Genomic DNA, 72,089 nt, shown 5'->3' with positions numbered 1-72,089 from the left:
AAGATCCAAGGTAAAAAAAAATAATGTATACACCAGCTGTGTCATTTGTGTCATGAAGATGTTTATTTCATAATCCATTATAGAAATTTGCTACAGTCCATATAATATTGTTGCCATCATATCCATCATATAATATATGCTTTCATTTACAAGAATGATTGGAAAAATTTACATACAACACTTTTGAAAAATAACAACATACTATACCATCTCTGTCATAATCCACTAAACATACATGATATATGTTACAGCCCACATAATGTTTGATATATGATATATGCATGTTGTTATTCTTTTCATATTCTTTTTAATGTATGTTGTTATTCTTTTCAAATGTTGCAGTAAGATCATTCCAGAATGTCATTCTTTCATATTTAAGGTAAAAATAGTAACATGTTATACCATTTCTGCTACAAACTACACTAACAATACAATCTTCTCCAATGTTTCCATCATCTAATGTATGGTTTTATTCTATTTACGTAGTATGACAATAGGAAAGAGAAGAAGCAAAATAACTGCCAAAAAAATGAGACCTTGTTATCCACGAGGTGTTAAATTACATGTTGTTGACTCTGATGATGAGGACAATTCAGCCAAGACAACTCCTGATAACACAAGTAGTGTAGATGGTGTTGCCAAATCCTCTGACCTACAAAAGAATAAGAAGAGATTCCAAGGAAATCAATGGATAGAAGAGGATATGGAACATGCAATTGAAGATGTTGAAGATAATTATTTTTTAATAAGAGGAGTAGCAAAGAAGTGGGGAATCCCTGTTAGTAGCTTATTGTATTGGCTAGCAGGACTAACAACAAAAAAAACCAAGGGACCACCAACAATTCTCTCCTTGGAAGAAGAGTTAGAAGTTGTTGAGTGGTGCATAGATTTAGCTCAACTTGGTCATGGATTGGAGGTAATTCAGCTGAAGTCGCATTTGGCTCAGACATGCCAAACAAGGCCAAATCCATTCAAAAATGGGTTTCTCGGTAGATCATGGTGGGTTGGATTCAACAAAAGACATCCAAATTTAACAATAAGGAATACAAAGGGTCTAGATAGGGATAGAGTAGTGATGCTACGACCAAGTATTGTGGCAGATTTTTATACTAATTTGAAAACATTGTATGATGCTAACCATTATGAGGGTAAGTGCACAAAGTTGTGGTGCCAAAAGGGGGGTATAAGTGGACACCTTTTTCCTGAAATCAGCAAATTCTGGACTTCAACAAGAATTTGAAGATAGTTACGCTCAAAATTTTAAGATATGACAAAAACAAAAGTCGTAGTCCTTTGAATCTAGTTTCTAAACTACTAATTTTTTTTCAAAATGGTTTAGTTTTAGGTCCTCAAAAAAGGGGGCCACAGAAAGTGGTACTGTTTATTCCAAAAAAACATAACATAGTACAAAGTGTGGCCCCCCTAAAATTTTAACTTTTTTTTTTGAAATTCTTTAATTGCTCTAGTCAAAAGTTACCTAACACTATGTAGTTTATCCCAAAATTTTCGGGTAATTTTATAATGTGTATTTTTTTTTTAATGAATTTTTAAATTAGACCCATCCCAAAAATGTGAAATATCTATGTGCTCCCCCTAGAAATGATTGAAAACTAATCTAAAATCAAAACTTCTTTTTTTCAAAGTGTGTAGAATGGAGTCTAGTTTCTAAAAAACTAAGTTGTTACAAAATTTGATGAATGAGCTAAAATCTATAGCCCAATTAGTACATGGTGGTTTTTGACAAAAAATGAACATACATTCAAAATAAATTATAGATGAAAGACTTAAAATAGTTCAAATTAAAAATAAATTATATGGTTAGATAGCTAACACATAGACCTATAATGTTATGTAACCTGATCTTATCAATACCCAACCACGATGAATCTTGAAGGGGAGCACACAAGAAAAATCAATCATTTTTTGTATGTTTGCTGGAAAACACGTCTCAGACCTGTTTATAAACTCCAAACCTTTGGGTTGGATCTCTAAGGAAAAACCAAGCCTTAGGCTTGGTTTTAATGCAAAGCTTTGAATAGCATGTGCGCCCTATAGTGCGTGTGCCCTATAGCGCGCACGCCCTATTAAAATGCTATTGAATTCGAGGTAGAGCGTACACACTATTGAGACCTAAATTGCAAATCAAAACCAAGAGAGAGCTGGGGGGTGGGGCGAGGGAATGGCTATTTGTGTGTGTGAGAGAGATAGAGAGAAAGTAGGGGATGGGAGAGGGGAGAGAGGAAGTGAGAAAGAGTAGGGGTGGCAGAGAGAGTATAGGATAGGAGATAGAGGAAATGTGAGAGAGTAGGGGTGGCAAAGAGAGCACAAGATGCAAGAGAGAGGAAGTGTGTGAGAGAGAGAGTAGAGGTGGCAAAGAGAGAGTATGGGATGGGGGAGAGAGATTGAAAGTAGGGGATGGGAGAGAGAGGAAGTGTGAGAGAGAGTACAAGTTGGGAGAGAGAGATTGAGAGTAGGGGATGGGGGAGAGATAGAGTAGGTGGTGGGAGACGGAGTGGGAGAGGAAGAGCGAGAGAGAGGAGGATGGGAGTGCATGTGTGTGAAAGAGAGAGAGTAGGGAATGGGAGAGGGGGAAGATAGAGTAGCTTGAGAGAGAGTAGGGGATGGAAGAGAGAGTAGGCGATGGGAGAGGGAGTGGGAGAGGGAGAGAGAGAGGGGGGATGGAAATGTGTGTAAGAGAGAAAGAGAGAGAGTGTGAAAATGTGAGAGAGGGTAGGGGGTAGCAGAGAGAGAGTAGAGAGGGAGAGAGTGAGAGATAGAGAGAGAGAGTGAGAGAGAGTGAGAGTAGGCAGTGGGAGAGGGAGAGCGAGTGAGAGAAAAAGTAGAGGATGGGAGAGGAGAGAGGGGGGATGGGTGTGTGTGAAAGAGAGAGAGTAGGGAATGAGAGAGGGGAGAGAGAGATAGAGAGAGTAGGGGATGGGATAGAAAGAGAGTAGGCAATGGCAGAGGGAGTGGGAGAGGGAGAGAGAGGGTGGATGGAGGAGAAAGAGATTAGGCAATGGTAGAGGGAGTGGGAGAGGGAGAGAGAGGGGGGATGGAAGTGTGTGTAAGAGAGAAAGTAGGGGATGGGAGAGAGTGTGAGAGAGAGTAGGGGTGGCAAAGAGAGAGAGTGAGAGTAGGGGATGGGAGAGAGAGGGAGAGAGAGAGAGATAGTAGGCGATGGGAGAGGGAGTGGGAGGGAGAGGGAGAGGGGGAATGGAAGTGTGTAAGAGAGATAGAGTTGGGGATGGGAGAGAGTAGGCAATGGGAGAGGGAGTGAGAGAGAGAGAGGGGGGGGAATGAGAATGTGTATAAGAGAGATAGAGTAGGGGATGGGAGAGAGTGTGAGTGTTTGAGAGAGAGTAGGGGGTGGTAGAGAGAGCTTGTACAGGATGGGGGTGAGAGAGAGAGAGAGAGAAAGAGTATGAGAGAGAGTAGGGGATGGAAGAGAGAGAGTGAGAGTAGGGGATGGGAGAGAGAAAGTAAAGAGGGAAAGAGAGTACTTGAGAGAGAGAGAGATAGTAGGTGGTGCAAGAGGGAGTGGGAGAGGGAGAGAGAGGGGGGATGGGAGTGTGTGTGACAAATCTAGAGAGTAGGGGATGGGAGAGGAGAGAGAGAGGGGGGGTGGGAGTGCGTGTCTATGAAAGAGAGAGAGTAGGGGATGGGAGAGGGGAGAGAGAGAGTAGGGGATGGGGGAGAGGGAGTGGGAGAGGGAGAGAGAGAGGGGGGGGAATGGGAATGTGTGTAAGAGAGACAGAGTAGGGGATGGGAGAGAGTGTGAGAGTGTGAGAGAGAGTAGGGGATGAGAGAGAGAGAGTGAGAGTAAGGGATGGGATGGGATAGAGAGAGAGTAGAGAGGGAGAGAGAGAACTTGAGAGAGAGAGATCTAGTAGGCGGTAGGAGAGGGAAAGGGAGAGAGATAGGGGGATGGGAGTGTGCGTGACAGATGTAGAGAGTAGGGGATGGGAGAGAAGAGAGTGGAGGGATAAGAGTGTGTGTGTTTGTGAAAGAGAGAGAGTAGGGGATGGGAGAGAGTGTGAGAGTGTGAGAGAGAGTAGGGGGTGGTAGAGAGAGAGTACGAGATGGGAGAGACAGAGTGAAAGGATGGGAGAGATAGAGTGAAAGGATGGGAGAGAGTGAGAGAGAGAGTAGGGGGCGGCAGAGAGAGAGAGAGAGAGTATGGGATGGGAGAGACAGAGTGAAAGGATGGGAGAGAGTGTGAGAGAGAGTAGGGGATGGGAGAGAGTGTGAGAGAGAGTTGGGAATGGGAGAGAGAGAGAGTAAGAGTAGGGGATGGGAGAGAGAGAGTAGAGAGGGAGAGAGAGAACTTGAGAGAGAGAAATAGTAGGTGACCTGGGAGAGGGAGTGGGAGAGGAGGAGAGAGAGGGATGGGAGTGCGTGTGACAAATCTAGAGAGTAGGGGATGGGAGAGAAGAGAGAGGGGGGATGGGAGTGTGAGTGTGTGTGTGTGTCTGTGAAAGAGAGAGAGTAGGGGATAGGAGAGAGTGTGAGAGTGTGAGAGAGAGTAGTGGGTGGCAAAGAGAGAGTACGAGATGGGAGAGACAGAGTGAAAGGATGGGAGAGAGTGTGTGAGAGAGTAGGGGATGGGAGAGAGTGTGAGAGAGAGTTGGGAATAGGAGAGAGAGAGAGAGAGTAAGAGTAGGGGATGGGAGAGAGAGAGTAGAGAGGGAGAGAGAGAAATAGTAGGTGACTTGGGAGAGGGAGTGGGAGAGGAGGAGAGAGAGGGATGGGAGTGCGTGTGACAAATCTAGAGAGTAGGGGATGGGAGAGAAGAGAGAGGGGGGATGGGAGTGTGAGTGTGTGTGTGTGTGTGTCTGTGAAAGAGAGAGAGTAGGGGATAGGAGAGAGTGTGAGAGTGTGAGAGAGAGTAGGGGGTGGCAAAGAGAGAGTACGAGATGGGAGAGATAGAGTGAAAGGATGGGAGAGAGTGAGAGAGAGAGTAGGGGGCGGCAGAGAGAGAGAGAGAGTATGGGATGGGAGAGGCAGAGTGAAAGGATGGGAGAGAGTGTGAGAGAGAGTAGGGGATGGGAGAGAGTGTGAGAGAGAGTTGGGAATGGGAGAGAGAGAGAGTAAGAGTAGGGGATGGGAGAGAGAGAGTAGAGAGGGAGAGAGAGAGAACTTGAGAGAGAGAAATAGTAGGTGACCTGGGAGAGGGAGTGGGAGAGGAGGAGAGAGAGGGATGGGAGTGCCTATGACAAATCTAGAGAGTAGGGGATGGGAGAGAAGAGAGAGGGGGGATGGGAGTGTGAGTGTGTGTGTGTGTGTGTGTGTGTGTCTATGAAAGAGAGAGAGTAGGGGATAGGAGAGAGTGTGAGAGTGTGAGAGAGAGTAGGGGGTGGCAAAGAGAGAGTACGAGATGGGAGAGACAGTGTGAAAGGATGGGAAAGAGTGTGAGAGAGAGTAGGAGGTGACAGAGAGAGAGAGAGAGAGTACGAGATGAGAGAGACAGAGTGAAAGGATGAGAGAGAGTGTCAGAGAGAGTAGGGGATGGGAGAGAGTGTGAGAGAGAGTTGGGGATTGGAGAGAGAGAGAGAGTAAGAGTAGGGGATGGGAGAGAGAGAGAGAGTAGAGAGGGAGAGAGAGAACTTGAGAGAGAGAGAGATATAGTAGGTGGTGGGAGAGGGAGTGGGAGAGGAGGAGAGAGAGGGATGGGAGTGCGTGTGAGCGATCTAGAGAGTAAGGGATGGGAGAGGGGAGAGAGAGAGGGGGATGGGAGTGTGTATCTACAAAAGAGAGAGTTTAGGGGATGGGAGAGGGGAGAGAGAGTAGTGGATGGGAGTGTGTGTAAGAGAGAGTAGGGGATGGGAGAGAGTGTGAGAGAGAGTAGGAGGTGGCAGAGAGAGAGAGAGAGTAAGAAGTGGGAGAGGGAGGATGGGAGTGTGTGTGAGAGATCTAAAGAGTAAAGGATGGGAGAGGGGAGAGAGAGTAGGAAGAGAGAGAGAGTAGGGAGAGAGAGAGAGAGTAGGGAGGGTGGAGAGTGATGTGTTCTAATATAGCGCGTACGCACTATGTGAAATCACCTAACAATGGTCAAAAAGCAACTTTGGGGCCCGTTTCATTCATTCTCTGCTTTCGTTCTGTTCTGCACTCTGTTATCCCGACAGAAATTACAGGTTTCAACACAGCAAACATTCTTTCAAAGTGGTAAACACTATTTCAAGCTAACAAACACTATTTCAAGGTGGAAAACACTTTTGGAAGCTAACAAACACCAAATTCAATCATTGGATACACGATTTGAAGACTTTTTGAATATTCCTTGTATAGAAAAGGTTAGTGCAATCTATTTTAAATATTGTTTGTTGATATATAGATACAAATTTGATTATAATTTGACATGTTGTTTAATATATAGTGAATTCATTGAAATTTGTATGTTTCAATGAAATGTTATTTCGAAATGGTTAGAAATTTGACAAGTCATTTTATATATATATTGTGTATTCATTCAAATAATTATAATTTTTATATGTATTTGAATAATTTTTAATTTACACATTTTAAGTAATTCAAATGTTTGAATAATTTGACATTTAGAAATCATCATCATGCCAAGGAAGAAACCAAAAAATCAAACAAATGAAGATAGGGAGAGAGATTTGGCAATTAAAAGAGATAAAATGAAATTACTACGTGAGCAAAGAAAATTGCAAAGCAATAATGAAGAATTGACTTTTGAAGAGGATCAAGAACCACCGGTACCAAGAAGATTGGAAAGACAAAGAGAATGAATGAGACTGTTACGCTCAAGAAGACAATTGAATTGTGAAGCTACACCATCTTCTAATGTTGGAGTCATATCGTCCGCTACACCATCTTCCAATGTTGAAGTCATATCGTCCTCTCATGTTGAAGAGACACCGATTTGTAGATCCGATGGTATACACACTCCATCACGTCATGTTGAAGGCACAACATCAACACATCAAGTAGGTGATATTCCATCTTTTACATCTTATTGCCAAGGCACATCATCTTCGGTTCAAGGTACGCAATACACTCAACCTTATGTTGATGTTCAAAATGTTGAGAGAATTGAAGAGATTATAACACCTTCTAGAATTCGTTTTAGAAGACCAAAATATTTGATTGATATTGATAGTAACATTTTGAAATCAATGCCTGACAAGATTAGAAAGTGTACTTGTCAAAGAAAAGTTAATTGTATGTGGAGATTATTTTTTGATGAATTAAATATTACAGGTCAATGCCAATTATTTGTTGAAATGATGAGGAATTTAAAATTTAGGCCTATCATGAAGATTCTTGGGCTAAGAATGATGGATGATTCAAATGAAAAAACATTGTAAAGAATCTAATGAATGCTTATGACAAAGTGGGTTCTAAATCACGCACCAAAGATAGTAATATCGCAAGACGAGTACTTACATCGACAATAGTAAGTAGCCAAATGAAGAAAGCTCGACTCATGAGAAAGACAAGCAAAACATTAAAAATTGGTAGAGGTACTCTAAGGAGAGCCATGCTAAGGCGTGAGAGATTGGAAGATCCAACAAAAAATGAGTTATGGACATTTAGCGGTAGACTACCGCGAAAGGATAAAGAAATTAGTGAAGCCTTGAAATCATTGATCGAAGATTTTTGGAAAAATAACACACGTGTTTCCCCTAATGAAAGAGATGTTGTAAGAAGGAGGATTGGTAGCCAAAATCGCGAGCCACATGCAAAACATTTTTTGGACACAACTCAGACACAATTTTTTGCAAAATTTATTGGTATGTATCCTCAAATTCGAATAAGTCAAAGATTTTTTGAGATGGGTAAACCTTTTTATGTGAAGATAAATCACACACGCACAACTTGTTGTTGTAGGATACATATTGAATTTTCTAACCATTTTGATGTTTTTAGGCATATATGCATAATTTTGCATTCTCAGTTTGTTTTGCAGGATTGTGACATAAATGAGCCACCAAGATATTCAAGGGAATTCATATCCAACATTTTATGTGAAATAAGGGACGGCCAACAATTTTACAAGACATCATGCTTGGATGGTACGTGCTTATTTTGTGGTTCTTTGCAACTTTTATCAACTTGTCAACATATGGATAGTACACATGCAATTGGAAATGAAATAGTAGATTATGAAAAATTTAAGACAGTGGCATATGCTCTAAAAGATGGGAAACATGGTAAAAGATGTGATTTAGTCATTGAAAAGATTCCAGTGTATGAGTTCATGAAGATTTTTCATGAAAACATTATTTACGAGTATGCAAGGCATACCCATAGAGCTCGATGGCTGGATTTGCAATTCAAGTTGTGCAAGGATACGTTTCCACTGGATACCATTGTTTTGGTTGTAGATTTCGCAGAGAACTACACACTACAACCACAAAATGAGGTGCAAGCAAAGTATTATACTTCTCAACAGGTTTCCATATTTGTTCACATAACATTCATGCATTCACCTACAAGTACAGAGGATGATAGGAAGATTTTGAGGGAGTACCATTTTTACATCAGCGATGATCGATCACATTCTACAGAGTTTGTACATGGTTGTTTTCAACTATTTTATGGAGATTTGGCTAACAGGGGCATCACATATCGTCAGCACATTATTTGGTCAGACAATTGTGCATCCCAATTCAAGAATGCACAGATGTTCTATTGGTTGAGCAGGATGCACAAGTTGTGTAAAATTCAATACATGTGGAATTTCACAGAGACTGGTCATGGAAAGGGAGAGCACGATGGTGCAGGCGCATGCATCAAAAGAGCCTTAGCTCGTGAAGAACTAAAGTACAAAGATGGAGCAATATTGACAGATGCAAAATCCATCGTCCAGTGGTGTAACGCTACAATGGGTCCAGGTAAGGAAGGTGAGTCTATGGTTCGTAGATTTTTTTGGTTGATAGATAATAATAACATTGCACCATATCAGGATTATTGCACACTAACAGGATCCAGTGAGTTGCACTCTTTTAGAAGTTCTGATGCAGGTTCATGGAGTATCCACACATGAAAAATGGCATGCTATTGTCCATCATGTGCAGAGGAAAATTGGGATGACTGTGAGTCGACTGAATGGGTGGACAAATGGGATATACGGGTTTTGGACCCAATTGACACCTATCATCCCCCACAAGCACTAGAAATGGTACAGATGGAATCGTCTATTGACTTTGACCGCTTGTCTGATCTAGTGCAACCTGGTAATATATATATTTATATATTTTTGTAATTTCAATATGTAACTTTATAACTTTTACGCAAGTATTTTCTGAATTAATGTCCACATTTTGTACATTTGTCACTGCAGGCCATGTTTTTGCTGTTATTGCACCTGAAGACAATGAAGAAGGGACAGATTATTATTTGTGTCGTTGTGTTCAAGCCAAACAAAAATTGGATCACTCGGTTATAGATCGTGAAGGTTTAGAGTACCATGTCGGTGTGGTGGTTGTAACCGGCACATGGCTTAGACGATATTCTATGAAGAACCCTAACTTGTGGTTATTCGAGGATTGGCAAACAGAGAGGAAGATTCTTCATTATTCAAATCTTGTTGTCGCATCAAATGTCCACTTGATAAAATATGGTGGAAAACCACATAATAAGAATCTTTGGAGAGTTCGCGAGTCAGACCACGAGGCAATACTTGAGACATTAAAATGTCAAGCAGATCCAGTTGGCTCATTAGATTGAATACAAAGAGAGGGAGAGAGAGAAAAAGTGATCAACTGGATCCAAATACATTGTTGCAACCTCTTCCCCAAGACTGTCCACATGAATAAGGTGGATCGTATTGTTATGATGCGTAAGTGATGAGATTTAGTTTAAATCATAGATTTTATGTTTTGATTTGTTTAGAATCTAGATTTTATGTTTTGATGTCTCCAATTTTTTTAAAGCTAGAACAATATTTTTCATATTTTCTTATTGTGACGATATTTTTCTTTCATTGCATGTTCTCTTGGATGATAGGAGGGAGAGAAGAAAAATAAGTAGATTTCCAAATAGCCAGCCACCCTTCTTCATGTAATTTATTCATTTAAGGTAAATGTCCCATTTCCTTTGTTTGGCTTTGGTATTTGGTTATTTAAAGTCATTATTCTAGTTGGACCTTCGTATGTTTGAATTTGGGATTGTTTAGTGTCTATTTTTTATGATAAACATTTTGTTGAAGGTGCACCTCCAATATTTGGTCTATATCTCTTTCAAACATTTAGATTATCCTCTCTTTCTTTCCTCTTCTATTCCTTTAGTGCAACCTTCTCTGCAACTCATTTTCCCCTCTCTATAGCATATAAGATCTCATTTCTTGCAATCTTTTCCTCTCTCCCATCTTTCCTATCCCTGATCTTCTCCTTCATGTAAAGTGCATTAGCCTCAAATAACTTCTTGGTCTCTCTTGTTCCTTAGAATTTTGTATCCTTTTCTTTGGTAGCTATAGGAATCTACTGGGTAAACCACTATGTTGTTTTCTGTCTAGTGGCATGTAACGTATAAAATCATCATCTCCATCATAGTCATTTTGGGCCTGGGTATCAAAAAATTGTTAACTATTTATTTCATCATGGTTGCCACCATTTTCAAAGCATTAGATGACGTCCTTGGGGTCAACATGTGGTGGGGATGGAATTAAAAGGGAAACATTTTCATCCCCACAAGTATTTGGTTACCCAAGGTTTGTGACAACCTCCTACAACCAATCTGGTTGTGAATCTTGCATTAGCAAGCTTAATCTAATATCAATGTTTTTTGTATGCTCAAGGTTTTATCTCCTATAATAGTCCACTGGCTGGTTCAGGTTTTCTGGTTGGGTATTTTTAGGTGCAATTGTACCTAGTCCCTTCATATTTTGTCCATAACTCCTCAACAAAGTGTTAATTGGTTCATCTAATAAGCCATTGATTTTTAGGAAGGATTCAATAGTGATTTCCTCCCCCTCGCTTTACAACTTGTCAATATTTGCATCATCTACAGTAGTTGTTTCTTGCAACTCATCTCTTACACTTTCTCAATTTTGCCTCTTCTAGGCTTGTTCCAACTAGCCCTTGCCAGTCCTAAACTATTGGGTGATTAAAATACCCTTTTCCTCACTCTAAAATATACTCCAAAACCAACTACACTTGTTTTGCAAAATATCACTCAAAATTGGCTATTTCAGTCTGCCAACTAGGCCTAGTTTGAGGCCATTTACAAAGCAACTCACAATCCCTTGACTTTTGGAACTCCCATGAACCAAAAAAGTCTTAAGAAATGACTCAAATGCAAGGATTCTTTTATTTTTTTGGTCTCATGATCAACTTTACAATGGTTTTTACAAAACCCTCCTTTCTAGCCCCTTTACCCTAGGGCTTTCTAGAACTCTTACTTTGCAATGTCTCTAGAACCCCAAAATTGTTCAACCACCTTCACTTTGGTTATATTAGATGACTTCAAACATAAAATGCAACTCTTTTTTGGAGAAAACACGAAATCCACCTTGGGAGCAATCACATACCCCTTTTTATGCACTCAAATTATAGGGAAAACTATGCAAATACTTCTTAAATGGTTTCAACACTCAACTTTTCAGATGGAAATGGTTATTATAGACTCAAACCAACAAGAAAAATCCCAAACTTGAGGTTTCTCAACACTCAAAAATCAAATTTCAAAACTATTACCAGCACTTACTACTAGGACAATTTCTAGTTTTAATGGTCAAACTCCCAAACCATACAAAGGACCCCCCGCTGTTTTTGCATTTTTAAACACTCTTTTTGGAGACCTACAATAACCTCTCTCACTTTTTGGAGATCACACTCCATTTTCATTTTACGACACCATCTCGGGTGATGCTGAAACTTGCAATGTCGGCTAGTACAAAGTTGCCAACTGCCAAATCTCTCTCACCTTTCCTCGTGGGATTGAACTATCTACTCCGTTAGCTCCATGTGGTCGGGTAAACCCTATCCCCAACCTCGTCCTATCCCCTTTAGTGCTCAAACGTTCTCAGGCATGCCAATCCAGAATGTCCCCAAGGGTCACTAAATGCCATAGGGCTGCGATCTTTGACGGGGCATATCTCAAAGCTTGTGCGACGTATGGATGCGATTCTAGTTCCTACAGGACCATGTTGCGGAGACCTACAATAACCTCTCTCGCTTTTTGGAGATCACATTCTGTTTTCATTTTACAACGCCATCTCGAGTGATGCTGAAACTTGCAGTGTGGGCCAGTTCAAAGTTGCCAACTGCCAAATCTCTCTCACCTTTCGTTGTGGGATCAAACTGTCTGCTCTGTTAGTTTCGGGTGGCCAGGTAAAACCTATCTCCAACCTTTTCTTGTCCCCTTCAGTGCTTGAATGTTCTCAGGCACGCCAATCCGGAATGTCCCCAAGGGTCACTAAATGCCATAGGGTTGCGATATTTGATGGGGCATATCTCGGAGCTTGTACGAGGTATGGATGCAATTCTAGTTCCTACAGGACCATGTTGTGGAGACCTACAATAACCTCTCTCGCTTTTTGGAGATCACATTCTGTTTTCATTTTACAACACCATCTCGGGTGATGCTGAAACTTGTAGTGTGGGCCAGTTCAAAATTGCCAACTGCCAAATCTCTCTCACCCTTCGTCGTGGGATCGAACTGTCTGCTCCGTTAGCTCCGAGTGGCTAGGTAAACCCTATCCCCAACCTCATCCTATCCCCTTTAGTGCTTGAACGTTCTCAGGCACGCCAATCCAGAATGTCCCCAAGGGTCACTAAATGCCACAGGGCTGCGATCTTTGACGAGACATATCTCGGAGCTCGTGCAAGGTATGGATGCGATTCTAGTTCCTACATGACCGTGTTGCGGAGACCTACAATAACCTCTCTCACTTTTTGGAGATCACATTCTCTTTTCATTTTACAACACCATCTCGGGTGATGCTGAAACTTGTAGTGTTGGCCAGTACAAAGTTACCAACTGCCAAATCTCTCTCATCTTTCGTCGTGGGATCAAACTGTCTGCTCCATTAGCTCTGGGTGGCTGGGTAAAACCTATCCCCAACCTTGTCTTGTCCCCTTCAATGCTTGAATGTTCTCAGGCACGCCAACCAAAATGTCCCTAAGGGTCACTAAATGCCATAGGGCTGCGATCTTTGACGAGGCATATCTCAGAGCTCGTGCAAGATATGGATGAGATTCCAATTCCTACAGGACTGTGTTGCAGAGACATACAATAACCTCTCTCTCTCTCTTTAGAGATCACATTCCGTTTTCATTCTACAATGCCATCTTGGGTGATGCTGAAACTTGTAGTGTTGGCCAGTACAAAGTTGCCAACTACCAAATCTCTCTCATCTTTCATCGTGGGATCAAACTGTCTACTCCATTAGCTCCGAGTGGCCGAGTAAACCTTATCCCCAACCTCTTCCTGTCCCCTTCAGTGCTCGAACATTCTCAGGCACGCTGAACCAGAATGTCCCTAAGGGTCACTAAACGCCACAAGGCTGCGATCTTTGATGGGGCATATCTCGGAGCTAGTGTGAGGTATGGATGCGATTCTAGTTCCTACAAGACTATGTTGCGGAGACCTACAATAACCTCTCTCACTTTTTGGAGATCACACTTGATTTTTTTTTTACAATGCCATCTCGGGTGATGCTGAAACTTGTAGTGTGGGCCAGTACAAAGTTGCCAACTGCCAAATCTCTCTCACCTTTCGTCGTGGGATCGAACTGTCTGCTCTGTTAGCTCCGAGTGGCTGGGTAAACCCTATCCCCAACCTCATCCTATACCCTTTAGTGCTCGAACGTTCTCAGGCATGCCAATCCGAAATGTCCCCAAGGGTCACTAAATGCCATAGGGCTGCGATCTTTGACGGGGCATATCTCGGAGCTTGTGCGAGGTATGGATGCGATTCTAGTTCCTACAGGACCATGTTGCGGAGACCTACAATAACCTCTCTTGCTTTTTGGAGATCACATTCTGTTTTCATTTTACAACGCCATCTCGGGTGATGCTGAAACTTGCAGTGTGGGCCAGTTCAAAGTTGCCAACTGCCAAATCTCTCTCACCTTTCATCGTGGGATTGAACTGTCTACTCCATTAGCTCCAGGTGGCCAAGTAAACCCTATCCCCAACCTCGTCCTATCCCCTTCAGTGCTCGAACATTCTCAGGCACGCCAATCCAAAATGTCCCCAAGGGTCACTAAATGCCATAGGGTTGCGATCTTTGACGGGGCATATCTCGGAGCTCGTGCGAGGTATGGATGGGATTCTAGTTCCTACAGGACTGTGTTTTAGAGACCTACAATAACCTCTCTCACTTTTTGGAGATCACATTCCATTTTCATTCTACAATGCCATCTCGAGTGATGCTGAAACTTGTAGTGTTGGCTAGTACAAAGTTGCCAACTGCCAAATCTCTCTCATCTTTCGTCATGGGATCAAACTGTCTGCTCCATTAGCTCTGGGTGGCTAGGTAAACCCTATCCCCAACCTCTTCCTATCCCCTTCAGTGCTCGAACGTTCTTAGGCACGCTGAACCAGAATGTCCCTAAGGGTCACTAAATGCCACAGGGCTGCGATCTTTGATGGGGCATATCTATGGGCTATCAATACTTCGACTATACTTTAAGTCAACGAGTATCAATATGTGAAAAATGGAACTCGTTGTATTTTGAAGTACTGAGAAGATGGCCTTGCCCTTCCCCAGGAGTTTCAGAAATGGGAGACATTAGGTAAGAGAGTGAAAATGTTACTATCACTTAAACACACATGACGCAATTGGAAATGCAAATTTTGATGGTAATCATTTTGTGATAAGGGAGAGACTAGGGATGATCATTGTTACTATCTCTTTAGTAGTGGAATTTTGTTTTCTCTTGAATTTGGTGGTGGGGGATCAGTGGTAAGACTCCTTGGATATTCCTTCTTATGATGTTAGTGACAAGTGTTGCTCTTTGAAAACACTTGTACAATCTTTTTTAAATTATTAGATAAAAATAGAGAATTGTAAGTATTAAACATGATTAGCCTTTAGTTCCTAGAAGATCTTTATTTCCCCATCAATGCATTTAGAAATTTAAGTTTGAAGAAGATCATAAATAGAAAAAATTAGAGAAGCGATTTAAACATTTATATTGATTGGAAACATGTGAGTCTTGAGTTTCCTCTACCTTTTAAAGAACGTTCCTTAGCTAGCAGACCTAATTCCACATTCCATAAGACTGTCATTGTGCTAAAGATTTAGGAAACCAACTTCTCTAAGATAAAGCTTCTCGGTCAATAATAATCTAGCCTATTGAGGTACATAATACTTCTCAATTAAACTTGCGTTAATTCAGTATTAATTTTGTAATTAACTACAATTTCAGTATCTGTGTATAGGGGGTGACTGAGAAAACTATTTGAGGTCCAATTTGAAAATATATTTGTAAGGATCTCGACCAAGGTTCACAACTTTGATGATTAATACATTCATTCAGGCCAGAACCTCACTACAAAAAAATAATATATAAAAAAGGTAGTGAATAACGTCATGTCTAGACCCAAATCAACCAATGAAAGTCAAATTAGCATAATGTGGAACAACAATATATGCATTGAGTGGGTTGTCATAAAAAAGCTTCATAATAAAATTCATGTCTAGAATTAAAAGACCTTAAAGAACATTTATGCTTGTAACACAAATGGCCATTCAAAACTGAATATGATTACAATATGTGAAATAGCATTACAAGAACTTGTAATGCTCTTGTGAACATCGTGTTAATTCTTGTAAGAATCCCTAAGATGCTTGTTATACTCAAAATTTTGTTGAAATTGAATTAATTTTTATCTTGTCGGTTAATTGGCTTAGGGTGATATATGCTTCTTGGATGGAATAATGAGTTCATGATTAACTCTGTATTAAGATTCATAGCATCTTCTAGTTATTTGCAAAGGAAATTTATAAATTACTTGCTAATGTCATATGGCTTGCTTGAGAAAGATGTTTGTGTTCTTATTGATGGGTAATAATGACTATCCACATTTAGTTCTTTAATATCCTATTTGACAAGCTTTCCATAGACATTTCTTTGCCATACTAAGTATTTTTGAAAACATATTTGAGTAGGACTATAGTAGATACTACCAAAAACAACTTCTTTGTAGTTTTTGAGAAATACTAATAAAGCAAAAAAGAACATCTACTAGTTGGTAGACATAATGGCAACTCTCTAGCAATTGAATTTAATTTCATACATGCACATATCTAATTTAGTGTCATACACGAACATATCTAATTTAACGTCATACATGAACAAACATATAATATAAAATGATAACCAATAATGTCATATACATTAACAAACACATAATATATTATGATAACCAATAATGTCGTATATGAACAAACATATCATATATTAACCAATAATGTCATACATCAAATATAGAATGTCATATGTACATCAAATGTGTATCGAATATGTCTCTCAGATGCTTATATATATACATGGGGAAGGAAAAAAGTCTCTATATATATGTATCAAATATCTCAACTACATCTTTTCCTTCCCACAAGGGGAAGGAAACAAGTCTCTCGACGTCCTCTGCCGTCGTGTGGAGGGAGACAGTGGAGATGACGGGGCCTTCCTGACACGCTCACTTGACCTCTTGTTGAGGCTCTTCTCCAGGTCCAACTAATAAAAAGAAAGTAGATATGAATCAATATTTATTATACGTTGAAATCAAATATATGTACTCATAAAATCAATTAGTTTCTTACCGCCAACAAATAGTCACTCTGTAAGTCCACCTCAAATGCTCGTGGACGATCAGGCATGACAAGACCCTACAACAATTCAATAAATATAATCACTTATAAATAACATTAGAAATTTTGAGATTAACTATTATAAACAACAACTAAAATGAAGAAAATTCTTTCATACCTCCGTCAGTGGCTGTGAGCTAGCCACAGCTGCGGCCACTCCAATATCAACAGACTGTCACAGATGAGGAGGTGTGTCCGACATCATGAGTTGCACGTCATACAATACATGTTATATCTAACATGAAACATCGAATAAATATAATCAAATGAATTAAATTAACATGAAACAATTGTACCTGTGTGAAGCTCGTATGATGTCTCTGCTCTGCATCTGTGGTAAAGGTTGAGGGTCCTGTGGAGAACTGATGCACATGCATATTTTTTTTGGTCAATCCTTAATATGATTACGTAATAAATATATGTATTAATTAAAATGATTAAATTAATACATACCTCAAGACTCGTCGAAGGGACAAAAAATGGGCCTGGAGGATCACTGCTAGGCCCAGGAACACTTTGACCCTAAATTTTGAACAATGTCAATAAATCCTAATTAATTAATAATTCACTATATGTATGAAATGTGATCAAATTAGTAATTTACCTGTGTGTCAATGCCAAATGTCTCATTTAGGAACTGATCGGTGATAAGCCCATCATCTGCACCATCTCCAACATTAGTGCCAAATGTGCATAGGGATCCACATGAAGTGCACATGTGACCATGACGTATAGAAGGCTCCCCCTCAACTAATGGGCTCGTGGAATGGATGAGGGTCTGTGTCAAAGCATTAATGGTCCCTAGAGTGCTGGCCTCTACATGTTCCTTCACAACTGAAGGAATAATCACATGCTCACGCTGTGGATGGACCACGGGTGCCCTAACTACATTAGGGTCACGACGTGCTCCGGGCCTCTCAAATGATGACCCCCCACCTCTACCCTGGGAGTCTAACATATCAAAATAATTGGGGATCTCCCCAAGGACAAACTCACAATATAATTTCTTCAAAAAATACATGGGGACCTCGTGATTGTTGCAAGGAGGGGCATCAAAAACCATCCACCATCTATCCCAAAAATTATTTCTAATAGCATCATGTATGCACCAATGGATGGGGAATCATTTAGTACACTCGCTAACAGTATTTTGCTCACCGGGTTTTCTAAATAATGCACATATACTACTTTTTGGTATTTCCTTTTTTTTAACATCTTCATATGACAATTTATTTGCATAAAATCTTTTTTGTTCATCCCTCTTAGCCCGCCAAATATCTAACTGACCACTAACTGAGGCTATCTAAGTGTTAATGGATTCGAGGGATGATGCCAATTGAGCCCTCATTGGATTGGTTTGTCCGGATTCTTTCAACCGAGCAATGATTCCTTCTAATTCAGTTTTGCCTCTCTCTATTTCATTTCTTAGATTTTCTTGTGTGCCTAGTGGAGGTCTTGCAATTGGTTTGGGTTGTGGAATTTGTTCTTCTTGAGGAGGGTTTTGGTTTTGGGGTTCTTGAGGGTTTTGATGTTCTTGTGGATTTTCTGGTTGATTATGAACATTTCCTGATAAAAAATCAATTGAAATTCAAATAAATAAACAAATCTAAATGAAATTTGTAAAAACCCTACAAAAGAATATAAAAAACTTACAAAACAATATGAAAAATATATCAAACAATGCAAAGTTAGGTTTATATCACTTACGGCATCGTCGTGGGTGCGCTTGTGGTCTTGGATTTCGTCGACGAGGAGGCATTTTGGCAAATGGTGGTGCAAATGTTGAGTCTTCAACTCGTGTACGCACTGCTCACTGTAGGAGTAAAAGAAAATGGTAATGAAAATGATGGGCTGCGGGTTTGCAGCCCATCATATATACTTTTTATTTTTTAGAAAGTGCGTACGTGCTATAGCGCGTACGCACGCGTGCGCGCTATAGTGTGTGCGCGCTATTTAAAATAGGAAAAAAAAAAATTGTTGTCACCTTTTTGGCACCACAACTCGGTGCATATGCCCATGAACCAACACATATTTGGAATGGTGATGAAACAGGAGTGCAAGTAGGTAGAAACTATGGGATGAAAGTCATTGCAAAGCTGGGAAGTAGAAGTGTGCCTCAAATCTTATCTAAAAGTAGAGAATAGATTTCAGTACTATGTTGTATCAATGCAATAGGTCATAGCATACCAAGATTTTACCTTTTCAAAATAAAAAGGAAACCTAGAAATTACATTGCTAACTGTGAAGCTGGAGCTTGTATGGCAGTACAAGCACATGCATGGATGACAAAAGAATTATTTCTAAATTGGCTACATCATTTTGCTAGATCTATTCCAGATGGTGCTTCATCCAAAAATAGGCATCTCCTTATTTTTGATGGACGTGGAAGCCATGTTGCCTTTGCCACAATTCAAGAGGCAAGATCTCTTGGCATAGATCTTCTTACGTTGCCTGCTCACACTAGTCATCAGCTTCAGCCTTTAGATGTAAATGTATTTTCTCATTCAAGGCATATTTCAAATCTGAGAGGTCAAAATGGATGTCTAGACATCCACACATAGAAATAAGGAGAACAAAATTAGTAGAACTAGCAAGCAAAGCTTTCAAACTTGCCCTTCTGCCTGATACTATTATAGCCGATTTTCGAAGGATTGAATTTGGCCATTGAATAAAGATGATCTTTGTAATGACATGAGGCCTAGTGATGCATTCAATGTTGAAGATGAAAATGATGCTGCAGGAATTGAAAGTATTTTAAGGTTAGCTAGTTATGATGATGATGCCATTGAAAAATGTGTTGCAGAAATGGTAAACCAACATAAAGATGATGCAAATGAAGAGCAAACTCCACCAGCAGATGATGCAAATGAAGAGAAAACTCCACTAGTAGATGTTGTGTTATCAAAACAATTTGAAAATGACCTGCATGATGATATGAGTTTGCCAACACAGTTTGATCCACCTGATTGGGTTAAAGGAGCAGCAAACAAATTGGGAGTGCAGACTGAGTTTCAAAATGAAGATATTTCATTATCCATTCCTTCTCCACCTCCAATGCCAAGAGAAGAGGTGGTTCATTATTATTCTGAAACAAATAATTGGGAAACTATAGAACACAATGAGGATGAAGTTGGCTACAATGAACATAACCTAGAAGCTTCAAATTTGGAGATAGAAGATGAACAACTGTTATGTAGTCAGGGGTCATTAAAAAGTTTTTTGAAGCTACCAATTGAAAGGGTTACAAAGAGATATGTTCTATGTGATAATGCTACTTTGAGATTGGGAAGAAAATCCCAAATACTTACATCTACTGAGTACATAAAGTTGCAAGAGCAGCAAGAAGCAAAGAAAGTTGAACTTCAAGAGTTGAAAGAAAGGAAGAAAAAATAGTTGGAGGAAAAGAAAATACTTCAAAATGAACTGAGAAAAAGGAAAGATGAGCAAAAACTTGAAAGACGGGCATTAAAAAAATAAAAGCAAGAGGAAAGGTTGCAACAACAAAACACAGAGTGAGTTGAAAAAGAAAGAAAAGCTGAACTGTAGAAAAGGTAGGCCAGCAAAACAACAACTGAGCAAAGGAATTTTGAATATATCCCCTCTGCAACTTGGTCATGGCAGCATTATTTTAGAATCAAATGCAAAGAAAGCAGGTTATCACAGTGCTCCAACAACCCCCTTACCTGAGCATCATCAAATTTTGAGGGAAATGTACAACATTCTATCCCCTACCTATGCTGCCCTCCACAATAACCAAGCTACTACTAGCCATACCCACCTCATTCTCCAATCAAGCAATTCCCAATTGGTAGACTGTTAGATGAAAATATGTTTGAATGTATGACTCCCATCACCCCACAAGTTATTTCAACAAGTCTAGAAAATTCTATAATATATAGTACTAAGGGGGAAATAGAACCCTTCCCTGGCTTTATGTTGAACTAATGATCCCATAGATAGGTTTTCACAAGCTAGTCATTTTGTTATACCCTATAGACTGGTCGTCTACTAAGATACTTCTATTTCCCTGCAGACTGTTCATCTACTACAATACTTCTATTTCCAACTGTTTCTTTTTATTGGATAGTCCAAGCTTATTTTCCAATTGGAAGTTTGTCATTTTGTAATGTTCTATTCACTAGTCCTTCTATCAGGTACCTATGTAATTTCTTCTTGCATGCTTATGTTCCAACTAGTAGAATATTTTCAACTTGATAAGTCTTCAAATATGAATGTTGAGGTTCCAATCATTAATATAAGATATATTTGTTCTAAAAAAATGATAGAAGAATGATTCTATAAGCATTGGATTATGGAGAAATGTAATAAGATGTAAACTCATTTCTTTGAAATAGTCGGTGACATGAAAATTGAATGTCCACTCCAAACATTATAAAATTTCTTTGTCAAGAGTTATAGTAGCAAATTTCTCAGACAAAATGTGCCAAATTTGAGGTGAGAGATCAAACATTGAATGTCTATTTCAAAACACAATTATTATATCTAAAAATGAACTGTAAATGAACTCATTAATTTAGCATAATTTCCTATCAAAAGATAACAAATTCATATGAAAGGGTTCTAAAATTGCTGGAAAAGAACAGATGGGTCATTTGCCCAGTAAGGTCAAGAAAGACCTTACCTGCTCAAAATGTACCAAATCCCTTAGACTTTTGTGTGTCCATAGACACATTTGCAAAATTGACGTCCAACTCCTCTATTTTTCAAATAAGAATGAAGCAATTTTATAAGTTTATCCTGTCACAAATACAAAAATCAATCAAAAGTCATGCAGATTGAAATCATGCAGTGGGAATCATTATATTCCTCATTTAAAACATAAAAAACAATTTTATCTTTGGCCATTTTCTATACAGTGCAGATTCTATAGAGGACGGAATTTCTTCTACCGCACAAAGAATAGCTACAACGGCTATTGCAAATAGACGATGTTGCATATAATCAATCCCTGCATTTATTGAAGCATGATTTTAGAGAGGTTTTAGTATAGATAGATATAACTAAACTGTCATTGCCACATTTTGTGCTTGCATAGCTTTGATGGAGGATAAAATGAGCTCGTTAGCTCTTGAAACCACTAAGGATTTGTTGTTGCTGCCACCATCTATTTCCTCTATTTTAGTAGCCAAAGAAAGACATACTATAGATAGCAATTGCAGCATCCAGGCCTTGCCATCCTATAAATCAATACAGTCCAATCCAAAAAGGAGAAAATGCAATCAAAAAATACAAAAATCTTTCACAAATTCATCGCCCAAGACCAAACAGCTCAAATTCAACACCTATTGCTCAAACCCCAATGCCTCATAACTCTGATTCAACACAGAATGACTTTGAATATAAAACCCAATAGTTCATGCTGAGCACCTAATATAAAGTTTCTATTCAACCAAACTTCCAAACTACTAATCAATCTAATCTAAAACCCAACATTATGCATGGGAATCGCCAACACAATATCACAATCAAAGAAATCAAAGAGCAAATGGAAGTGAAATATTGGCAAAGAAATCAGAGAGCAAATGGAAGCGAAATCTTTAAAAACCCCAAATCATGACTGCAGTTATAAGAAATGCTTGAAAACCTACACTCTAAATTTTCATGTCCTTCATCCACGCCACCCCAAGTCGCCTGCAAGCACGTAACCTTCCATGAAACAGCTCAGTGTCTTCTCCTCTGAATAGGTAAATGCATGTCGTCTCCATTCTTGCAACCCTTGCCACATGGTATGGCGGTGAAACAATGAGCGGCAGCAGTGACAAATGTATACAAGTTAGGTTAATAGGTGGAATATGAATTTAGGGTTAGGTTTGAAATAGTTTAATAAAATGTTTTTTACAATTAGTTATTAGACATTTAGCATTCCATATTATAAAAATATTTGTTCATTAAATAGAAATTTAATAATTAAATGAAGAACATGTTCACTTATACATAAGTGTTATATTATTCAACTAATAAATATTACATATTTATATAAGGTTTTATATATTGTAAACTAACACACTAGAATGTTCAAGTAATGGGACTTCGGCAATTAAATATGGGGGGTGGTAATTAACTACGAATGATAGGAGGTCCAAAAAATGACAAATTGCACACTTTATACTATAACGAATAAAATTGACATCAATTTTTGTGGTGGAGAGTTGAAACCTTAGGTTTAAGCACTTCACTAGTGGAAGAAGATGACGGAAAAAAAAAATCATTTTAATGATTGTTACAGTATATTTTGAGGGGCCCGAAGTTAGGGCGCATGACTAGACTACTAGGTCCTCTGACAACATTGACAAAGCTCCTCTCTGATTGAGCAGGCCCCACATTGACAACCTCAAAAGACTCTGCTCTTTCAGTTGTCAACCCACGCATTGAATCTTAACATTTTATGTCCTCGTCGAATACCTCAATCCACGGAAAGATTGCATCAATTTGTGAGTCGACATATTTAAAGTCCTCACTGCACTCTCAAAATTAAATGAATCTTCACAGGAAAGTCAATCATCACAACTACCTCCAACGACTCCTATTCACAGTCCAGTAGTCAAGAAAGAAAAGGATTGTTTCCCCCATAAGAAGTAACACTCATGCTCAGAAAAACCCAATACAATGGCGAGGATGAATATGCAGATTTGGGTGCACATTCTCTGCCTCTCATTAATCGTTCTAACGGCAGCCGAGGGCGTTCAGCAGAACACCACTTTCCTCTTCAACCGCTTCAACGCCACGAGCAGAATCAAATATGTTGCAGATGCCTCACTACAATCGAACACAATCCGCCTCACAAACCATTCCCAGCGCCTCATTGGCCGCGCTTACTTTGACCAGCCCGTGCCCATGAAAAGAAACGGCTCAGTCATCTCATTCAGCACAACCTTCGTTTTCGCCATGGTTCCGCGGCAAAGGTCGAGTGGAGGGTCAGGGATATGCTTCATCATGTCTCCCTCAACGGCTCTCAACGGTGCCATCGCCAGTCAGTACTTGGGCCTCTTCAACGTCTCCAGCGACGGCAAGGACTACAACCATCTCTTCGCTGTTGAGTTTGGCGTAACTCAGCGGTTGGATGTTAACTACCGTAACCGCGTTGGTATCGATCTCAACGGCTTCAACGCCTCCTTGGCTACGCCTGCTGGTTATTGGCATCAGAACGGATCGACGCCTGTTATTCTGAATAGCGGGCATAATATAAGGGCTTGGATTGACTACGACGGTGCTTCTCAACAGCTCGACGTACGCATCGCACCAATTGGACGGGCGAGGCCGCACAAAGCTCTCCTCTCCAGAAAAGACTTGAATTTGAGTCATGTTATACGAGACTCTATGTACGTTGGGTTTTCTGCATCTACAGGTATGTCTTTTTTTAAGATCCTCCTTTCCATGAACATTATATTCTATCTTATTCTTGCATGCCACTTAAACACAAATGTAAAAGATAAAAGAAAAATGGGTGTTGTGACGGACAACTAAACCTTGCATTGATAGAGACAACAAAACCTTGCATTATTCGTCTTTAAAATATGTGTTTTTTCATCCTCAAAAGTTAAGGGTCTACCTTATATTCAGAATTTGTCAAATGTTGAATGTTGTTGGATTTGATAAGTAGAAATGTTTTTCTTACAGAGCAAATCAATTTATGACATTGTTATGGGAGTTTTACTATATGGTTTTTTAAATCAAATTCATTGACTTTATCAATTGACGAGCTTAAGGGGCTTTCTAATCATGAATGTTTCATAAGGCACAACACATGGTAAAGGTTTTGGAAATGAGGTCGCAAGCAAAGTGATTTCAACCATGGAAGAAGCTTTGTAGTTAAGCACTCTTGAGTTGGAGTAGTAGTGGGATGGGTGACCTCCTAGAAAGTCCCAGTGCTTCACCTAAATCCAATGAGTGATGGCCCTGCCCTATACCCACTAAAATATAGGGTGGGGGAATCTAACTAATGAACCCCAAATCCAATGAGTGACAAGTGTTCCATTTATTGTCATGAGAGATGGATTCATGTGAATCACTGCTCATGAAACACAAATCAATGAGTTTGACTCAAAAAACTACATAGTTAAATCTCAATAGCAATATCATAAATGTTGGATTTGTTAATTTGGAAATGAGTTGTGTTGAGCAAGAAAAATGAAAATTCAACTAAATGATTTCAGTCCAATTTCAATTCCACCTCTTGAGGTAGAACTAACAAATTCTCATTACGGGCCAACATGGGAATTCAAAACTCATATTCCAATTCCTATTTAACACCTCCAAATTGAGGATTTTTTTTTTTTTAATTGTTTAAATATTGATTCCAGTTCAATTCCCTCAAACAAATGGACAAAGATTTAGATTTTTTTTTCTATGAAGTAATCTTTTATTAATAATTCATTTGAGAGAAATACTTTAAAAGTTATTCTTTAGATAAGAATCAAGGACTGAGGGTTCAATGTTATGCAAAACATCTTCTTCACTAAGACAAAGCGTTAGTTGTATTAGTTAGCTTGAAAGGCGGAGTGGAGTTGCTTAAAAAAAACTTGAAATTGATGTTTAGAAATAGCTTTAATTTTTATTGTATTATTCTTAAAGAGAAAATTTATCCTTGGGCTGAATAGATTATCCAACATTTACAGGTTTTCTCCAAATTGGGTTTCCTAGATATATCTATGTTATTCTATGTGGGATTGATCTATGCTATTTTGTCTTTCATTGTTAGTTTTTGTTAATTAATCTAGAGTAGTGATTGTTATAAATAAGATATGAACATTTTTGTGAATTAATTGTGCAATAAATCAGTAGCTAGGTTTTGAGAAATTAACAAGGATTATCTATTCCTCTAAATTCACCCAAATCATCTTCTTAGCCTCGTCCCTAATGATATTGGAGCCTTGCATTCAATAAGAGTTATCTCCACTGAACTCATTATAAATCATTCAAGTTGAATCCATTTTTCAACTTTAATTTTTTTAATTTAATTTTAATTCATATCTTTTTAATTTAATTGTATTTTTTTAAAGAATAATTTTGGATACAAAATGTTTTAAAATTAAGATTATATAGGCATTTATTGAATGTAAGTGTACATCTTAGATTTTTTAATCCTCACACCATTACCATCCACCCTCAATTCTGTGTGCATGTGTGTTTTCCTCTTTTAAGAATAAACTTATATATGAAATGATTGTAAAATAAGGTAAATAATTATCAAATCACAAATTAATGGTAAGAATTTTATTTATCAAACTCACACCAATACACTTCAACTTCTATTGAGTATAAATGAAAAGTCTTTAGAAAACTATAATTTCAATAATCCATACATAAGATGTCATAACATATTAATCTGCAAAGAGAATATACAAATAAACAAAATCTATATTCCTTTTTTAAAATAAAAAAGGAGAGTTTAAGTGCAAGGAAAAATTTCACCTTTTACAAAAATAAACACATAAAATATCTATGACTAGTTTACATGTATCAGTTTGATTTATTTTAGTTTCCCAATACATGCATAAAATATTGTTATTGATTACTTTAGAACTATGTATTGTGCTTTAAATAACTTCATGGCAAGACTTAAGCCAAACTTCACTTGGTAGTAATCACGAAACTCAAAGATGTGTCCACCAAGTAGTTTTTTGTCAAATGTTTCAAACTTCCTCATTAGTTATACTTAAATTTCAATTTTCATTCTAATTAAGGTTAATGAATTTAATTATGCACACATCCAAGTATCTATTTTTAGATTTACAATGTTTTCACAAAAATCTCATATGATGTTTTATTGCAAAGTAATGTTACTTCATAAAATGTTCTCAATGAGACACATTATTAGTTATAACCCTTGACATGCCTTGTGTATGACCACATACATGCTACATCTATGTGTAGTTAAAACTTCTACCAAATCCTTAAAAAAATTCACATTACAAATTTTCTGTTCTACGTTTTTAATTTTTTTAAATTTATTGACATATCTAAGAGCCATTTTTTAAAAAAATGCTTTTACATAACAACACAAGATTGCTATTCCTAAAAGAGAAAAAAAAACTTTCATGATTGATATTTTTTTATGCAATTATTAATAACTTTAATAATAACTATATCTTATTGAATAGCGAAAAATATGTTAAAGAATGATAATTAGAGAAAAAAAAAATTTCATGATTGATATTTTTTTATGCAATTATTAATAACTTTAATAATAACTATATCTTATTGAATAGCGAAAAATATGTTAAAGAATGATATTTAGGAAAATTAGACAATTTTAAGATTTTCAAGTTTTTCAACTATTCATGTAACTTTTGTTGGATGAAAATGAGTTTTCTTGAATGAACTTGTGATCCACCTTTGGTTGAGAAGCATTACATTTTGGCATGGAGCTTCACAACTGGTGACAACAAGGCTCAAGATATAGACATTTTGCATCTACCTTCCTTTTATGTCAAAATCTCAAACTTCTACAAATCTACAAAATTCATATATATTATTGTAATGTGCTTAATAGCTTCAATCTTGGGACTCACTCTTAGCACATTTTATTGGTTAAAAAGGATGGACTATATAGAATCCTATGAAAAATGGGAGTTGCAGTATTGGCCACAAAGATTTAATTATCAAAAGCTCAACCTCGCTACAAAGGTAATTATAAATGCAACTATATGTTATTACATTCAAATTAAATTGATTAACTTAAATTTCATCTACCTTAATAAAGTTCAAATCTTTTTTATATTCAAAAATATATTTTTAATGATTTATCAATATTTCATTAATATTTAAATATCATCTACACTTTAAATCATTTTATTTCTTAACATCTACACATAATTAAATATCATCTACACATTTCATTTTATGATTAGCGTGTTGATTTTTTATCATTTAATAGTAAAATGTTACTAAACTACTACAACATTCTTTTAGACCAAATCTCTAGTAACTATAGGTAATGGATCAATTGAACATGTCTTTCGTCTTTCTCTTAAGACTTCCATCATTTTAGCTTATGATACCATCTCATCATTTTATTTATTAGAGATACTTGGTCATTCATGCACCCAAATTTTTATCAGTTTAATCAGATGAACAAAAAAGACGATAACTAATATTTATTTTATACTTTACCAATCATACAAATATCAGTTTATTTCATTTTCAAAATTATACATTTCGGAACCATAATTAGACAATCCGAAAGCTGTTAAAGATACAGACACATGAAAAACAGTCAGGCCCTCACCTTCTTCACGACAAATATATTCCTTGATCATAGTCGTTGCAAATTTTCCATACACAACAGAATTTTTGACAACGGCTTTGCCTTGTTTTATTGCAGGGTTTTAGGGACGAGAATCTTCTGGGCTACGGGAGTTTTGGTCGGGTATACCAGGGAACTCTGCCTTCCGGCGAAGAAGTCGCCGTGAAATGCATCACAAAAGATTTGGCACAAGGAATGAAGGAATTCATGGCAGAAATATCCAGCCTTGGGCGGCTGCAGCACCGAAATTTAGTGCCTCTGAGGGGCTGGAGTAGAAAAAATAGTGCCTCTTCATCGTCTATGACTTCATGTCCAACGGCAGCCTTGAAACAAATCTCTTCACTCCAACATTGAATCTTTCATGGGCACGGAGATACAAAATCATCACAGATGTGGCTGCCGGATTGTTGTACTTACACGAGCAGTGGGAAAAATGTGTGGTGCACAGAGACATCAAATCCAGCAATGTATTACTGGACTGTGATCTGAATGGCCGTGTGGGGGACTTTGGTTTGGCCAGATTATATGATCACAGTGAAAAGCCCGAAACAACTCATGTGGTGGGCACTTTGGGGTACATTGCGCCGGAGCTCATTCATTCAGGAAAGGCTTCTCCTTCAACAGATTTGTTCAGCTTTGGGACTCTTCTGCTGGAAGTAGTCTGCGGAAGAAAACCTGTGGATCCCCAAGGTGTCATTTTGGTTCAGTGGGTTTGGGATTTGTATGCGAATGGAAGGTTACTGGATGCTGTTGATGAAAAGCTTGGCGAGGATTATGAGAAGGGCGAGGCTGAGAATGTGCTTGTACTGGGACTTGTGTGTTCAAACCCTGATCCAAATGAGAGGCCAAGCATGAAACGAGTGTTGCAGATTCTCTGCGGTGAGGGTGCTTTGCATTTGGATCCTCTTGAGCCCTCCGCTTATAATTAAGTATTCAAGGCTCGAATAAGTCTGCAGGTGGATGTGGAGTTGTTTAATTCAACTGTTTTGCATTCAACAACCACAATTTTTGTAGTTAATCTTTGTTGGAAAGGGAATATTTTGAGGCCCATCAATCTATAGATTAGGAATAACATAAGGGCATGGATCGACTACCATAGTGACTCCAAGCAGCTGAAGATATATTGCAGCAATTGGACAGGGGATGCCTCAGAAACGCCAGGAAAAAAATGAATCTTATCATTCAAGATGTACGTTGGGTTTTCGGTGTCTACAAGTGACATCTCTCTTCGCTTGTTTTCACAGCCCATCATTTAGGAGTCGTGGCTTTATGATTATATTACTTCTATTGTTTTATTACGAATTTTCATATTTTATGATGAGGGTTTGCTATTGTTGTTAGTCCCAGGAACTAATGTTTTCATCAGACCTCCTATCTATTAATTTTTTTATCAAAATTATTGACTTTTAAAGTTTAAGAATTGTTTTATTTTTAAATTAATTTATTATCATTAATTTCTTTTTTGTGATTGGCTAGTCTTAATTTTGGTGGGAGTTTTATTATTTTTTCAATTCATAAATTGTAATAATATTTGTACTTCTAGAAATTCTATATTCGAGCTTCTGGGTGAGATTGTGTAAGAATTTTTAGCATCAACATTTCGGATCATACTCCATGATCCATCATCAGAATGTTAGTGAGCAAGCTAAGAAATTGCCAAAGATTTCTTATTTCAAGAAATAACCACATGGAATTCTTGTTTCTACAATTCACCTCATGAAATGATCTCATATCAGATTTGAGATCTGAAATCAATAGCCATGGCCGCCTACCTGCCTTGCCAAAAAAAAAAAAAAAAAGAGTGCAAAAACACCAACAGGCCTCCCTTACATGCTCTCCATGGTCTGGATTGAGTCCTCTTGAGCTATATAGAACCAAATAGCTAAAACAGGGGGCAACACACCACTATTGCTATTTTAGCAAGTGGGTAATCAAGAATTTTGACAGTAAAATAATAGTTCTACTTACAAGCCCTCAATGAGCCCATGCTTATCCAATTTTGAAAGAAAATCTCTGCAAAAATAGTATGCATAGCCCTTGAAACCACAAAAAGATTCGGTAAGAACACCATCAAATTACACCTTAAGAAAAATGTAACCCTTGTCCCATTTGAGCATTCGCTTCTTTCAATTCCACTTGTGGTTTGCATCTTCAACAATAGTTTCGCAAAGAACTAGAATAAAAATCATTCTTTTTAGCATGCCTTTTACCTCTACTAAAATGGGAGCTTGGGAACAAGGTATTGACATGAAACAAAGCATACTAGTTACTAGTCAATGTCTCATGGTATATCAACAATTGCCAGAAAAGCAAGGATGATCATCGGAGCATTTGCATTTCTGTATGCTACACAGAGTCTGCAGGATAAGGAGACAGATGCACATTGCAGGGTACGCTAGAGGAATTGGCATTCATGCTACTTTGTGTGTGCTTGCAATAATAAATTGCCCATGATTTGTTTCCTTAGTAGGCGCCCGACTGTCTTTCTTGACAGTCTGCAGTAAAAGAGAAGAGGAATTGTTACTGTAGATTTGTTGTTGGAGACATCTTGCCAGTTACGGATCCCTAACTAAGTACAAAAGTTTAAAAATGTATTTTTGAGGAAAAAAATATTATAAGTTCATGAAGTCTAATATAGATATAACAAAACTTAAATTGGTTTTAAATTAAAATATAATTATATTAATTTCAATGAAGAAAATTAAACTTTATGAAAAATACTATAACTTGATGCTTTCAAATAAAATATATAAATTTTGATGTTGTCATTATTATTATTATTTTTTCTTTATGCATTTCATTAAATCTTTTTTTTAATTTTACATCTTATGTATTTAACAATGTAGTATCATTCTAAATTTAATCAAATTAATTAATAGTATTTTAAAAGTTGAGATTGATAATTGAATTAAAATAAATGGGATGATTAACTTGGAATGACTACTAATACATAGACAAACACAAACTATTAAATTAATGTCTTTATTTACAAATTTATTATCTTAATCTAATAATTATATTGATTTTTCAATTTTCATCGTGATTTTTGTGGAGCCAAGTCTAACCAATATCACAAACAAGATTTACCATATGATGTTCTATTAGATGATAAACAAATTTGATATCACACAATATGCTATTTTCTCCTTGTTCTTAATAGAGTATGTATCTTGAACCTTATCACATAATGGCAGTTTATATTTAATGCATGTGCTATGAAATAGTGATGATAAAATTAATTTAGACAAGTCCATAATATTTCATATCTAAGTACTCTAAGTAGAAATTGTATTATTCATATTCTAAGTACTCTTTTATTTTTAAATTATCAAATTCTTTAGCAATCTATAAAATTCCTTTTTTTTCCAAATCTTTTATGTTCTTTAATTTATCTTAGATGTTTAACTCTCATACTCTAAATAAGTTATCTCAAGAAGAAATTGCCTTTGGTTGACTAGACATTGCTCATAATGAACACTCTTGAGATATAATGCTACGCTAATATTTCTTAAACAATGCTAACAAGTGTAGTCATGGTCAAATGCATTATTTAAGTGTTTTTTATTAAACAATAGGCAGGGACTCAAGCTCTACCAGAGCTCTTGTTTGTTATATCCTTTGTCAGCTTTCTTTTTGTCTATAGTCAGGTTATTAATTTCATATAAAACTATCCTATAATATAAATCTCATGTCTTTAAGAGCATGTTTGTTTGCCAGAATATGAATAGGAAAATAGGAATAGGAAATGTATTCTCATACCCCAAATTGGAATAGGAAATAGGCTAACATATTCTAATTTTACCCCTAAAATGAACATATGTCCATTCCAAAAAATAGTTGTTATTGGAATGAGCCATTCCTATTCCCAATCTAATTGTTTTTTAAAAAAAATTTTTAAATGTTAAATAATTATTATTTTTGAAATTCAATTTTTAAAAAAATTAATTAATTTTATTATTATTATTATTATATCTATTTTAAAAAATACAAAACTTCACCTTATTCCTATTCCATTTTTGTACAACCAAACAAGAAAGTAACATATTCCTAATCAAATACTAGGTTAACCAAACAAGAATGGGATTGCTCTTTTCCATTCCCATTCCACATTTCCATTTCTATTTTAATTTTCTAATCTTATGCCGACAAACAAACGGGCCCTAAGTTATTAGTTGGTAAGCTAGTTATACGTGAGTATTTATGGATATTATCTTATCATTTTAGAATCATTTTCTAGACTATAAGAGTTCATTTTCTTTTGTTTTCATGTTTGAAAAATAAAGAGACATGATGTGTATCTAGCTAGAAAATTTAGTTTCACATCTATTTCTAATGTAAAGAATACACTATATAGAGATAAATGGTGGAGAGAAAATAATTCTAGGAATAAGAAGAAGGATTGAAAATAAATGAGACATAATGGTGGAAGAAAGTCAAAAGAGTAGTGAAAGAAAAGATGAATGTATATAAGACATTAAGAAGCATGATATTTCTATATTCAATAACATGATAATTCTCAATGCCTAAGTCCAAATGAAATAAATTTTGATTGTTTTATGGTTGCTTCCTATTTTTCCTATATATTTTAGCTATCAAGCAATTTAGATTTTTTTGATGATATAATAAAGGAAATGCTTATGTGTGTGTGTATGTGTGTGTGTGTGTAGAGAGAGAGAGAGAGAGAGAGAGAGAGAGAGAGAGAGAGAGAGATTATTCCTATTTCTAAAGGCAAAGGGTCACAAGCTCAAAGCAGAGAAGAATAGTGATGAACAGAGGTACAAATTGAAAGGGAAAGTCAAGCAACTCAGGAACTAGAATGATGAAATGGACATGAAATTTCCCACGCAGGATTTCAAAAACAATATAAAAAATGGATGGTGAACATACAAAGAAAACACAAACATTAAAGGACCTAGATCTCCATGGGTTTTTGAAGCAGGTAGATGGGTCAAAAAAGCTCAAAAAAAAAAATCTAATAAATTTCAGCAACATTAGCAGTGGTATGGAAGAGACCAAAGGAACCCTAGCTATCATCAAGATCAAAATCAATAGTGAGGATGACAAAATCCTAGACAAAGATGGGGTTGGAGGTCTGCAAACATGATGGAGGTTTCTAATGATTGGTGGTAAAAAGGGTCATGTTAGAGTTAATGTTAAATAAATAATTATTGCAATGTTGTGGCAAACCTTGTTTGAGTTTCTAGCAACATAAGTTCATTTCAGGTGTGAGTCAAAGAGTTTTAGTTTGAATCAATATCTAATTGTAGATGTGTTTGAAATTTTTAGGTTTCCATAAGTTTTAGTTAACTGTCAAGTTTATGTGTGTGTTGTTAATAATGAAGTAGTTTTTTGTCAATCTAATTAGTAGTGTCATTTAGGAATGTTGATGGGTCAAGCTATCATATAAAATTTCATCTAGTATTAAATAAAATAAAGCTAGAAGTTCTTTCTTTTTTTGGTTTGTTTATGTTGTTCTATTTCTCCAATATGGTATTAGAGCCATCTTCGTGTTACATTGTATGTGTTAGAGAAGAAGAAGTCAAGGAGATGAGGCATGGTGAAGAACCATTAGATCTTGAAGGCAATGATGAATGCATTAAAGATGAATGTTTTATTCTATTTTGACTTTGAAAATAGGAAAGGATGTAGTAGAGTCTAGATAGACGCTCAATAGTTTGAGGTGCTAATGGATCAAAGAAACTATATCGCATTGGGGTTATGAGACACACTTGTGTGGATTGGTGTCCAATAGTTGAGGGATATTTGAAAATTTGGAAGCTTGGCATCATATCTTTATGAGGGTTATGAGGCATTTCATGTGGAGATGTTGTCTCCAATGGAGTTTCGAAGCTTGATAATAGTTGTATGACTATACTAGTAGTTGGAAGAAACTAGAGGAAGTCTTACTTCTCTATGACTTATTTGCAAAGTATAAATTCTGTTCGAAATATAGATGGAGTAGCTGAGAGGGGGGTGAATCAATTACCGCAAAAAAAATCCATAGCTCCCTTAGATGTCTTATAAAAACAACACAGAAAAATGTTGTAACTCGGTAGATGTATGTTTACTTATTAAGCATTCACAAAGATTTAACATGCATGCATAAAAGAAATGACATCAACACAAGAGACACCAGATTTAATGTGGAAACCCAATATGGGAAAAACCACCAAGTAACTAGCTACTAATTTTCACTCTTCTGAAATGAGCCCTGTTAGGAACCAACCCTATTAAAGGTTACAAAACACACTGTTAATGTTTCATTTAGTTGTCACATTAAGTGGGGGGTGTTGGAGTTAATGTTTCAATAGTAGTGAATAAATAAGTGTTTCTCATGTGGAAAACCTTGTTTGAGTTGCTAGCAACATAAGTTCACTTCAGGTGTGAGTCAAAGAGTTTTAGTTTGAATCAATATCTAATTGTAGATGTGTTTGAGTTAGGTGTCCATAAGTTTAAATTAGTTCTCAAATTTATGTGCATGTTGTCAATCTTGATGTAGTTTCTTATCAATTTAATTAGCATACATTTAAGAATGTTTATGGGTCAAGCTATTGTATAAAATTGTATCTACTATCCAATAAAATTAAGTAGAAAGAGCCAAGGTCAAATAGTACCTTATATCTATGAGCTTTCCCACAAAATGCCAACCAGAGATCCGTTCCTCTCAGACAGATAATATCAAGAAGATGGTAGAAAAGATCCAAGAATATCGAATAATCACAAAGTGGAAAGGAGGTACTATTGAAATGACTAAATTCAAGGATTAGTGGATCTAAAAATGGGGGATCGGATTCACCTTCAACAAACTACCAAATAATTTCTTCTTAAGCATTACGCTCTTGGAAACTAGGAGATATGATATCATTTGATACAGGAGTCAAAATATGGTAGGTTATGTTGTGCACATGGATAAATGGTGCCCAAATTTCCATTTGTGGGCCTTTGAATTTAGTAAAAAGACAATATGGATTAGATTCTATAAACTTCTCATGGAATACTACGCTAGAGAGGTGCTTAAATAAATAGCCAATGGACTGGGTGAAATCCAAGTAGTAGACAGAATCATAGAACATGAAAGTTGGAGAGATTACACTATATTTTGCATTAACATTCCCCTCGATCAACTCCCAAGAGTAATTGAATTCAAATTGGAATCTGATAAGTGGGTTATTTTTAGCTCATAAGAATTGAGAGAAATGCAATATCTCCATGCAGCTTTGTGCGAGTGTCTGTGTTTGTATCCTCTCGTGCACGTTGATTCTAGAGTTTCCCTCCAAGACAATGTATTACTAGATGATCGATTTGTGGCTAGAAGATTATAACACTCCATCGCAGGGTGGATTGCTTCAATGAAATCTTAAACAGCAGGTCACCAACCGGTTACCGACATGTTTATGGGCACATTTGTATGTCTAACTCTCTATTTAGTTATTGAGATGCCTCTTTGTCATCTTTATTACGCCAAAGGAGGAGCTCTGTATTTAATCCAACGGCTGACCATTGAATCAATCTCATGCGTCTATTTTTGGGCCACTTTACACGGTATGTTTTTGGATATTTCTAATAATCTGCTAACCATCAGATGAAGGTAGTGTCCTGTCATTGATCTAAGTAGAATAAGAAATCTTTATGTTTAGGGTCTTATGGTTGTTGTGGATCTACTTGTTCATCACATTCCTGCTCACAATCCTTCTCTTTTGCTTCACTTTTTTTGCATTTTTCGTCACAAATAAGGGAGCATGGCAGCTTGCAGATTAAATGGTTGCTTTATTGGATAGAATTGCGATCATATTTTCATACATTTCAAATGGTATTAAGGTAGACGAGGGCTGGTTCAAAATAATTATAATGAAATAGAATTTTATGATTGTTAGGGCTTAGAGTTCAAGTCCTAACTGTGGGTTCGACACTCCAGTGGGGCAATGTACGGTGCCATACTCCATTCAGTAGATACAAGATATGAAATTTACAAAAGCATTATTTGATTCAAAAGTTGGGGGAAATAGATTAAGTTCAGTTCAAATTGTTTTTCTTAGACTTCATGAGTTGAGAGAGCTATTCTGAGAGAGCTTTTCTCAAATAGTTGTTATCTTACATTATCTTTTTTATTATTTATTAATTAATTTAACCCCTTTTCTACAAAAATACTAGATCATTAGACCCAATCAAAAATCACAAATATCCAGTAGATGGTCGATCTCATTTCCCTTTACTTAAAATCACAATTCTAACGCTAATTAGACAGAAATTTCCAAAAATTGTATGTATATGTCTGAGTCTTCTTCAAGATGGAAGCTAATGGTGACTTGGGGAATCAACGAGCAGCAATGCTTGCGGATGATGTTCCAAGTGCCTTAAAATACTCATGATGACCCTGGCCATGACAATCAGTTGTCCAAAATATTCATGCTTAAAAGATATTAGATTCATAGTTAATTTTTATTTGCACATATCAATTGTATAAGATTTCAATTATATTCCAAGATTATTTTGGATTTGATGCTCATGGCTAACTAGCCGATGTATTTACCTTTATTGCTATTGAAGGATAATGGAAACTGAATTATAATGTTATTGAAGGATATCAAATGTGCACCATGGAACTTTAAGGGATTGGAAAATTCAAACAGAAAGTATGTAGTGCATTCCTACACTTCAAGAAGTCAAAGCAATTGGGTGCAATCTAGATATTGCACTCAAATGTATTTGAAATGATCATGCAACCACCTTTTCTACCATACCTTTTGCACTCAAATGTATTTGTGATTGGTTGGGGATTTTCATTGTGCAACAAAGCAATTTATAGATCTCCCTATCTTTTAATAACTAAGAACTTGGTCTCTTCCTTGTTTATGCTCCTAATGATGTCAATGAGATAACTGGCTTATGGAAATGGATTGGTGAGTTAAAGGACATACCTTTGATAGTTGTCAAGGACTTTGATAAGATTAAAAGGCCCCAAGAGAAGGGTAGAGAGATCAAATTTGAATGGAAAAATAATGAGAGGTTATCTTAAAGGTTATTGGATATAATTTTTTTATTTTTTATTTTGATTCATGATCATTTCAGTCACATGATTTATGATAGATTTTCAAACATTATGATGTATGATGTATGATGTATGATGTATGATGTATGATGTATGACAAAAAATGGTTATATGGTCAATCCAAAATTTTCAAATATTCAATATTACTAGTAATTGTACATTATTATGCAATGGGTATATGGAAGAGATGTGGAAGGTCAAAGATAAACAAAAAATATTGGACTAATTTTTGTATATATATGTGCATTACATGAGTTAAATATGTAGCCCATATAGGAAATGTTGTTTGTGTAAAAATAGTCCTAATAGAGAGGTGATATGGAGAGAAGGAGAGAGAGGGGAGTAGAAAGGGGAAAATATATAGGGGGTGATTAAGAGAGTGTGGAATGTGAATAGGTAATGGCACACCACATGGAACTATTTAGAGTCATTGATAAATCCGATCCTATCAATAATTATATAATACATTTGACTACAATAGAAGCAACCTTGACAAATCCTATCTTGTCAATACATGTATCTCATGGCGTCGATGCAACAAGATATTATGGGATCATATCCCATAGATTTGATTATAAATATAGAAAATAATGCAATACTCTAAATGAAAAAGGGCATGCTTTAAAATATGAAGATAATCCACATGTATATAAGGAAACAAAACCACGTGATCGTATCCAAAAAAACAACATAAATATAATGTCCCCACTTTAGCAATTGTCCAGTTGTGTGACTGTTAGCCTTTTATTTTGTTTTATTTTATTTATCCCACATTGCTTGTGAAAAGTGATCAACCCTATGAAGTAGGAATAAAAGGAGAGCTTGTGGCTATTGTTAGGTAGGTTGAATATGAGAAGAAATTTGATGTGAGAGTTACGGATCTCTTCTTGGCATTAGAGGATGTATATCCTCTCTTTTGACATTCTAGACATCATTCCCTTGGGGTTTGGCCTTTGAAATTCATTGCTATTAGCTTCATTAACAGGCAGCTTTGGTGCATTTCTAGCTATAGGCAAATTTGGTGTTTGCTCGTATCATTCCCACTCCTTATCTGATACTTATGCCATTATGAAGGGATGATTTTACATGTTATGATACTGGAGTAATTAGTGAGTAGAAAAGTTGTCTATGTATTTGATTTTATTAGTTTGAAACTAATATTATTTCAATAATAGTTCAAACTTTAGTTTGCATAAATTCCTTCTTGTTCATGTTATGTGGTTTCGAATTTATGCAAAGACATTAAAATCTCTATTAGCAGTTGGTTCAGTTTTTGGGCATTTCTAGGGTGCCCATTACAATGGTATCAGAGCTATATAAGTCCTACCATCCTATGGAGGTCTTATAGGGAATTTGGGATAGCTAGATAGAGGGAAAAGTGTTTGACAAAATGTCAAAACACTAGAAGCAGAAATGAAAAGGGGCTAAGAATTTGTGTTTGAGCATGTGACAAGGGCTTTATAATTTTCACAATACCAGATCAAGACAAAATAGGAGTTTAGATTTGTAGAGCGAATAGGCTAGTTCATCCGTATAGAGGGACATACAATCTAGTCATACACACACAAAGGATATATTCTTTGAACAAGATAACAGTATAGGTGAACAAGATGATAGGAATACAAGATTAGGTGGAGGCAGGAATATTGATCCATATCAGGAGGATGTAATGTTTAGACTATTATCAGGTACACTAGAGTAGGGGCAGCATATGCAACAGGAGCAGAATAGGTGAATGGATATGATGTTGCATCTTATTGCTAGACATATAGGTATCGATATTAATCCAGGTGATGTCAACAATGGGGGAAATGACAACAATAGCGGCAATAATAATGGAGGTCGAGGCAACAACAATGATCCTGAGAATAACATTAAGGGTAATAATGGACATGGCAACAATCGAAATGAGGCTGATAACTTTAAACATGTTGCAAGCCCAACTCGAACAGCGAGCTCAAGACCTCTTCTACCCACCTTCCCACCCAAAGATCCAGTTCAACCAATTAATTAACTACAGATTACCGAGTTATAGGATTAGTTCAAGAGGGATTAGGAGGCTAGTGGACTAGAGTTTTAGGTAGATATTTCCCTTAGAGATTATATGCACTTGACGATGAGATGCATGCCTAGATCAAATGGGAGAAATCAAAACATTGAGCTGAGAAAGAAAGTTGGGATACTTTCTTTACCTTATTATGATGCTTTAGGGAAGATGACCACACGATCTTGGGTGTAGAAGGTAGATACATACTTGCAGCTAAATTCTATACCTAAGGAGGAGGCTATAAAGTATGTGGCTATTCACTTGGATGGACCGACGCATGAGTGGTGGCATCATGGCATGGTAACCTTGGGGCATAATCAAATCACATCTTACAAGGAGTTCACTGAGAAGCTCATAGAGAGATTTGATACCAAGGATCTCGAGTTACAGTTTAAGGAGTTGGCACAACTCAAGCAGTGGGAATTAGTTGAGATGTATATCAGTGAATTTTAGAGGTTAGTATGTTGGTCACAGATATTTTGGAGAGGAGCTTAGTAGTGTTGTTTATGGATGAACTCTTAGATCCCTTTAGGGGTTGGGTCAAGGGGCATGACCCAGCTACATTATAGGAGGCTACTAAGAAGGCTCATGAGTTAGGACCTTCTTCTTTTAGGAGCAAATTTCAGCATAGGGATTAATATATGAAAAAGGACAAGGAGAAGGACAAAAAAATCTTTTCACAAGGATGCTCAGCCAAAAAGGGATAATAAGTTGGATAATGACACCCTAAATGAGTTGAGAAAAAAGAATCTATGTTTTCATTGCATAGAGCCTTGGAATTTATCTCATAAGTGTCCTCTAAAGGCTAAGGCAAATCAAATGGAATATTTATTAGCAGAGGAGTCACAATCACAGAAGGAGGATCGGTACTCTAATTCAAATGAGGATACCACTACAAAGGAGAGTAGATTTCTAAGGATGAGAAGTAATTGGGATGATTAATGAGCACTCAGAAGGCAATCACATTTAAGGTTAGGGTACTATCCAGGGGCAGAAAGTGATTTCACTCATTGACGTTGGGGCTACACATAATTTCATAGATGCACAATTGGTAACCAAGAGAGGTTTATAGACTGAGGAGCACGTCGGGTTTAGAGTCATGGTAGCTAATGGTGACAAATTATCATGGACTCGAATGATATCTAATCTTCACATCAGGTTTGGAGATGGCTATGAGTTGGAGGATGAGTTCTATTTAGTAGACATGAGAGACTATGATGGCATCCTCAACATGACATGGATGGCCTCGCTAGTCAAGTTCACACTCAACCTAGCAAAATTGGAGATGAGGTTTCAACATGAGGGGAGAACTATTGTACTTAGGGGACTTTCAAATGGGAGTTGTAGAGTGGTCTCCTTGAGGAGAAAACAAAAACTTTTTCAGCATAATGACATACAGTGGGTAGCAGAATGTTTCACTATGCCAACTTCACGGAAGCCATAGGTGAAGAGTCATCCACCAGATATCCAAGAGATACTTGATAGGCACACTAAGGTATTTGGTGAGATTTCACATGTGGTTCCTCCTAACAGGAGCATAGAGCATGTTATTGAGCTTGAGGAGGGAGCCAAACTAGTTATGATTACTCCCTATCGTCATCCTAAGAAACACAAGAATGAGATAGAGAATGCAATTAAGGAGCTGTTTGAGATGGGGCATATCAGGCCTAGTAAGAGCCCCTTTGCTTTAGCAGTAGTATTGGTAAAGAAGAAGGATGAGATGATGCACATGTGCATCAATCACGAGGCATTAAATAAGAAGAACATTAAGAATAAATATCTCATCTTGTAGATAGATGAGCTGATTGATGAGCTGCATGGTGCATTCTTATTTACAAAGATTGATTTTACAGTCAGGGTATCATGAAATCAAGATGAGGGTGGAGGACATTGAGAAGACAACCTTTTAGTGTCACTATGGCCACTTCAAGTTTTTGGTTATGCCATTTGGGCTAACCATTGCCCCTGCTAAATTCCAGAGTTGCATGAATCAGGTATTGAAGGGGCGGCTTAGGAGATTTGTCCTTATTTTCTTTGATGACATTTTAGTCTTCAGTAAGACTTTGGAGGAGCATTTACAACATCTTGAGATTTTGTTTTCCATTTTGAAGAATGAGTCACTACATGCCAAGGAATATAAGTGTGAGTTTGGGTTGACTGAGCTACTATACCTTGGGCATATCACCAGCATAAATGGAGTTTGGGTAGATCCTAAAAAGATTAGAGCTATTGTTGATTGGCCTACTCCTATGAACCTTACACAACTTAAAGGGTTCTTTGGTCTCTGTAGGTTTTATAGGAGATTTGTTAAGTGTTTTTCATAGATTGTTGCACCCTTGACAAACCTTAACAAGAAAGGGACCTTCACATGGACAAGGGCAGCTCAGAGAAGCTTTGATCATTTCAATAAGGTGATGTCATCATGTCCAGTACTAGCTCTACTGGACTTTGCAAATCTATTTGAGCTTCATTGTGATGCATCAAGAGATGGGATTGGGACAGTCTTGATGTAAGAGAAGCATCTCATTGTTTTTTAGAGCAAGAAGCTCCATGGAGTGGAGAGGAGCTATTCCATCTATGATCAGGAGATGTTGGCTATTATGCATGTATTGGCCAAGTTTCGACCTTACCTAGTTAGGGGGAAGTTTTTTATCAAGATTGATCACAACAACATCAAATACTTCATGAGCCAACATGATTTAAATGATAGACAATAGAACTGGATTATGAAGCTATAGGCTTATGACTTTGACATTGAGTTTGTCAAAGGGAAGAAGAATGTGGTGGTAGATGCTTTATCTAGGAGACTTCATATTTGTGCTATAGCTTAGATTATAGGAGATTGGAGAAATAAGATTATAGTAGTGTATGTGAGGGACACTTGGGCTTTTGGAGTTATTGCAAGCACCATACAGGATGATCATTATGTGGTGATGGATGGATTGATCAAGTTCCAGGGTAGGATATATTTGATTTCTTCATCATAGTTTAGGGAGGTAATAGTGAAAGCATTTCCAATGCACCTACAGCTGGACATCTAGGGGTCTTTAAGACCTATAGGGAGATCTATGAGTAGATTCACATGGAAAGGGCTCAAGGATGATGTTCAAAAGCATGTCAAGGAGTGTGCAATTTGTCAGCAAAATAAAGGAGAGCACACATATCCTACAGGGTTGTCACAACCTTTTCCCATTCTGGATAGGAAATGGGAAAGTATTTCTATGGACTTCATCACTAGGTTACCACAAGTATAGTGGAGAGATTGCATCTATGTGGTAGTTGACCAACTGACAAAGTTTGCTCACTTCTTTGCTATTCCATCCACCTACACAATAGCATAGGTAGCCAATCTTTTCTTCAAGGAGATATTCAGGTTACATGGGCTACCTAGTTTTATTGTCAGTGACCACATTAGTAAATTTATGAGTGTTTTTTTGTAGGAACTATTTAGATTGTGTTACATAGATCTTACACCTAGCACTAGTTATCATCCATAGATAGATGGGCAAACAAAGATTGTGAATAAATGGGTGGAAGGATATCTAAAGAATTATGTGACTGCACAATAGAGAGCTTGTGTCAAATGGCTACATATGGGAGAGTACTGTTATAACACCACTTATCATATGTCCATCAAGAAGACTCCATTCATGGCACTATATGGTTATGAAGCACCTAGCTTCATGGATCTAGTTTTGGGGAATAGTAGAGTGCCCAAAGCCAAAGACTTCTTGTAGGATAGTCAAGATATTTTGAGGGTGCTCAAGGAGAATATACAATAGGCCCAAAATTAGTAGAAATTGTATGTTGATTAGCAGTAGATAGAACATAGTTTTGAGGTTGAGGATATGGTTTACTTGAGGCTACAACCATACAGATAGTCATCACTCAAGAAGAGTAGAGTAGAGAAGTTGAAGCCTAGGTTTTATGGTCCCTATAGAGTGATTTGTAGGGTGAGCGAGGTTGCCTACGAGATTGAGCTTCCAGAGGGCAATCAGGTGCATAATGTGTTTCATGTGTTGAGGCTTAAGAAAGTCATCGGTTAGAGAGTTGTGCCTTCTGTAGATTTTCCACCATTAGATGAGGAGGGGGAGCTCATATTGATTCTTGAGGCTATTCTAGATACTAGGGAGAGGACTCTATGAAATAGGGTGATTAAAGAATATTGAGTCTGATGGAGAGACCTGCCGGAGGAAGATGCTACTTGGGAGAGTGAGCAAGTGTTACAACAAACATGACTGAGATTGCTTGAGGACAAGCAATTTCGAGGGTGGCAGACTATAATGTCCCCACTTTAATAGTTGTCCAGTTGTGTGACCATTAGCCTTTTATTTTATGTTATTTATCCCAGATTGATTGTGAAAAGTGGTCAACCATATGAAGTAGCTAGGAATAAAAGGAGAGCTTGTGGCTATTGTTAGGCAGGTTGAATATGAGAAGAAATTGGATGTGAGAGTTACGGATCTGTTCTTGGCATTAAAGGACATCTACCCTCTCTCGTTGGCCTTTGGAATTCATTGCTATTAGCTTCATTAACAAGTAGCTTGGGCACATTTCCAGCCATAGGTAGATTGGGTGTTTTCTCATATCATTCTCACTCCTTGTCTGATACCTACGCCATTGTGAAGGGATGATTTTACATGTTATAATGTTGGAGTAATTAGTGAGTAGTAAAGTTTGCTATTTGATTTTATTAGTTTGAAACTAATATTATTTCAACAGTAGTTCAATCTTCAGTTTGCATAAATTCCTTCTTGTTCATGTTATGTGGTTTTGAATCTATGCAAAGACATTAAAATATCTATCAACAATTGGTTCAATTTTTGGGCATTTCCAAGGTGCCCATTACAAAAACATGCAATTGGTTACTATGATACATTCCAACACAAAATGAGTTTTCAACATAGTGCATGCAATGAACTCATGCACACCCACTTAAAATATTACTTTTCCTAAAAGAATGATTCATGATAGTATATAAATTGAAGTAAGAGTGATGGAGTTGAATCATAATTTCTTGATATGGAGATGAAAGAGAGAGATAGCCTAGAAAGAAATATGAAGATGTAGAGATATAAAGGTACAAGAAGGGATTCATCAGGGCAGAATAGTTGTTAGAGAACATGAGATGTGTCTAGATGGACAAACAATACGTGTATGCACATGTGTATGTATGTATATGCATGTGTGTGTAGAGGTAGAAAGTGAGATAGACTGAGAGGTGGGAAGGGGGATATATATTGGAATAGATAAGGACAATGAGATAACAATATAGAGATAGAGGGAGATATCAAGAGGAAATATAAATGTGTAGAGATTTAAAGAAATTGAAAGAAGGTGATTGAGTGAGATGTATGGATAGAGAGGCGGAGACATGTCTAGAAATGGAGGGGGAAGAGGAAAGGAAAAGATAGAGATAAATATCTAGAGGATGGGAGGAGAGAGAGAGAGAGAGAGAGAGAGAGAGAGAGAGAGAGAGAGAGAGAGAGAGAGAGAGAGAGAGAGAGAGAGAGAGAGTAAAATGACTTTTGATAACTCTATAGCATACCTATTCTTTAAATCTCATGACCACACCCATTGGTCACAAATGCAATAACAAGTTTTAATTATTCATAATATATCTTATACACATCATGTGCATAGCATCATATACTATATCGTAGGGTAATATGAAAAAATCATATATACTTCCCACATGTTATAAATGATAGAAGATTTAATATAGAAACGATAGATAAACTGAACTAAAAGAAATGGAAGAAATTGCTAAATTAAGAGGAGGATCACTTCATTATTTTACATTACTATCGAGCTTCATCCACAATCAAAATCATCACAAATGAATTTGCCACACCAAGCACACAACACATGATGAGAACCAAGTAGAAGATTTGATAAATGGTAATATCTTATTCATGTTCAATGAAAATTGTATCTAGATAGAAGATGCTTGAATTATGTCAATAGATTAGAAATGTTCCTAGAAGCTCCCTCCCGAACTCCTTAGTTATTTTTTGTGTTAGTGATTGCTAGCGGTTAATGTTCTAAGAACCTATTTAAACCCCTTCCTCTTCTTGCTTGTTCCCATACCACACTTTCTTATCTGTCTCTACTTTGTATTTTCCAAATCTGTGCTTCCCTTCTGCATAAAATGGCTCTTTTAGGGATGTTGAAGTTTGTGATGATTTTATTGCTACAGGGGATGCCACAACTTGACCCCTTTCTCAATGGATGAAGTTGTCTACTCTAGTGGAAGAAGAGCCCTTTGTACCAAAATACAACAAGAAGTGACATTCCCAACCTGGTGAATGAAGCGATCAAATCTAGAGCATCTAAATCATTAGCCTAAGAAGTAATTAGAAAATTTAATAATACAAATAAAGCCCATCGTCAATAGTTATAATTGACTTTTTCTCTATATCTCAGTAACCACACATACTCTATGTTCCTCTCTTCTTATCTAAGTCTGACATATGCATGTGCCCACACACACACAATGTGATTTCCTCTCACTATCTATCATTGTCTCTCCCCTTTCTCTTATAAGAAATTTTATAAATATGACTTAAAAAAATTTCCTCTCCCTATCTATCATTATCTCTTCCCCTCCTCTCTTTTCTAAGGATTTTTATAAAAATGATTTTGAAATTTATTCTAACTATTATGAGAATGAATAAATAATTAATTTTTCTATTATATTTTATATGAGTTAGTGAGAAAGAGCAAGAGAGGTGGGAGGTGGGGTGTTAACAAGATAGGATACAAAATAAAATCTTCAATTGATCACATATCTTGCATATGTATATACAAAAAATAGGCCACAATTTTCCCTATTATCCTCCCATAAATAGAGTACAAAATAAAATTTCTAATTGACAACATATCTTAAGTATGTATACAATAAAATAGGCCACACTTTTCCCTAATTGACACCCCACACCTATTCTACGTACCCATTGCACACTAATTGCTAGTATAATTTCTTTGAAAACCAAATCGCATCCCCTTGTCCGCGTCCGCATTTTCTCGACGTCTACAACATTTGACAAAGCTCCTCTCTGATTGAGTAGGCCCCACATTCACCACCTCAAAAGCCCTATGCCCTCGTCGAATACCCAACTCCACGGAAAGATTGTATCAATTTGTGAACGATATCTTTATGTCCCATATTTCCATCCTTTAGTATTTGTAATTTTAAATATTTTAGGTGTAATTTTAAATATTTTTTATTAATTTGAAAAAAATGTAGATTTTGTATTTAATTATTCTTAACATATATTTAAAGTTATATTAGTCTATTTAAAATAAACATGTAAAAACTTAAAACTAGCAATTGTATCTTTGTGTAAAATTATTTATAGGAAGATTTTTTTATAAAAAATTATTAAGTTTAATTTATAAGATAATAAAAATTATTTTTAAAAATAATATTAAGTAATTATAAATTAGTTCTATATTATAATTACATATTTTTAGAATTAAAATTATTTATTGTCTTTTTCTAATTATATTATGATATTCAATCATTCTAAATTACGATCTCAGCATAAGTGGAAACGTGTTACAACTTGTATCCTTTCTATTCTTTCACTTCTACCATTTTCCACAAGTGGAGATGAATGAAGTCTTAAGTCTTTCATTTATCATTACTCGACCACCATAGCACAGATGCTACACTTAGTGGGAATAATAAGTCAAGTCATTGTGTCCTATCGCAAGGGAAAATTTCATATAGCAAGGGAAACTTTTCAAATTTGAAAAAATTCTATAATATACTATTAGTACTTAGTCAAATTCATTTAGTACTCATGGGATCTAGATGCCATTCATATAAGTGATAAAAATGATTTCAATTGAATCAACAGGTACTTGGTCTTTGAGTGAGAATCATTACATTTTGGCATGGAGCTTCACATCCAGCCACAACAGAACTAAAGATATAGACATTGTGCATCTCCCTTTCTTCAAATTCAAAATTTCCAAGTTCTACCAATCTAAAAATTTCATATTAATTACTACAGTGTGTTCAATGGATTTTATCTTAGGAGTCATTCTTAGCACATTTTATTGGTTGAAAAAGATGGACTGCATAGAATTTTATGAAAAATGGGAGCTATAATATTGGTCCTAGAGATTCAACTATCGAAAGCTCAACCTTGCTACAAAGGTGAAATAAGAATAAATTTGATACTTAAATAGAATAAAAAACAAATTAAAACATCTTTCTATCAGATATTTAATTATGTACATGAGACTTTACAATTCATGAATAGTCAATGTTCTGTATCTGGATTTGACAATTGCATTTCTTATGTATGATTAGTTATACAAACTATGTTGGTCTTGATCTCAATTGTAGAGCTTCACGGATGAGAATCTTCTTGGCTATGGAGGCTTTGGGCCGGTATACAGGGGTACTCTGCCTTCCGGCGAAGAAATCGCCGTGAAGTGCATCACAAAAGATTTCACAGAAGGAATGAAGGAATTCATGGGAGAAATATCGAGCCTTGGGCGGCTGAAGCATTGGAATTTGGTGCCTCTGAGGGGCTGGAGAAGGAAAAATGAGCACCTCTTCATTGTCTATACCTACATGTCCAATGGAAGTCTTGAAAGAAATTTGTTCAGTCCATAATCGAATCTAACATGGGCTCACAGATACAAAATCCTCAAAGATGTAGCCACCAGACTGTTGTATTTACATGAATAGTGGGAAAAATGTATGGTGCACAAGGATATTAAATCCAGAAATATATTATTGGACTATGATTTAAACAGTCGTGTGGGGGATTTTGGTTTGGCAAGATTATATGATCACAGTGAAAAGCCCCAAACAACTCATGTGGTGGGCACACTTGGGTACATTGCACCAGAGCTTATACATTCTTGAAAGGCTTCTCCTTCGACGGATGTCTTTAGCTTTGGGACTCTTTTGCTGGAGGTCACCTGTGGAAGGAATCCTGTAAATGCCCAAGGTTTGATTTTGGTTCAGTGGGTTTGGAATTTGTATGCAAATGGGAGATTACTGGATGCTATTGATGAAAAGCTTGGCGAGGAGTATGAGAAGGTTGAGGCTGAGAAAGTGCTTGTATTGGGTCTTGTCTATTCAAACCCTCATCCAAATGAGAGACCATGCATGAAACAGGTGTTGCAGATTCTTTGCGGTGAGGGTGCTTTGCATTTGGATCCTCTTCAGCCCTCTACTTATAAATAAGTATTCTTACATTGACATTGCACACTTGAATTTGTCTGCTGGTAATTTTCTAGATTTTTCTAAATGATGCTGGTGGGAGCGTTCCATTCAACTATTTTGCATTCATCAACAACAAGAATACTATTAATGGCGGCGTTGTGAAGGCATTTTCTGTCAAAAATGGAGAGTTTCTTGTGAAAGTTGTATACATAAGAGGATTTGTATGTTGCATCCAGCATATATTGACAAGGGAATATTTCGACGCCCATCAATCTCAAGATTGGGAATAAATAAGGGTCAGGATCGACTACAACAACAACTCCAAGCACTTGGAGATTAGTATCACAACAATTGGATAGGCGGCCCCTCAAAAAAAAATGAATCTGGATAATATCATTGAAGATATCTCCCTTCTCGTCTTGACAACCCATCATTTTGGAGTCATGGCTTTATGTTTATATTGCTTCTCTTGTTTTATAACCATTTTTCATCTTTTATGCTTAGGATTGCTGTTATTGTTGCATGTTATATCCTTTGTCAGCATTCTTTTGGTCTATAATCAGATTATCAATTCAATTATATAAGATGGTTATTTACCTTTTTTTAATTTTTAATTAGATATTTAATATAAATTGAATTAAAAATAAACTAAACATTGTTAATTTTAAATTAACTTTTCAGCATGTACAAGTAACATATTCCTTTGCTTGTCTTGACAACCCATCATTTAGGGGCAATGGTTTTATGATTCTATGACTTCTCTTATTTAATAACGACTTTTCATCTTTTATGTTCAGAGTTACTCTTAATGCTTGTTATAACCTTTGTTGACATTCTTTAATTTTGGTCTATAATCATGTTATCAATCCAATAAACCTATCTTATAATTGAATTATCATGTACTATTTTGTGATTTTTATTAGCTCATCACATAAGCTTATAACAATTAAGATTGAAGTTCTCAAGTTTGCCATATTTTTCGAGAAGGAAATAGGAAAGCTGATTGGCTTGCCAATAAAGGAGCTAATGGAGTATCGATTTTAGTTTATAATAATCAGTATTTCCTTTTGGTTAAATTTTATATTGGTCTTATATATTAGGCTTATCCTTGATCATATGTAAGTTAGATACATTGGTTAATTGAGGGGTTGTCGAGATCATTTTACGATTTACAGTTTGATCATGGGTATTGTCATCAAAGGGTTTCTATAGTTTTTTCTCTCAATTCTGTACATATTTTACTCTACAGTAGCCCTCTAGACTTAGTATTTTTAGGGGAGTGGATCTTTATTTCGTTGTAGCCTTAGGTTTATTATTGTTGTTGATATTACAATGGTGATTAGATTCTTAGCTGTGCTATTTTGAGGTATCTAATTGTACTATCATATGATGGAGGTTATGCATGTTTATGATCTTGTTCATAGTATGGTATGTTCCATGTAGGGATTGAGATATTTGCATTCCCTTTCTTTTTGTTTCCATGATGTCTCTGGCTAAATTTGTGGTCTTTTTATTATGGGATATTTTGATTATTTGGCTTAGTTTCAGGTTTCATGATTTAAGCCTTAGAGTAGTTGAGGCAATTTATTATTGGCCTCCTCATGTCATTTAATGAATGTGCATGGGATGTATTTTATTGTTGTTTTTATTTAATAAGATGGATTCTTTATTAATAAAGACATGAAATAGACCAGCTTTGAACCTTTAGGATATTCTTTTTATGATTCTAATTAAAACATGTTCTAATAATGTTGGTGTTTTAAGCTCAATAGGAGGAATGAGTGATCAAGGTAGGTATATGATAGTTTTATTTGGCTTCGACATTGGCTCTTATGGATTGTGACATTGGTGATATATTTGTAATCAAATCTTATACAATCATCGATGATATGCCCTTATATTGCTATAATTTTTTATTTAAATGGGGTATGCCCCTTTTAATTGTAATAATACAAGACGTTTTTCCTAGGCAAGACTTGAGGTTTTCTTCTCCGTTCTTTCCTACCAATGCCCATTTGAATGGAGTGAAGCTATTGTATCTAAATTATTGATTTAATAAAATTAATCAAGGCCTTGGCCATCTATCGACATTTTTAAAAAAATAATTAAGATTGAAGATCATTCTAATGGTTGGTATTGTGGACTATAAAAGTTTATTTCCTTCCATTTTTACTTTTGAAGAGCAAAGAGACGTAAAGAGAGGAAGGATATACAAGAGTAAAGAAGTTAGCTTTGCATTTATTTTCAATGTAAAGAATCAACCATAGAGGCACCTGGTAAAGAAAGAAAATATAATTATTAGAGTAATTAAAAAGATGGGACGTAAATGAGACATATTATTGGAAGAAAGTCATAAAGTTAGTGAAAGAAAAGAGGCTAATTGTGGAGATGAGCAAAGTGGTTAGAAATGAGAGCTGAATTTTTTTTTGTGAAAAAGAATATAAGGCACCTCATGAGGTAGGATGTGTTGAGACACTTTTTTGTATGGAATTGGTCTATTTGCATACTTTGATATTGTATAAATATATTAGTGCATTAGGTGGTCACTACTACATTTGGGGTCATTTTTCAATAGTAATTTCTACAACAGAGACATTATAATGTCTATTTTATTTTATTTTTGAATTGTTTCCGATGCCATTGGTATTCTAACATTGTTGTAAGTATTCCGATGATGTTGTCAGTTTTGCGATGTTGTTGACAATATAAGAAGAAGAATAAAGGTAAATTACCATGAAATGATTTAAGCTCTCCACATACTCAAATTGCAAAACCAAAATACTCCAACCCATGAAGTGATCATCATAGGGTAACACATGAATCAATGATCTTATAGGTATGTAGATCTAATTATTTAAAATTTCCATTTGGGGTTATTATTATTTCATTTGTAAAATTGACACACACACACACACACACACACACCCACACCCACATATTGTTTTTTAGTTTTACAGTTGAATTGTACCTAGAGGGTTGTATTTGCACATGAATCAAAGTGTTGAATCATGGGTTGAATTAGAGGATAAAAAGAAAGTAGCTATGGATTTTCAATGTTTTTGTTCAATAAATATGCAATTTTTATCTGTCACCTAGAAAAGGCATACGCAGGTCACAATGTCGGTAAGAAGTATGTACAAAGTTGGGTGTGTTGACAATGGTTAAAAATATTTGTTATTATTTTTGTATTGCCATTTTTTCCAGTGTTGTAGAAGAATCATTGAAACATTTTATTAATGTTGTCTATTCTTTTTACCCAATATCCCAAACCATAATCTATTAGTCCAAGCTTTTGTTGAGTTGGGGTAATGGAAGGGAAACTAAAAGTCTTCAAATTTTGATTAATCATGTTATAACTTATGCCCCAACCTAGTTTTTCAATTCATTCATTCATTTAGGATTCATGAGTAAATATATATTTTCTCTCTTGTTGTGCCCTTGTGATCTATGTCTCTTCAGTGATCCCTTTTAGTGGAGAAGGGAGGAAGGGAAAAAGGAAAAATGCAAGGTCTTGTATACATAGTGTAGTAGAAGTGGCTTACATACAAACACATTAGTGGCTAGTAGGAGAAGTGAGAGGCTAGATGATAGACAATAATTTCATAGGAAGGGTCATTGCTGAAGTGGACCTCAACAAGTATGAACCTTGGGACCTCCCTACTACATTCAACTCCCTCCTTTATTTTTCATTGTGTGTATAATCTTACACACCCATTCGATCTTGAATGATGATATGTGCATACTGAATGTTGAGTGTTTGTACTGAGTACTCCAAAGTCATCCAAATTTCATACCTTCATCTTTACACAATATCTTTCTTGTCTCTTTTGACTCACATGCTCATTTTATTTCATATGTTATCCTAATGGTATCAATTCTCATCACTTTTGATCCTTGACACCCTATTCACAAGTATGTAGTATAAATTATCCCTTAACCATAATAAAGAAGAAGTGTACAACTCTTAGGTTTTAAGGTTTTGCAAGTTTCAATAAGTACATGGTTATTGATGTTTCCAAATTAATGATTTCAAAAATCTTAAATAGTTGCAACATATCTTTAAAATTTTCAGAAGTTAATAGATTCACAAGGCTACAAAAATGTTGACAAGGTTCACATTGTCAAAGGATTCATAGTTTTTTAAACTATGACGATTCAATGTGAAAGAAATAGAAACAAAAAAGAAATTGGTTGAGTTGAAAAATCACATGGCTCGTGCATTTGCAAACCATACAAAAGTGCAACATATTTGATGCAAGAGCATCCTCGGTGTAAGAACAATCTTGCATCACCAAAAAATATTTTCTTTTGTCTTTTCTATTTTAATAAGGACTAGTAGATAGGGTAATTACTATTTATGGGAACTTTCTATTTTTAGTAAGTTTTTCATAATAGCTCAGAATGTCCTCATTTTCTATAGGAAGGTTCATTTTAGAGTTATAAGACTACCATAAAAATCTTATTGCTCTAGCTTAAGTATCAGAGAAGTTATTGTGGATTTTCAATAGAAAATTTTGCAGAAAAATCTTCAGGCTCACCGTTGGAAACCTTAGAGTGCCCAAATGAGGCTAAAAAACTTGATGGAATGGCACTTGTGCGGTTCTAAGCTTGTAGACCAAGAGCTAACATTTTTGAAAAGTGGTTATTATAGCCAATCGGAGCAACAGTTCGAGAGTTATGGCCTTCTAAAGTTGGGCTACCAAAAATATCTAAACTAATTGTCAAAGATGTATTTGGCCGACTCTATATTTTTTTTACGATCTCTCGGCCCCAGGTATTAAGTTTCAATGTCTAGAACCTTCCCGGGTGGCATAAAATTGCCTATTTAAGAAACGAACATTGTCTAGGACAGCTCTGGGTGATAGTTCATAGCTTGTCTCACAAATTATTGTAATGAAGGTGCCCATGTGGGTTAGCATATTGTACTTGTGAATTCTGTAATTCTACATTTGTGGCACAAATAAGAAGTCCATATTTTGTTCTTGCATTTGCTATTTTTTCTTTGTTTCTATTATGTGGTTATGGTATTAAGGGGAGCACCCATCATCAAGTGGCATCAGAGCTAGAGTTCTTGAGTGCATGGATAGATCACCGACTTTGAGGCAATTCACACCAAGACCATGGTTTGGGCTGAGACAGTAAATAGATCACTGATTGTGAGGCAGTTTGCACTAGCGTTTCAGCAAAAGCACCAAAATGCCTCGACGAAGAGAGCATGAAAAAATAGTTGTAGGTGTTACACTTGAGGGTTTCTGAGCCCTCCAAAGACAAATGCAAGCATTTGAAGATCAAATGTGCAGAGGAATAAATCTTCCCATAAGAGATGAAAGCGAGGATGAGGACGAAGTAGAAGAAAATTCCAAAGTAGAGGAAGTTCTAAACCCAATGGAAGAAAATCTTTTTAGGGTCATCTCTAAGATTGGAAAAAGACCTAAGTTTAAAGTTCCTACATTTTTGAGAAATCTTAACCTAGAGGAGTTGATCGATTAGATCAACGAACTAGAGGAGTACTTTGAGTATAAAGATATTGAGGATTATGACAAGGTCAAGTTTGCTAAGGCGAAACTGAAGGGACATGCGAAGATCTGGTGGTAGGAGGTTCAATCAGAGCGAAAGAGAAAGGAAATTTTAATTCATAATACCATGTCATGAATTTATTAGTTCTTGTAAAGGCAAACACTTATACATTTATTTTTTTATTAATTTAATCAATCATTTGAAAGAATTTTTTATTAAAGGATAAAATTTATAATTAATAATTATTTTATATTTTAATGTAAAAATATAATTTTCCTTTATTTCATTTTCAAGATTATACATTTCAGAACTTTAGATAATTAGATAATCTAATTTTTGAAAGCATTAAAATGTTCACAACTGTGCTGTATGTAGCTATTAAAGATACAGACACATGAAAAATAGTCAGGACCTCATCTTCTTCACAAAATATATGTCATGTCTCATGATCATAATCATTGCAAATTTTCCATATACAATAGAACCTTTGACAAGGGATTTACCACTGTGTTTTTTTGCAGGGTTTTAGGGACGAGAATCTTCTAAGCTATCGGAGTTTTGGCCAGGTATACCATGGAACTCTGCCTTTCGACAAAGAAATCACTATTAAATGCATCACAAAAGATTTGGCACAAGGAATGAAGGAATTCATCACAGAAATATCGAGCCTTGGGTGGTTGCAACAGCAGAATTTAGTGCCTCTGAGGGGCTGGAGCAAAAAAGATGAGCACCTCTTCATCGTCTATGACTTCATGTCCAATGGCAGTCTTGAAACAAATCTCTTGACTCCAAAATTAAATCTTTCATGGGCACGGAGATACAAAATCATCATGGATGTGGCTGTCAAATTGTTGTATTCACACAAGAAGTGGGAAAAATGTGTGGTGCACAGGGACATCAAATCCAACAATGTATTATTGGACTGTGATCTAAAGAGTCATGTGGGGGATTCTAGCTTAGTGAGATTATAAGATCACAGTGAAAAGCCTCAAACAATTCATGTGGTGGGCACTATGGGGTACATTACATCAGAGCTTGTACATTCAGAAAAGGCTTCTCCTTCAATAGATGTGTTTAGCTTTGGGGCTCTTCTACTTGACGTTGCCTACAGAAGGAAACCTGTAGATGTCCAAGGTGTGATTTTGGTTTAGTGGGTTTGGGATTTGTATGCATATGGAAAGTTACTGGATGATGTTGATCAAAGGCTTGTGGAAGATTATAAGAAGGGTGAGGCTAAGAAAGTGCTTGTATTGGGACTCGTGTGTTCAAATCCTGAACCGCAGGAGAGGCCAAGCATGAAACGGGTATTGCAAATTCTTTGTGGTGAGACTGATTTACCTATGGATCATCTTATAAATGAGCATTCTTACACTAACATTGCATACTTGAATCCATCTATTGTTACTTTTCTAGATCTCTCTAAATGATGTAGATGGAGGTGGGGTTTTTAACTCAACTGTTTTGCATTTGCCAACAACATAAATATTTTCAAGGGTTGTGTTGCAAATTTGTACTTTCTATCTAAAATTTAATTTTCAAAGTAAAATTTGTATGGAGAATAGGATTTCTATGTACCATCTAGCATCTACTATATTTATAGTTAATCTTTATTAGCTAGGGGATATTTTGGTGCCCGTCAATCTATAGATTAGGCATTACATATAAGGGCTTGGGTAAATTACTACAACGACTCCAAGCACCTAAAGATAAGTATTGCAGCAACTGGACAAGTGAAGCCTAAAAAACCATCAGTGGAAAATAAATTTTTCCCTAATAAGGGTTTGGCTTTTTCCAAGTCAACATATACGCAACAAGGAGATAGGTGGAAAGGAAAATAGGCGATCCCCTGTATTCCGATCAGCAATAGATTTGAAGCTTTAAACAATGATCATTCAAAGTTGAACACATTTAGTGCCTTGGTTAAACAACATGAAGCTAGGGATAGGAAGATGATAAAGCTAAATAAAGATCCACTTGAAAATAGCAATGGGTGGCAAGTTGTAATTTCAAACAAGAATAGAAGAAGAAATGCATCGCAACTAAAAAAGAGGCCAATGATGGCGGAAAATAAAAATCATCAAAAATAGTCTACCCAAATTATCAAACCTGTAGAGGAAGAAAAGTGAATGGAAAAATTGGTTACTTTTCTAGCAAAAGGGAACAAAAATTGTAAGCAAGCAATACATAAACCTACCAAAATTAGAGAAGCTAACTGTATTTCGATAAGGCAGAAACAATAGCAAGCAAACTCAAAAAAAGTACTTAGGGTTTATGTGAAAAATCAGAAAATCTATATACCACCACATAAAAGGGAGAAGGGTATTTTAGATCATGCAAAGCTGCCAACACATAAAAGCAGTATGACAACTCTACCACTAGACAAGGTAAAGGAAACTAATTGCTATAATTGTTCTGATATATTAATCATTAGTGACAAGTTCATAGAAGAAAAGTGGAAGGAATGTTTAGAGCTAGGGGTATATGTTCACTAGAGTAGACCAGACAAGCATTTATCAAAATTGACAAAGAAATTAGAGAAGATCTGCAAACAATAGGTAAGTATTAGTACTTCCTCAAAATCATCAATTTATCTTCATTGCAAAAATAAAGAAATTAGAAATAAAATACTTTCTATATTAAAATGCTATTATAAAGGGCATGTAGTTAAATTTCAAACTTGGATACCTAATTGGAATGATGAAAAAGAGCATATGATACCAACTTGGTATGAATGTAGTAATCTTCTATTAGAAATTAAACATTTAAATACATTATTTAGAATAGGAAAATCAATTGGTAAACTTATAGGTATAGACTTAGAGTATGACAAAACTAGTAATGTTAGATTTCTAATAGATGAGGAACCAAATCAAAAAATGATTAGGAGAAAAAAATTTATAACAAATAGATCCATTTAGGAGATTGAATTTAAGAAATATGAAGGGGAAATTAAAGAAATTATTAAAACAAATCTAGAAATTGATAATAATATTTCATCCATACAGGAATCCTTCAGAAATATTAGAATAAAGAAGAGGGAACAGAAGATTAAGACAATTCATAAGGACAAAAATAAGAAGATAGAAAAATTAGATGAAAGGAAAAACTTTGAGTAGAGCACACAAACAAAAAATACACCTATAGTAAAAAAGAGTAAAGAACAAAGTCAACTGGAATGTTCAGAAGTACTAGAATAGAGAGTCGAAGGTATACACAAGGAAATGACAATAGTAGTAGCGTTGAAATAATGCAATATTTGTCACAAGGAGAATGATAATTTGAAAGAAACAAAAAGAAGCATTAAAGAATGGTATAAAATGACACATGAGATTAAATTATTATAAGTGGACATTGAAGATCAGGCTATGTTAGGAGAACAATTTCATCATGAAGATGAGGTAAGACAACAACTTATAGATCAAAGAAAAGAGAAGGAGAATTATAATACTAAGACAAAAATACGGATCAATATGGACAATAGGATGGTAAACAGATCAAATATAAACTATTTTGAGGAAGACACTAGTTAGATACATTGGGATGGTGAAGATATGATGATTAATAAGGATATGAACCAACAAGAAAACTTGGCAAAGGTAAACACAAAATATGAAAGTTTAAAGCCAATAGAGTATACAAAAGATTAGGAAGAAAAATATATAACTCTAGCAACATATTCGTAACAATGGAGTAATATAACAATTAGAAAAAAGTGAAAAAAAAAAAGTTATAAATTTTGGAAAACACCAATAGATGAGAAAGATATCTTTGGAAGTAAATCTATAGAGGTGAAGGATAAAACAAGGGAATATAGTATCCCTCTAGAAGTTGAAGCTTTCTTAAAGGAGTATAAAATGTATAATCAGGAAGATTCTATCATAGAGACTAAACTTATTGAAGTGTCACAGAACTGGGAGGAATTTGGGCTACTAAAAGAGGCCCCAAAAACATCAAAAAAGGAAAATTTAGAAAAGGATACAAATACAGATGTTGAAGAAAATTAAATAATAGAACATATATTAGAAGGTTTAATAAATGAGGAAGAAGATAAAGAAGGAACTACAAAAGAAAACAATAACCATATAGGTATAGATAATTTGGGTATTTCAATCAACTAGGAAGGATTTAGAACTCCAAAATATGCTAAATCAAAATTAAAAAGAGGAAGAAAATCACCTTAAGGAATTAAAAGAAGTAGATGGTCAAGCCAAGAAGCAAAAATAAATATTTGAGTTTCTTAACTCTAGGAAGGGGAAGTGCCTTCCTGAAGAGAAATGAGGATCATAACATGGAATACTACGAGCCTAAATGCTCCTCATAAACAATGAGTGTTAAAATTTAACCTAACACTGTTTGAATTAGATATAATTATGATACAGGAAACTAAGCTTAACAAAGAAGAAGGGGAAAAACTAAGAAAAAGACTAGGTAGATGTAATGCAGAAATGAAGGAATCAGATGGAGCATCAAGTGGAATGGGAATCATTTGGAATACCAGGACAAAAAACATTAAAATCATAATATCAAATAGCAACTAGATGGGGAGTATAGTTTCAAGTAATAAGCATAATCTACCATTCATTCTAACTAATGTTTATCATCCAATACAAACTTCAGACAAACAAAAATTTTGGGATGATATAGCTGCCTTTATGGAGTTATATCCTGAGACAAACATGATCATAGGTGGTGACTTCAATACCATACTTGACCTCAAATAAAAATTTGAAGGTTCTCATATTTTAACAAGAAACATAGTAGAATTCAGAGAATGGGCCAGAGTTAATAGAAATACCAACTAGTAACAGAGTATTCACATGGAATAATAAAAGAAAAGATTTCAGTTATATTGCAAAAAAATTAGACAGATTCTTTTTCAAAGGATAAATTTCACAATCATAGCCTCCATTCAGCCTAATGCAAGATCAGATCATTATCCTATCAAAATTGAGTTAATAGAACCTATAAAACCTAATAGGGATCCTTTCAAATGTGAAAAGATGTGGTTCTTAGATAAAACATTCATGGAGAACATTAAACAATGGTGGGATGAAGACAAGTTTATATGATCAAAGACATATTGTTTTGTTCAAAACTTGAAATGCTCAAAGAAAACATACAAAAATGGAATAAAACACATATCAATAATATATTCCAAGTCAAACTAAATAATGAAGAATATTTAAAAAAAGTAAATAATGAAATCAATAAAAATTATGGACAATGAAAAATTCTTTAAAGAAAAAGAACTATCAATCATACAAGAAGACATTTTAGCAAAAGAAATCTTTTGGAGACAATAGTAGAGGGGAAAATGGTTAGGAGAAGGAGACATAAACACAAAATTCTTTCACAACAAAGCTCTTAAAACTATTACTCAAATTAAAGATAATAATGGTAGTCCTATTGATAAGCCAGTAGAAATTGCTCAAACCTTTGTCACATACTATGAGAATCTATTAAAGAATTATGACTCATCCAATTTAATAAAACAAAAAATAATGCTTAATAATATAACTAAAGTTATCATAGAATTTGACAACATGGAGCTCAATAAATCTTTTACAAAAGAAGAAATCAAATTAGCCCTTTTTAAGCTTAGCCTAGATAAATCACCATGGCCTGATGATTTCTAAGCTTTTTTCTTCCAAAAATGCTGGGAAATTTTTGGGGAAAAATTATGGAAAGAAATAGAGGCAGCTAGAAATGGGGGATCAATTTTAACTAAAATCAATCATACGTTTTTAGCATTAATACCAAAAAAAGCTGCAACAGAATCACCCTCAGTTTTTTGCCTCATTGCATTATGTAATACAATATATAAAATTTATTCTAAAGCAATAGCAAATAGGATTAAAACTTCGCTACCAAAAATTATCTCAGAAGAACAAACTAGGTTTGTACACTACTACATTTAACATCTTTTTTCAACCAAAAATTTTGACCATCAACTAAATAAATTTAGGGTGGTCGAAATGTAAAGGAAAAAATTTTGTTTTTTTACATATAAGACCTGTGTTGGTCAAAATTTTGACCAACACAGGGCTTATACATCCGCAAAGTTCAAAAAACATTTGCCCAATTACGTTTTTCGTGCCCAGTTTCATTTGACATTTTTGGAGCATTTTCGCATGGTTATCTCTATATTTTTGCATGGTTTTCTCTAATCCCGGTTTTATTTTAGGTTTTCTCCACCTACTTGATTGATGATGCCTACTAGCCCTGGGAATAATATGAAAGGGGGCCCTGCATTTTCATCAATATAGGGGGGGGCGGAATAGTAGTTTGAAACTCTCGATATTGTCTTTCTTTCATTCTTCTTGATGTGCTCAACTTCAAAAGTTGTTCCATTCACGACCTCTAATCACACCTGCATCTCCGGTGCTCGAGGAGAGCGATTTCTCTTCGAGCATATTTCCATAGGTACATGTGTATTTTTGTTGTAGGTTTTTATGATAATATTGAAGGTGGAAGTGAATACTATTACTATCATTATTATTTTTTATGCCAAAGTTCAGCCATTGTTGTGTAATATAAATGGGAGAGTCTCCGCTCAAGTGTTTTTCCTCAGTGATGTTTTGATGATAAGTGTTAAAAAGAGTCTAGTTGCAAAAAGAATGTAATGTACTTGTTGTTTCATTTTATTGAAAGTGTGTAGATGCAGATTTATCATTTGGAATGTTGGTCTATTGTAACAACTATTATCCTTTTTGTTATAGTAATGAAAGAAAAGAAAGGAAATGTATATGCAGAAGCTGTAGTTGTAAAAGCTTAGAAGAACTAATAATGACAATTTTTTTGTTTTATAAATATAGTTGTGTTGGTGTCATATTTTTCTTGTATTTTTTTTTTAATAATACATAATTATATTGTATCATTTAGACAACAATTTCATATTCGAAAAATGAAGAAAAAGAAAAAAAAAATTGAGTGTGTTTCTCTCTTCAACTCTAGAACATTCAACTTAAACATCAACACATAAAGATAATAATTTGAAATCTGGTGTGTTTAGTGCTTGGATATTTACCCTCAATACCTAGGCCATGTGGGCTTTAAAACATGATATTCATGTGATTTTATGTTAGATGATGATGATGATAATGAATAATCACAATCTACTACTAGCTCATGTTGTGATAAAAGGTCTTCAATGCACCTCTAACTACAAGTATGCCATGGAAAACTTGTGATGGAGATGACTCCTCAAACTAATAGACTATCATGGAAATTTTTTGATGAAGATGACACCTACAAATACTGGACTATCTTCAAAAACTTATGATGAAGATGGCACCTAAATTTACTAGACTATAATTGAATTGATCTACTTTGGATCCTTCACCGAAAGTCTCTATCATTTTGTTAGAATATGATTTATCTTTTAGTTCAACCAAAAGAATCTCTCTCCTATATTTCAACATTACATTTAATTGTTGCATTGCAATTAGGTCTTCCTACAAGGGTTTCCATTTGGATGAATAACAAACTTCTTCGTGTTTTAAAACTACTAAGCAACAAAATTCTTAATACCAAGATGACAATACTCACATAGTCTAAAGACTAGCCAATTCATATTATCAATTGTATGTGCACACCATTTGGGCCAAACTTCTACAAAACCAAGGGTGGTTTTCTACTCTTTTGGCTCTGCAAAACTAGGGTGGGTATACCCAGGGATGATACAAGACTGGGAAAACTATATGAGAATTATCTTAGTTTCATTCTGATTCTCATCTCAAATTCTCCAATACATGTATAATTCTTGATACTTTAATAAACACATCCCATATAACAGATATGGCCAAAAATCTTCTATAGGTCTGCAAATGTTCTCAGCAATAATGGCTAACTAAAGCTAAAACATTCCATGCAAACAAGTAGAGGCCAACTTTGAAGATCTACAGGAAATAAAAGTAAAGTTGATTATAATTCTGCATTTTGACAATCATGTGTGACACATTTCTCTTTCAGCTGGATTAAATTTGATCAGTGCATAATCCATTGGGGTTCAGAGTCTACTACAAATCTCTAGATCTAATTTGTTGCCTTACAACAAATTTTATCAGCAATTCTTATCAAAAATTGTCATTCAAAATCCTTTCCACTACTGCAGTAACCTTATCAAATTCATCAAAGCTTTGACTTAATCCATTGAATTAATAGCCATTAGAAACAGATATACAACTTAATTGAACTGCATTCAATTGCACAAGCCTTTACTTATACAACATCAAGATAACCAAGTAATCAAAAGGAGACAAAGTTTAGAAAGAACTGATATGGGGATAGTTCATAATTTGCATTCATTTTCCTTGAAAATTATATACAATTTACAATAGACTCAGAATGACCTTCAGAAAGAAACACAAATCATTCTATATTCATGTATTCTCAAGATTTGACAGAGAAAATACATTACGAATTTTTGCTCAAAAATGGTGGACCAAAAACAGACTAAGTGCATCACTTAGTAAATAGAATTCAGACCTTTTCTCTTGCCCTAGAATTTCAATTATATAGTGTGAAGTGCAACAACCTTTAGGCTAAGAGAAACTGACAGGTGTCTTTTACAAGGAATATCTACATACACCTATCACAAAGTGACAAAACTATGTGTAACAGAAGATATCAAAATCAAATCATTCCTTTCGGTGGGTCAACTTCTGTTACATGTTCTGATGTTGCTGAGTTGGCTATTGATCTGATTTATCTTCATATGTAACTACTAAATTAGCCAACGATGAAGCTTGTTGTGATGAGGGCACATTAACCTCCACCTGTAGGCTTCCACCACCTTCACTCTGCATGGTAAAGACAACTTTTACCTTTTCCTTTTCTTTAATTGTATTGGCATCTTGTGGTCTCGGTTCTACAACTGAAAGTGACAAGTTTTTCTTGTCTTCTTCTTCTGATTGGGTTTGAGTAGTGATGGTATCAATGATTTGGACTTCCTCACCCTACACCTCATCACTGCCAGTTTCATCTACATCAAACTGTTCACTAGAAGCCATTTCTGCTATCCACATGTCAAATAATGTGTCATTTGGCCAATTGAATTGCAAAATATCCTTCTATTTCTTTATTATATAATCAGCCTCATTATTAATATCAACAAATTCCTATTTTAAAGAATCAAAGAATATTTTGGCTTTCACCGTTTCTTCTATTGTAGTGGCCCACAGTGCATGCCCTTTTTCATTTATGACTTGATTCATTCTTAAACAGAATAAATCATCAAGTTCCTTCGCCCATTCCTCTTTTCTTTTCAAACTATTTTTCTTATCTAGGGCATGAGGAAATAAATTGAATTTTTGGTTCTTATATTTGTCTAAGTAGCCTATTATTATCTTCTGTAAATGTATCCTTTTGCTATCAAAATCAGAAAGATCAGAAACAATGTCAAAGGTTTTATCAATCTGATCACGAGAATTATTTATAACAGATAGACACAATAAGGTCAATGCTTTCTCCTTTCTCACCCATTTGTTCACAATAAGCTTTAGAGCCTCATCATCTGCTTTTAACTCCTCCCAGATGTTAATCACCCTGGCCAATTGATCATGGATTAGTGGCCATTCAACCTTGTCTCCTAGATATGTAAGAGTTGCTCTTAGTTTATCTTCATATTTAGATTCTAGCTCTACATGTAAGGCCCACATTTTACTCTTTTCTTCTTCAAAATTCTTAGCAGTGTAATACTATGGCCCTTGGGGTGTGTCTTTTATTTCAATGAGGGGGGTGGATTTGAAAGTGTTGAGATAATGGGTGTTGCACACATTGCATAATATTGTTATTTTATTATTTTATTTTATTATGTAATGTTGTACCTAGATGGACGTGCAACATGTAAAGATTTCCATGGAATATTCTTGATGAGTTGTATTGTAACATTGTGAAAATAGTTTATGTAATTATTTAATATTGGGGAAAAAGAATTAAATGCCCAATATTAAATGTGGGGTCAGTGGGTTAGGTAGCACATGGTTTTAGCACATGGTTTATGTAATACCACTTAGTGGTTTTGTGGGACTTGCTACTATATAAGCAGCCACAAGGTTAGTTGTTGTAGAGAGAGAGAGAGAGAGAGATAGAGTGACAAGGAGAAGACAAAAGACAAGAGTTGAGCGGGACAAGGCTTGACAAGTTAGCCAAGGGAGCATTTGTGAAGGTTGAAAACATGGCATGGGATGTGTGGATTCATGCTTGTTCACATAGTTTGCTCGGTTGTGGCTATGGCCATGAAGGCTTCCATGGTTGTATGGCAATGGTATTTTTGCTGAATAATACATGATGATGGATGCTTTTGGAGGCTGAGTTTTTCCCTCAATGAGGGTTTCCCAGGGTATATCTTGTGTCACAATTTTGTGGGTATGTTGTCTATTCTCTTGCATGTGGATTTTAATTTTGTGTTTATTTTAGATCTATTATGGATTATGTGGAAATGATTATATTCTTTATTGCCAAGTTTCCTTACAAGTGGTATTAGAGCTATGGTTTTATTATTGTAACCCTAGATTGAATCTATGGGAATGCATGAGAGGATAAAAGAAATGGCAAGATATATGAATGATTTATTGCAGATCTGAGAGTTTTGGGTTTGCTGTTATGATGGGATGTTAAAAGATTTGGGCAAGTGAAATTGTTGGACAAAAAGATTTTTTTGGATGTTTCATTTAAATGAGGGTTTTTGGGGGGTAGCTTGCATAAATGACCTCCTGGGTAAAAACAAACCTCACCATTGGATCCGGGTCGACATTTCCATAAAATTTGATATATAATATGCCCTAGTTTGGCCATGTTCAGAGGAAATGAAAGAGTTTTTTAGTTTCAGCCCATGATGGCCGTCAAATTTAATCCCGTCGGAATTTTCGTCACTGAAAAAAAATAAAAAATAAAAAATCGTACTGAAAATGGTAAAAAGACTGTCTTAGTAAAATGACCATAACTTTCTCTCAGAATATCAGATTTTAGAGTTCTTATAGGCATTGGAAAGCTAATTTAGAGCACTACAACATGGTGTAGATTTGGTTCTGTGATTTTGAAATTTTGTCAGGTTTTAAGAGGCCTAAAGTCAGATGTTAATTATTTTGAGCACGGATTAGGCCATAACTTGGGCATACGGAGTCAGATTTTGGACTTCAAGTAGTCAACGGAAAGCTCTTGAAGAGCTCGACAAATTGGTTCAGATTTAATTTAGGTTTGGCATGATTTATTTGTTGATATATTTATCTGAACAGTTTATGGTATATATTTTGACTATGGTAACATTGTGAGTTTATGGCATTAGAGATTTAAGTTTTGATGTCATTGTATACTCAGTTCATATTTTAGATTGGTCTCATGATGAAATGGTTATCAGTGTTTGGTTTGGATATGCATGATGACTTGTTGGGTCTACAAGTTGTGCAGTGTTGTAAGCGGTCTATACTTATAGGTTGCATTTATAGGTTGGTTGTGGGTTGTCTTTGCCCATTGATCTTTCATTATTGATGCATATTTAGATTGGTGGCTTGGATTTGGGTTGTCTATGCCCTAAGTCACATAATTTACTATTTTCTTCATGTAGAAGGGATGAGATGTTGTTACTAGGTACAGTCATGGTGGAGGATTGTGGTTGACTATTTTATGCTGATAGGTTGGACACTTTAAGAGCCAGATGCTCAATTCATGGATGTGATCATGGTGTCATGGATTTTGGCATGACATGATTGGATATACAGGTACATCCTTGATGTTCATTAGCTTGGATTTCTGATTCAGTTATGGTGGTATATCTTCTTGGTTGAGAATCATGGTTATTTGGTTTCTTTTGAGGAGCTCATGATATGCACTTTGAGTTCTTTGATGACTTGATGCTTTGGTTGATTCTCATGGTTAGAGGATGGATGTTTTTCATCATGATGTCATGAATAGCTTGTATACACGGTTTAGTGAGAGCTTGTGATAGTGATGGGGTGACAGTGCAAGATTAGTTTCTAGTTTAGTTTATATCTTCTTGGTTTGGAGAGGATGGATTTTATGATTCCATAGGTGACTTGGTACCACGGTTGAGTGGGAGTTTTGTTGGCATTGATATATTTATTGAGTGTTTGCAGATGTTGGAGGTTTGTCTTAGATCCTGTTGCTACAGAAGCATCTTTGACATTTGCATGGTGCACTTGTTATCTTCATGGTGTTTGAAGATGGTTAGATCTTGAGGACTCATGGAGTTCTTGGTTATCTTCATGATATGTGGAGATGGTTCTTCCTGGTATGTGGAGATGGTTTTTTCTTCATCGTGTGTGGAGATGGTTGCATCTTGAAAACTCACAGGGTTCTTGGTAAAGGTGTGGTTTATGCTTTTATTTGGCATGTTATCCTTGGTATGAGGATGGTTTCTTTATTATGTCATGGTATACTCTTGATACGCGTTTAGAGTTGTGACATGTTATGGTGTGTTCATATGGAGCATGTTATCTCTTTAGTTGAGATGGTAAGATCATGTTGTCATGTTTATGTTCCTAAGGCCATGGTTGGAACTTTTGACATTGATCTTGGTTTAGTTTCTTGGTATTGAGTACACTGATCATAAGCTGGATACTTCATGATATTGCTATGTTGCATTTGGAGTTGGCATGGATTGATTGGTTACAGGTGCTCATGGATACTTAGAGATGGTGGTGACGTTGATTTCTCTTTGATTAGAGAAGTATTTGTTGGGATGGTTGATGGTTTCAGCAAGAAGTCCGAGGGGCAGTCACCTGATATGGACTTGAGAGGAGATTGTTCTTAGATGAGTCTTGGTTGGAGACTTGGATATCTTGATGAGCATTCTCATTCCCCACTCTTGGTCTACTCGGCGGTTTTCTACTTGAGAGGTATAGCCCATTTTTTTTCTCAATTGCATTATGTTTATGCTTGTCTTTCATGGATATGGATCTTGAGCTATGGTACATGAGTTAGTTCTGGAGGGTTCATTTGAGAGATGGTTTAGCATTGGTTATCTCCATGTGCATATGTTGTTATGTTGGTTGAGTTTGGGAGATGGTTTTATTGGGCATATTCCTTGGATTAGGAATGGTTATTCCTTGGTTTAGGAATGGTTTATTGAGTTTGATCTTCTTGTGAGAGGCTTACATCCATGATTAGCTATATGGTATGGTTTGGGTGTTGTTGAGGCTTCTTGTTGGAGTTTTATGGAGGAGATCATACTTGCACTGTTTACATCTAGAGGTGTGTATAGAAGGACATGATACAAGTTATGATTTGCATGGTTTCTCTGGTCTTGGTTATCTTCCTGGATGTTCATTTTTGCTTACATTGGATTTGAGATTGGTTGGAGATTGTGATCACTAGTTTGTTCTCATGTATGTCATGTGAGAGATGACATGCTTATTTCTTTCTCTTTCCTTTGTTGGTTGTGGTGAATTTGGGAGAGCATTGGAGACTTGCTATGAGAGTTGTTCTTGCAGGATATTAGTTTATGTATTGTGGATGTCCTTGATACTACATGGATTCACTTTTTTGAGATGTGTTGAGTGGATTGGTTATAGATTTGACATTATCTTTTGCAGTGGGAGCTTCTTGGTATATATGTGGCAGGTATTGCTCTTGAGGCTTGTGATTGCAGGTTATAGATTGGATATGTCGGTGATATGAGATTCACTTTTTATACCTTTGAGGTATGGATAGTTGGATGGGTTTGGCACTTTTCTATGGGTGCTATTTCAGCTATGGATATTTTGACAACTATGGATACATGTGATTACCATTGGATTAGGTTATTTGTGCTTGGAATTTCTGTTGGTACAAGATTTTATGATCTTCTAATGCAACAGGTTGGGTGGTTTTCTCTTTGGATGGCTTCTATGTATGTCCAATGACAGTGGCATAATAGGAGGTGAGCTCATTCATGTTTGAGATGCTGGATATTTTGATTTTGTTGCGGGTACCAGGATGGAGCACTTGGTGTATTTTGATCCATGATGGTGGATGTGCTAGGAGGGATTGTTCCCTTGTTCATTTATGTGGCTATGGATTAACCCTATGCAATGTATACAACAAGTGGGAGATTGTTGAGATAATGGGTGTTGCACACATTGCATAATATTGTTATTTTATTATTTTATTTTATTATGTAATGTTGTACCTAGATGGACGTGCAACATGTAAAGATTTTCATGGAATATTTTTGATGAGTTGTATTGTAACATTGTGAAAATAGTTTATGTAATTATTTAATATTGGGGAAAAAGAATTAAATGCCCAATATTAAATGTGGGGTCAGTGGGTTAGGTAGCACATGGTTTTAGCACATGGTTTATGTAATACCACTTAGTGGTTTTGTGGGACTTGCTACTATATAAGCAGCCACAAGGGTAGTTGTTGTAGAGAGAGAGAGATAGATTGACAAGGAGAAGACAAAAGGCAAGAGTCGAGCGGGACAAGGCTTGACAGGTTAGCCAAGGGAGCATTTGTGAAGGTTGAAAACATGGCATGGGATGTGTGGATGCATGCTTGTTCACATAGTTTGCTCGGTTGTGGCTATGGCCATGAAGGCTTCCATGGTTGTATGGCAATGGTATTTTTACTGAATAATACATGATGATGGATGCTTTTGGAGGCTGGGTTTTTCCCTCAATGAGGGTTTCCCAGGGTATATCTTGTGTCACAATTTTGTGGGTATGTTGTCTATTCTCTTGCATGTGGATTTTAATTCCGAGTTTATTTTAGATCTATTATGGGTTATGTGGAAACGGTTATATTCTTTATTGCCAAGTTTCCTTACAGAAAGGTTCAACAGGGGGGCGAGGGTATGTTATTTTAGGCTTGGTGGATTTTCCCAGTAGCTTGTTCTCAAGCTCAACCCTCCTTTTTACCTCTTTATTGTAGGCATCCACAACTGCCTCATATTTACTTTGTAATTCAAGCATTTCCTTTTCCTCCCTTTTCACAGTAGCCAAGGAAAATTGAGAATAATCCACATTCATGTGGGCTATCTGTACTTGTGAGGTATCAGTAACTCTCCTCAAAATAATATTCCCTATCAGTCCTGAACCATCAGGCTGTGCTGATACAATCTTGGATCCTCTTCTTAATGACCACATAACAAGAGCAACTTGATCATCACTAAAGGTAGTCCCTGCAAATTCCTTTTTATTTGAGTCTTGTAACTCCAGTCTATTAGAAACAGAGTTGAAAATCAATGCATCTGCAATATCCCAATTAGGCAACAATAGTATGTTAGAAGTTTTTATCATTTTCCTTCCCTCCTCAAGGGTAATGTTATGGAATTCTTGCATCATTTGATCCTTTATTTGGTTTCGGATGGAGGCTCCATCCATTTTTGGATGCTTTGTTTTCATGTTCTTACATCTTTCCTCAAAATTGTGGATGTTTGTGCTCCAAGAAAATTGATGGAAAGCCCTAGACCTTACAAAACTGTCATCTGAAAAAAATTACTAGTTGGCTTGTTCCAAAATAGGGTCCAATTCCCTTCCCTTAAAATCAGCTACAGTCAGCTTGAGGCTTGGCACAGGAGGTTCCTGGGGGTTCCCTTCATCGATCTCTGCTTGAGTGACAAAAACTCCCCCTTGTGATCCAATTTGTTCAATTTGCTCAATAGTGAGCTGCTCCTCCCAGGTTCTCAAAGGGGTCTGTGAAGGTGAATACTCCTCAACATGACAATCCTCCTCTCTTATTATTTTCCTCCTCTTAGGGGAGGGCTCAGTAGGCCTCTCTTCCAAAACCCTACTAGTGGACTCAATTATTTGTTTTCCTTTTTCCACTGTATTCTTTTTATTTTGAACAATAGTATATCCCGGCCTTTTTTGTATAGTTAATTGACCTACCCTTATATGGGGAGTAAAACCCAATCTTCCCATTACTTCCCTGGCCTTATGCGGGTAGAACCTAATAAAGAATTGCTTCTTTTCATTCATTGCCTCTATTATTTTAAGAAAAATATTCATAAGTTTTCTCATCTTATCTACATTTGTAACTGCATCATCCAAAGGACTATAATCTAGATCAAAACAATGAATGAAATCCAAAATTTTAGAAAAGACTTTCCACTTTTCTTTCCTAGTCTCTTGCTCCTACAAGGAGTACTCATTCCTTATTAAGTCTTCAAGATAATAAAATTCATGCTCAATTTTACCAAGCTTAATTCTCTACCTCAAAGCCAAATGATAAAATCTTTCAGAATCACAAAAATGAGGATGGGAAGTGGCCATCTTATAAGGATTCAAAATCTTGTGCAGAGAAAGCCAACCTCTTTTTGTGATTACAAAATGATGAGCCACTGTGCAAGTAGGAAAAATTGACCCCTTTTGTCTTTTCAATAGAAGGGCTTCCTCCACTTCTCCCAGTTGCCACAATATCTCAGCAACTCCTACCTTCAAAGGCACTTGGTAGGGTAGTACGTGAGGGCTTCCTTTAAAACCATATATTCTAAATACAGTAGAAACAGAATATAGAATGACATCTCCCCAATTATGTGAAGCTTTTAAACCACTTGGGTTGTCCATAGGCCTAATGAGATTCATTAATGCTTTGGGGATTTTGGGATTGTCCCTTAATAGAAGGCATCTTAGCTTTAAAGCGAAATACCTATCAAACCTGACAAAACTAGCATTCTCCGCATCCCAAGTCATATCTACACTCCACAATTGAACTTGTAGTGCTTCCCCACTCTCTTCTTTATCTAATTCCATTTCTTTACTAAAATATGTTACTCCCTTGAATAAGAACATGTGCATTAATAGAGAATAATGGCCAAAAGTTTTTTCCACCTTAACCTTAGCAATTCCAATCAGTCCAATGTGAATCTCCTCAGCTAAGTAAGAAGAAAAATCAAAAATTATATCCACATCAAAAGAAGAAATCTGAGTAATCATATACATAAAATCCACAGGCATGAACTCTTCTTCATCTCTCCCAAAAACTTTACATAAGGACCTATATATTTCTATAACCCTAGAATTGAAGTATGCCCTTTTGAAAGGCTCCCTGGAGGATGCTGTTATTGCTGGTAGTGTTCCAATTCTACCTATGTGTGCGCTCAGTGCTCCTTGCCTAACTGCATCTCTCTTAGACATATACTCATTTTCTAACCCTTTCAAATCAATGGGGCACATGATAATCAGTGACAGGCCCTAAACTGAAATTTTCCCTAATCTCCTCTGCGTTGATTGTAATCAAGATTTCACCATCAGTTCTCCTCACTGACCTAAGGGCTTGGTCATAATTCTTAGCTATAGCTTCCAAAAGATTATAATCCATGAAAACAATGGGAACCACTGATTTCCCTAGACCAAAATTCCAGATGTTGGCATGTGGGGCAAAAAGGTTCCTCTCTGAAAACCATTTCTTGAATGAAACAAGACCAGTCTGTGAAGTATTGCATCCCTAACCCAGTTTCCTTTGTCATACAGCCCATCTACTATTTTCAGCCTAGGGTTTAATGAAGTTATCCTCTTAACTTCTATAGTTTCAATAGTGGAAGAAGAGAGTAGTTCAAGCAAATCATCGTGGACATTCCTATCCAAATAGTTCTCTTGACTAGAAAATGCTTTCTATTTTGGAGCCATTTTAATTAACTCTCAAAGGAGTTGAAATAGAAAAAGGATTATAATGCAAGTACTTACTTTGAATTTCTCTCTAGTTCTTCTTAGTGTTACTGCAATCTTTCTGCAAACAAACTACTTCACAATCTTACCAAATCCAACAGGGTCTTCTCAACAACTGTTTCTGCTTGGAAATGCTCTGAATCTTTGTTCGAGTACAGTGGAATTAAGAAAATATTTTGTGTTATACTCTATTTTTCCTCACACATGAAGCTTTCATCTCTCATAAATGCACAAGGTGGCATCACCTTCTATATTCAAATTTACACCGTGGATTTACAAAAAATCCTACGATCCAGGGATGCAAGCAAAGACAACTCATGTTCCTCTTGAGAAGCTGGCAGTCAACCCAATGAAAACTTTCCATGTGTACCTTTCCTTCATTTTTGGCACCTCTGAACTAGACCCACAAAACTCTGAGGACACGTGTCACTTAGGTGCTATCTTGCTATACATAAAGAGTGAGCACCTCGCCATAGCGAGATAGTGCCCGTCATTGATCCTGATTTGATCATGCGGATGACATTTGATGTATTGCTCAAAAGAAATATGGTGGGGCCCTTGTCACCATGTTGCTATTCATAACCTTCGTGCAACTCGCCATAGTGAGATAGTGACGATCATGGATC

General features: G+C 36.0%; 2 pseudogenes; both read left to right on the top strand.

Annotated features, from left to right (window-relative positions):
• The first annotated feature begins 23,275 nt into the window (after window positions 1-23,275).
• Window positions 23,276-29,391, top strand: LOC149538124 (L-type lectin-domain containing receptor kinase S.4-like; annotated as a pseudogene).
• A 936-nt stretch (window positions 29,392-30,327) lies between these two features.
• On the top strand, window positions 30,328-48,701 carry LOC149538123 (L-type lectin-domain containing receptor kinase IV.4 pseudogene; annotated as a pseudogene).
• Window positions 48,702-72,089: the final 23,388 nt, after the last annotated feature.

The sequence above is a fragment of the Cupressus sempervirens genome, chromosome 9, assembly GCF_028749045.1.
Source record: "Cupressus sempervirens isolate cs-2001-9-10 chromosome 9, ASM2874904v1, whole genome shotgun sequence".
Classification (NCBI taxonomy): Eukaryota; Viridiplantae; Streptophyta; class Pinopsida; order Cupressales; family Cupressaceae; genus Cupressus; species Cupressus sempervirens.
Note: the sequence above shows the minus strand (reverse complement) of the source record. Positions and strands in the feature narration are given on the sequence as shown.